The 72,089-nt window shown below is 34.7% G+C and overlaps 2 pseudogenes; both read right to left on the reverse strand.

Annotated features, from left to right (window-relative positions):
• Window positions 1–7,193: 7,193 nt before the first annotated feature.
• On the reverse strand, window positions 7,194–14,822 carry LOC149545020 (putative inorganic phosphate transporter 1-7; annotated as a pseudogene).
• Window positions 14,823–27,754: 12,932 nt separating this feature from the next.
• LOC149545021 (putative inorganic phosphate transporter 1-7) lies at window positions 27,755–35,138 on the reverse strand (annotated as a pseudogene).
• Between the last annotated feature and the right edge of the window lie 36,951 nt (window positions 35,139–72,089).

A 72,089-nucleotide genomic window follows, 5' to 3' on the forward strand; every position in this document is an offset into this window, starting at 1 on the left:
TGTTCAATACCCCTGTCTGGTGGTCTACTTAGTGGAATATCATTGAACACCTTAGAGTGTTTAACTCTAAGCTCTTGAATATCAAGACAATATTCAGTCTTATGTTGTCCCTCTTGTGATGGCATTAACATGCACTCTGCTACTCACTCTACCTAATCATGTTAAATCAATCTAGCCATCCTCTAGAAAGAGACCATTTTGAAATTAATGTCTTTGATTGCCTTAAGAATTTGTGTCTTCCCATTCACTTTAAAGCTCATGTTTATCTCTTTTAGATTAAGAGTGAACTCACCAATATCATGCAACCAACTCATCCCAAGGACTATATATATATCTCCTATAGGCACAACATAGAAATCTTCCTTAAAGGCATAATGATTAACTTCCAAAGGGAGTCTAGTGATCTTACAATTACAATTGAGGACATAGCCATCAACTACCCTCACTCTAATTGTCCACCAACCTAGAATCAATGAAATCATGAGTGGCACTGGTATCAACCAAAGTTATATCTCATTGTCCAGCAAGTATTCCTCTCATTCAAAATTATCCTTCCTACTTAATATTAGTGAGACGAGCTTCCCTAAGTTCCTCATCTCCTTCCCCATCCATGGACTCCATTTTAGACAAGTTTTTAGCCTTGTCTTCCTTTTTTTCACCATTTATTTCCTCTATATTTGATTGCTGGTTTGAATTATCTGATTTTGATTCCTCATAGTATGCCCACTTAATTCTATTAGCTTTTCCCTTTGGTCTAAGAGAAAAATCATGGTTTGCATCATAGGATCCCTTATAGTAGAGACACAATTTTCTCTTCCTCAAATCATTTAATGTTTCCCTGTCAAAAGGTACTTGAGTTTTATCTTTAGAATCATTTTTATCTTTAGTGCTCTCTAGTTTTAAATAAAATGGTTTGTTATCCTTACTAGAAGATGCTCCTTTGGACTAAAATTTTTTTGTTGGGATTGCACGTTCCATACTTCTTGCCTTTTTCATAGCTTCCTATAAAGAAATGGGATCAAATTCCTTTATCCAACCTCTCAGTGGTTCAGATAGGCCCTCAATGAAAAGAACTGTCAATCTATGCTCTGAAATGTTTGGCACCATGACTGCCAACCACTGAAATTCACCAATGAAATACTCCAAGTTGCCTATTTGTTTTAGCTATGCTAATTCCTAGAAGTAAACCTCTAGATCTTTCTTGTCAAATTTTTCAACTAACCTATCCACGAAGTCCTAGTACTTTGTTATCTAATTATGTTGAAGTGTTACCATACCATGGCACCACCAACCATGTGCTACTCCCTCTAAATGCAAAGTGGCATATTTGATAGCTTCAATCTTTGTCATTGGCCTTAGTGCCAAGAATGTGTCAAGCTTATGAATCCAAGCTTGAGTTGTCATCTTACCACTCCCATCAAATATAGGCATAGTAAAATTTTCTATAGCCCTCTTCAGCTCACTCTTTTTACCCCTAGGCCTCCTATCCTATCTGAGTGACCTGTAATGTTCTCTCCTCTTATTTACAAAGTGTTCAAAGGTTATTCTCTCCCAAATCTACAATGCCAATAATTCCCATTCATCATTTGTAGCCATAAGGATATCAAAAAATGTCTCATCCTAAACTTCCTCTGGTTGTTCCTGTACTAGTTCCTCTCTAACAAAAGTAGGATGTGTTGGCTTATCTATTGTTCTGGAAAGAGTTCAATGAGTTCTAGGTCATCCAATTGTACTCCTATTATCCCCTTGTTTCAGATTCCTTCTATTATGTGGGTTCATGCACTTAACCATGGTGGTGAGTTCCTGCAAAGCCTGAGCTATTCGCTCTTGTCCTATAGCCATTACTCTAAAAAAATTCCTTATTTCCTGATCCTCATTCTTATTGTCTCTTGGTGGGCTACATTCTTTCCTATTTTACATGGTGTTTGGATGCCTCATAAAATCTTGTTCCCTATCAAACAAAGCTTACCTGATAGTAAAAAATTTATGAGAGAAAACCCTAGGTGGCTTGTGATTGCTAAACCCTCAAGATTGTAGGATTTAGCTTTGATACCAATGTAATATCCCTTGCTCAAACTAACTGATTTTAGCTCAAGGAATATTTTCAAACACTTGTATTGTTGCCTTTCAATGCTAAGAAATTTAGAATGTTCGCAAATGATATTACAATGCCTCTTACAATGAACTAATATGCAATTGTAGTTCTTTTGATATTTTCAATGCATATACATGAAAACTAGATATGGAATGCATACCTATAGCCAACTGGCATTTTGACAAAAAATTGACATACAACTATTATATTGATCATATATGTTATTAGATGGACATTTCATGAAACAAATGTTATGCAACATGTATCTCCTTTATTGAATTCATTCTCATGTACAATGTTGCTATGAGTTTGCCAAGACAAATGGCTTACAATAATGACTATAGTAATGCCAAAATCTGATTCTAAATTATCACAGTAAAATCATATGTCTAAAAATTACAATGCTAACTACTAATAGTTTCAAGGGGAACTTGATAGTAGTGATGCCCAAGAATAGAGATGAATCAAGTATAAGTACCGTAGCGCAACATCATTCTTGCGTACTATATTAGCCAACAATAAATGTATTCTCCAATTTAAGCACAAATAGAACTTCTGAATTGAAGCTCTCCTGAGTATCAAATTTAGTAGATATTTCACCATCTCAAATGGTTGCAACACTGAAGAGTTGGCGTTCTCCAATGGCTGACTAAAATTAGAAACCTTATTTTCTTCTCCCAAGTTCTTATCAAATACAATTCACAATAATCAGATGATTAACAATGAAGCTCTCACCTTTGTTTATTCTTTTCCTTCACCCTTCTAGAAAGAAATAAAATATTATTTAATTGCATTCTCTAGAAGCTTCCCCCTTTCCAATACAATAATTAATTGTATTTCTAGAAAATTCACTCTCTAGAAGCTTCTCCCTTACATTACAATAATTAATTGTGCTTCTAGAAAATTAAATTAATTAAATATAAAGTGACCTTTTGATTTTAATTTATTTAATGACTTTATAAAAAGTTTATTAAATCAATTTCTCCTTATTTCTCCACTTAACCTTCGAAGAATGTAAAGGCTAAGAACTCCACTGAGATGCTAAAAAGATGGGGACATTACAAAGATTGAGGGGTTAAGGTTTATGATATAGTGTTTAGAGATTAGTATAGGGTTAATGGTTTAGGTATTCTAGTGTAGGGAATGGTAGAGTGAGAGAGGGAGAGAGGAAAATGAGGTTTATGGTTGTGTGTGTGTGTGTGTGTGTGTGTGTGTGTGTGTGTGTGTGTGAGAGAGAGAGAGAGAGAGAGAGAAAGAGGGAGGGAGAGTGGGGGCGGGGGGCGAGGGGGGTGTGCCAGGGTGGAAGAGGGAAAGAGACTTGAAGGTTTAGTGTTTAGGGTTAAGCTCATAGGTCTTTGAGAGAGGTTGAAGTTAAAGGATAATATCTTATTATATCTTTCAGAGACTAGTATAGGGTTTAGGAATGGGTTTGACCTTGAAGACTTAAGGTATTGACAACCAAGAAGGTAGTAGTGAGACGATGAGAGAGAGGAGAAGATAGATGAAATTAATAAAGAAAGTTAAAGGGATTGATAAAGATAGAGACAAATGGACATAAAAAAGGGAAGACGGAGATGAAGAAGTAAAGAGTTTAAATGATAAAGTAAGATGGAGATAAATATGTAGAGATGATAAAATAGAGCAATTTTGAATTATTTATTTTCAGCATATCAAAGTTAGGGATTTTTAAAAAGGGAGAGACAAAGAAGAAGAGAGTGAGTGAGAGAAAAATAGGAAGAGGAGAGAAGATGGTGAGATGAAGAGATGGAATGATACGATAATGAGGTGATAGATAGATTGATAGATAAATCAAAGAAAAATAGAGAAAAATGAATATAGATACAAAGATAGTGATATGAATGTAGATAGAGAAATTGTGAGTCAAATAAAGACATATAAATATAAAATAGAGATCTCTATTAATATGTCTCAATATAATCATTTGATATATATATCACTATCAACATAATCCTTACACCCGTCAAAAGTAAAAGTGTTAATAAATAGAACTCCCAATTCTCCTATTCAATCCTGTTGTAACTTTAGTCGTCGCAGGGTACTTGTGTTGTTATGGTCAAATTCTCCATTTATTGGGCTTGCTGTTTTTCGTTTTGCAATGTTATAAACATATTTGATGTGGACTATTGTCTCCATCGAGGGAAAAAATGGTCGGGATGTTTTTAAAGTAAAAGTTTGTAATAATTAAAAATACTGAGAATATGCGATTGAATATGCCTTATGCTCTTCGTTGGTGACGAAATCATTACATTCTGACTTCGTTCTCTCAGACGTTCGGTAGATCTTTCAAACTTTTGGCATCGTGTAATCAGTAATCATTCTTTATGATACAGCTCATCCACGGAATCCTAGGAGGATTATTTCAGTCGACATGTACTATTTTCATTTTATTTCATTACTTTCTCTCTCCAATTAACGTGTATTGAGCACCACTCTCAAAGAAATAGGAAGAGCTACCAACAGCCGAGATTGATTTACAATCGACAGTTGAGATTAAAACAACTTAACAACCTTAATCAAGTCGGTTTCTAGTTGTTTTCAAAAGTGGTCAATTAATTAACAAATATTTGTTTCTAACCTAACCAATTAGTTAGCAAAACAATTACTTGCTAAATAATAGCAAATGGACAAATAGTTGTCTAAAGCTAACAAAGCTAACATGGAGAAGCTTTAAATTCATGTGAATGAAAGTGAATGCACCCATTTCATGTCGAATAATTCACTTGTCTACTAGCAATCTCATTTTAGTGGGCAATGAGTATGATGGAGGAGTTGTAAAAGGTCGATTAGGAAAAAAATTGTTATTCTTTATGAATAAATTTGTATAATATGATAACATGAATAGATAGGTCATTTAGAAAATGATTTCGCTTACAAAACAATGGTCTCAATGTAACTATGAACCATAATAGATTGGAATTCGAAAATGATAAGGGAAAACTTCTTAAATCGGAAGATAAGTAGGAACCTTGGATCCATTATCAATAGGAGAGGGAGGGGGAGAGGGAATGAGAGAGGGGAGGGGCAACAAGATGGAGAAGGAGATAGATATGCAAGTGAAGAGATATAAATTTACTAGATTAAGGGGAGGAAGAGAGAGAGAGAGAGAGAGAGAGAGAGAGAGAGAGTTTTTACTCTATCATAATTGGATTATTAGTATATATATCAAAAATACATCTATCTAAAAAATTATATGGATAAACTATGCTAATATATAGGAATCATGTTTAGAACCCTCTAGAAGCTCTAGATCGCATATTAATCTTTTTAACATGGCTAGTTATGACAACTTGACGATTGCATGTCACCACATCCTTTGATACTACATGGTCTAGGAGGGGATTAGACCTTGTGTTTTATTACAAGATGCTATCATAACACAAGCCAACCCCCAGCCCAAGAATTGTCAAAGCATTTTAATGGTAAAAGAAAATGAGTTTTTAAATTAATTTTGACTATAATTGACATGTCAGAGTATCAATATTAATTATTATCTTCAAAAAAGAAAAGGAAGATAGACCCTTGTCAAAATACATAGACTATACCCAATCGAAAAACAAGACTCACTCTTAGAATCCAAGTTTTTCTATTTTGATCAGCAACATGTACATAGCGTAAACAACCGGAAACTCTAAAATGAGTATTATTTGGAATTTTAGCATACCATGCTTCATAAGGAGTCATTGCTGAAAGTTCTCTAGTGGGACTCCAATTGAGAATACATATGTAGTTGTAGCAATTGCAACAACCTTAAATATTTTTTAACCCTTTGTTTTATAATATACTCATTGTCATCTTCTATTAATATCAATATAACATACTCCTTGTCATTTCAACAATAGTGTGATCTTTACTTTTAGCCACAACATTCTATTATTATATGTATGCAATGATGAGTTCTCTTTTGATGTCATGCAACTAAAAAAAACTCTTAAATTCTTTAGAATAAAACTCAACTTCACAATCAATCATTAAATGTTTAACTTGACAACCTTTCTCATTTTCCACAAGGGCATTAAACCTTTTAAGTGTATCAAAAGCCTCATCCTTTGACTTCAAAAAATAAACCTAATAATAGTGTGAGTAATCATAAAGTATGATGACTTACCCAAACTCTTAGTTTGCGTAGGACCACAAATATCAAAATGATTCCTCTTGGCTTCATTCCTAGTTGTTTTATCAAGAGTTGCAAGTGCATTCCAATCAGCAAGCTCTACATATCTGATTTCAATAATTTTCCAAAAAAATAATTTTTTCAATGTCTTCATTTTAATGCACTAATATTTAGAATTGATTTCATTAGATTTTGGGATTGAAATAATATCAGTGTTTACTGTGGTATGCTCTAAATAATATATTATCTTCTAAAATCAAATTAAGAATTAAAACAACAATCTCAAGCAATGATTATAGGATTAAAATAACATAACAAATTAAACACAACTAAAAAAAAACAAAGAGAAATTATACATTGTTTTGCAAAATTTCTTAGATGTTTAACCCTTTTTATTATTCTCTAAAAGTTTAGATAAAACAGAGCAACTACAGAGCAGCTCTCAGCATACTAACTTTGAAGACCAAATATAGAGATATAGAAAGAGTTCGTTCTCTGTAAAGTAAAGTAACACTATAAAGAGTTCGTTCTCTGTAAAGTAAAGTAACACTATAAGCTTAATATAGAAATAAACGAAAGCAAAATATACAAATACATTTCCATCACAACTTGCTAAGAGAGAAAAAATGTTTATTTTAACACATTACTCATTACAAATTAATAAAATATAATCGACCATATAAACTTCAGAGAGCTATCTAGTTGACTCAGAGACATTCGAGAATAACCTAGCTGACTTACAAACTGCTGAGATGAGTCCTTTTGCCATCCAAAAGTAACACCACCCCATTTATTTGATTCATAACCTAGCTACAACTGAAGGCAAACAAAGACCCTAGTCCTCATACAACAACATTCCCATAGAACCATGCATGACAAAATATTATCCTAGACCGATGAAAATATGTGCCACTGGTTGGCAGTACATAGAGAAATTGGCTACACTACGACTTTGGGGGCCTTGCTCTACTCCTCTTCCTCGTCATTTTCGCCAGAGATTTCTTCGAGGGACCTCCCATTGGTCTCGAGCACAAGAAACGTGAAGATGAAACCCAGAGCATTGGTAAAGGCGAGTATCGTGAGAGCACTCTTGAGGTGCTTGTTACTTTGAACAAGGTCGGCCGAGACAATGAACGTAGTGCTGTTGGGCCCGAAATTGGCGAAGAAAAAGGTGAGCACGTACAAAGTAAGGAACCCAATTCTGTCATGTCTCCAGTCATCGTATTTGATGGCGAGCACGAACATGAAGAAGAAACTGATGAGCTGAATGACAAAGCGGTCGAAATGGTCGATCAGGAATCATGTGAACCAGTACCCCGGGATTATCGACATCATAGCAATCCTCACCTGCAACAACCCTTCAACATTATATACTAACGAAAAAATTAACACTTTAATGTGGCTATCCTTAAACATCACATACTAAGGAAAAAGTTAAGCTTGGAAAAAATATGTGAACTTTGACTATTTAACACTTTTAGTATTAGAATGAAGTTTAGTGTGTGACGTTTGAGCCTTCCTCTTTAATAGATGATTCTTAAACATCATATACTAAATTAGAAAGATTAAAAAAACTTTGATTTATGAGAATAAATTAGTATCAAGTTTTAATGTGTAATGTTTAAGCCATCTCCTCTTCCCTTAAAAGAATTATGCCTTAATGTGTGATGTTTAAGCCATCCCCTTTTATGAATAGGAATAGGAATAGAAATAGGAATAGGAAATTAAAAATATATTTTCTATTTTTCATTTAGTGTGTGAATTGGAATAAGGGTCTATTAGTGTGTGATTTTAAGGCGTCTACTTTTAGTTCAAAGATTAAGCCTTAGTGTGTGATGTTTACACCATCCACTTTTACCCCAAGAATTAAAGCTTAGTGTATGATGTTTAAGCCACTGGCTTTCATTCTAAGAATATTGTGATGTTTAAGCTATCTGCCTTTATTCTAAGAAAATGATGTCGAAACCATTACTCACCTAGGCCCATGCAATCGTCTATACTTCCTGTATTGCTCCCATTTTGCTCGAACTAGGAATCCACCCAACGGCCTTGAATAAGTCCTTCTGGAATAGGTTTTGGCTGTAGAAGGCGATGTCGAGAAGAAACCAGGTGGTAGTCGTGCCGAGCAAATGTAGCCCATGGCGGCTGAGGAAGTTTAAAGAAAACAATCCGTATTCTGGCTCATTTGACTGTGTTCTGTTTTGGCTTTCCTCGATGTTGACTTTAAGAACTCTAGACATTTCCACCACCACCTTTTTTGCATTCTTTGCCACCAAGGCCGTGTAGCGCGCCGTTTCGGGCATTTTCTTTCACCAGTAGAACATCAGCGCCACCGAAATTGCGCCGAACATGAGGATAATCCTCCACACGTAGTCTACCTAATTGACTGTTGTGCCATGCGAAGTGTTATTTTCAAACTTCCGAAAGGCGGCGGAGACGACAAGAGAGACTAGACTATGAAAAATTTAACTATTGCAGTCACTGATTATTAATCTCCTATCATAAACAATTATTAAACTACTGAAAATAATTTCTCAGCTAGTATCGAAAATTAACACAACTGCAACTTCACTTATAAAATACGGAAAGAAATGCGCAACACAATGAACACAATATTTTCGGACAAATTGTCCCTAGAAAAACCCCTAAGGGAAAACCAGTTCTACAGATGAGGAATTATATTAAAACTTCAGCAAATCAAAAGATACAAAATTCCTTGCCTCTCACTGGCAGAATTTCGACAACCTCCTAATTTCTCTCGCTAATATTTCCCTCTGTTATTCTCGCGCTAATATTGTGCCCTTGCTAACACTGCAAGACTGTTTTCTAACACTGCAAATGTTTCTCCAAACTTCATGTTCTCCAAATGCCCCCTAGACCTCCTTTTATACTACTCCTGTTGGTAAACCAACGGCCGAGATTGATTTACAATCCACGGTTGAGATTAAGACAACTCGATGGCCAACAATAGAATTGGTTACAAGGTGTCCAAAAGGGAATCACTAAAATTAGTAAATAATTATCCTTGCAACAACCATTTACTAATTCTCGGCAAGTGGACAAACAGCTGTCCAAATTACCCATAACAAATGTTGCTATACATAGATAAGGATGAACAGCTGTCCAAGCTACCCATAAATACTACTGCTATTTCCAGGTCAGAAATAACAGTTGTCCAACTAACAATAATTAATACTCCCTCTTAGCGAGGAAGTTGTTCTGCATGACACCCATCTTATCTCTGAAGAAGATAAATTTGGCCTTTCCCAAAGCCTTCGTCAGAATGTCTACTACCTGCTCATCTATAGATATGTATTGTAGTCGAACAATACCTCGTTGTACACAATCTCTGATGAAGTGATATCTGATATCTATATGTTTAGACCTATCATGAAACACTAGATTCTCAAACAACTTGATGCAACTCTGATTGTCACAATGTATCAAACTAGTCTCAACCTTCTGACCAAACAAGGCTACTAACAACTTCCGAAGCCATATAGCTTCACATATCGCCATGCTAGCTGCTATGTATTCTACTTCTACTAAACTTGGAGCCACAAACTTTTGCTTCCTGCTAAACCAAGATACAACTACTGATCCGAAGCTGAAACAACACCCTGAAGTGCTCCTTTTGTCCATTGTACTTCCTGCCCAATCTGCGTCAGTATAGCCTATCAACCTGATACCTTCACCTCGAAAATATCTGATCCCATACTTGACTATACCTCGCAAGTAATGTAGCACATGCTTAGCCGCTATCCAATGCATTCTCTTTGGTTCAACCATGAACTGACTAAGAGATTTTACTGCAAATGCTATATCTGGCCTAGTATTGACCAAATACATAAGCGAGCCAATCAACTGTTTATATAAAGTGGGATCTACATCTTTCTCTTTAGATGTATCTACCTTCCTCCAATTCGTGATGATGGGTGTAGACATGGCTTTGCAATCCTCCATCCCAAATTTCTTCAAGATTTCAATGCAATATTTCCCTTGACCATAGAAAATCTCCCCATCTATCTGCCATACTTTCATGCCTAGAAAGTAGTGCATAAGTCCTAAATCCTTCATCTCGAACTCTTCTGCAAGGTTCCTCTTGCAATCCACTATGAGCCCTAGTGAACCTGTATGAAATAGGTTGTCCACATAAAAAACAAGAATGAGAATCTCACCCCCAACCATCAAGTCATAGACGTTAGCATCTACTTCACTCTTCATAAAGCCCATTTTTTGCAAGTATGTATCAATGCGCTCATACCACGCTCTAAGAGCCTGCTTGAGTCCATACAATGCTTTCTTCAATCTACACACATGGGTCTCTTTGCTATGTGCTACAAAGCCTTCTAGTTGTTCTATGTATACCTCCTCCTTCAACTCACCATTAAGGAATGTTGTCTTGACATCCATTTGATGGATTTTCCATCCCATCTGTGCTGCAAGTGAGATTACAGCTCGTATAGAAGTATACCTGGCAACTAGAGCAAATGTCTCCTCATAGTCTATTCCCTCCTTCTGAGAGAACCCCTTTGCCACGAACCTCGCCTTATATTTCTCGATGCTACCATCTGCAGCATGTTTTATCTTATAGATCCAGCATGATCCAACTACAGCCCTATCTGTTGGTCTAGGTACTACCTCCAACACATCATTCTGCATTATTGAAGAATATTCCTCAACCATAGCATCTCGCCATACCTAATGTTCTGAAGCTACCTGATAGCTAGAAGGCTCACTATCTACCAACTGACTAACTAATGCCACATATTCATTGAACTTGGCTGGTTGTCTTCGTTGTCTAGTACTCTTCCTAGAAGCTCCCACAAACTCTTGAGTATCCCTTTGTGTATCTAGAACCACATGGTTCCCGCTACCAACTATAGAGGATGAAATGTCAACCTCTAAGTATTCTAGATGCATTTCCTATTGCACCCGTTGCTCCATACTCTGTGAATCTTCACTAATTGAGTCTACTCTCATACTGGTAACTATACTTGAGCTTTGTTGCTCTTGACTTGGTTTTGGAGCTTCTGTTGGCTGCTCACTCTGATCATCTGCTGGCAAATCTCTGGATCTCCTAAATGCCTTGTCCTCCATGGACTTGACATCCTGTCTGACAATAATTCTTTTAGTCCCCAAAATGAAAATCCTATATGCCAAGTTGAGGTCTCACTATACCCAACAAAGTACCCCCTCTCTGCAGTCTGATCTAACTTTGTACGTGTATCTCCAGGAATATGGCAATATGCCAAAGACCTAAATATCTTGAAGTGACTAACATCTGGCTTCTTCCCTGTGAAAGCCTCCTCTGGTGTCATCGTCCCTAGCACCTTGTGTGGAACTCTATTCTGAATGTAGACTGTTGTATTACACGCCTCTGCCCATAAGTAACGGGGCATGTCCTGGTCATGTAGCATAGCTCTTGCTGCCTCTAATATAGAACAGTTCTTCCTCTCAGCAACTCCATTCTGCTATGGATTGTAAGGAACAGTTCATTCTCTCTTGATTCCTTCTCTGGTACAGAACTCTTGGAAGACATTTCCTTTGTACTCGCCTCCATTGTCTGACCGAAGAACCTTTATCTTCTTTCCTGTCGAGTTCTCCACAAGAGCCTTGAACTCTTGGAATCAACTGAAAACCTCATCCTTAGTCTTCAAGAAGTATATCTAGGTCTTTCTAGAGAAATCATCAATAAAAGTAACATAGTACTCATATCCTCTGAGAGATTTCGTCGACATGGGTCCATAAACATCTGAATGTACTAGATCAAGAACACCCTTAGATCTGGTGTCACTCTTTGGAAAAGATGCTTTCGCAAACTTTCCCAACACACATCCCTTACATACATCGTCATGCTCTGTGCTCACCTCTAAAACACCTGTCACGGTCTCACGAAGCAATCTAAGTGCTCCATGATGAATATGGCCCATCCTCTTATGCCATAGCTCTCCAAGATCTCTAGGGTTACTGTTGCTCATAAGTGCCTTAGGAGTATCAAACTGCAATCTATAAAGGCGACCACTCCTAACTCCAATAGTTATGGGTGATTTCTAGTCCTTATGCTTAATCAACACATTTGTCCCTCTAAAGAGTACATTATACCCCCTATCCTGAAGAACAGATATAGAAATCAAACTCATACCTAAGCCTGGCACATATAACACATCATGAAGTGGAATTATCTTTCCATTCTCCCTCTGAAACTGAATAGTCCCTTTCCCAACAGGGTTGAGTTTGGACAAGTTTCCCATAGAAATCTAGATGTTGGTGTCCTCCTCCTTGTAACTGGAGAAGTACTCTCTAACTCCTGTCATATGAAATGACGCCCCACTATCTATATTCCGAACACACTGTGAAGTTGAGCTAACCATACAAGCTATGAGTGCAAACTCATCTTCCTTTCTACTGGAGAGTTATTCTGCACTTGTTGAAGCTGCCATCTACTTCTTACCCTTCTTCCTCTCTAGGCAATCACTGACATAGTGGCCAAACTCGTGACATCCAAAGCACTTGACCTTAGAAAGGTCCTTCTTCTTCTTCTCACTTTGTGAATTTGATCCTTTGCTAGATCCCTTCTTTACTTTCCCTTTACCCGCTAGGGCAACGTTCTCCTGTTCCACCTCATTTTTCTGACTCTTGTTGGCCCCATTGACAAGACTTAGTCTAAACTCCTTCTGAGTGAAATCAGTCCATAGTCTATCCCAACTTGGTAAAGTATCTCGTCCACTGATAACTTGAACAAAGACACTCCATTGTTTAGTAAACCCATTTAGGGCTATTCTCACTAGCTCGTCATCACTAGGGCTATCTCCAATAGCTGCTAACTCGTCCTTGACAAGTCTGAGCCTAGTGAGGTAACTTGTGATGTCTTCTCCCTGATTCATCCGAGTACTTTTTAGCTTCTCTTTGAGAATCAACTTCTTGTTGGTGGTAGCATTCTGGTATAGATTCAGAATGGTGTCCCACATTTTCTTCGTTGTATCTAGCTCCGAGATATGTGGAACAATATGATCCTTAACACCATCAAGGATTATCCTCCTTGCCTTGGCATCATCCTTCCTATATGTTGCAAGCTGTGTTGCATCCGTTGGTACAGGTACAACACTGGTAGCATAATCCTTGATACGATTCTTTTCCAACAATAAAGAAATTATGGCCTTCCAGACACCAAAATTTGAGGCACCATCCAATCTATCTTGATCTCTCAAACCAGTTGAAGCCATCTCAAGGGTTTAAAGCAATAATAAATCTAAAGAGATCAAAATTTCTTTCCTAGGGCAAAACTCTTCTACCCTTAACAATGCTCTGATACCATGTAAAAAATTTAACTATTGCAGTCACTGATTATTAATCTCCTATCATAAACGATTATTAAACTGCAGAAAATAAATTCCTAGCTAATATCGAAAAATAACACAACTGCAACTTCACTTATAAAATACGGAAAGAAATGCGCAACACAATGAACACAATATTTTCGGATAAATTGTCCCTGGAAAAACCCCTAAAGGAAAACCAATTCTACAGATGAGGAATTATATTAAAACTTCAGCAAATCAAGAGATACAAAATTCCTTGCTTCTCACTGGTAGAATTTCGACAACCTCCTAATTTCTCCCGCTGATATTCCCCACTATTATTCCCGCGCTAACACTGCGCCCTTGCTAACACTGCAAGACTATTTTCTAACACTGCAAACGTTTCTCCAAACTTCATGTTCTCCAAATGCCCCCTAGACCTCCTTTTATACTACTCCTGTTGGTAAACCAACGGCCGATATTGATTTATAATCGACGGTTGAGATTAAGACAACTCGACGGCCAACAATAGAATTGGTTGCAAAGTGTCCAAAAAAGAATCACTAAAATTAGTAAATAATTATTCTTGCAACAACCATTTACTAATTCTCAGCAAGTGGACAAACAGCTGTCCAAACAACCCATAACTAATGCTGCTATACATAGATAAGGATGAACAACTGTCCAAGCTACCCATAAATACTACTGCTATTTCCAGGTCAGAAATAACAGCTGTCCAACTAACAATAATTAACATAGACCACCAATGAGGATGCCAAAGCCTTGCATGGCAAAGACTACGGTGAGGAAGCCTCCCCTCGTCTTCTTATTCGCGTACTCCGACATGATTGTCGCCGACCGACAACGGATAATCTCCGCCTATGCCGAACCCTAACGAAAACCTGAAGAAGCAAAGGGTCGCCATCACTCCTTCCGTGGATTTGCCGAAGGAGAGGCCTTGTGTGATGGAGCAAACAATCATGAGCATCAGCGTTATTCCGTACACTTTCTTCCACCCCATCTTGTCCCCCAAGAATCCGAAGAACAACTGCCCCGCCAGTGTTCCGCACAGGGCCACCCCTGTGACTCCAGATGACATATTCCTCGGCAACCCGGGAGGATCTTGATGGGGATAATATATTCGTCCGAGAAGTTTTGTGATGGTTGTTATGCAGAAGAGATCATAGGCGTCGGTGAAGAAGCCCATTCCGGCGATCACAATGGCCGTGAAATGGTACCATTGCATTTTGGCAACGTCCAATGCATCCAGCACGTCCAGTTGCTTCCTTGCCATGCTCGCAAATCCACTCACCTATAGCCAAGGAAAAATACAAAGCATGTTAGACTGGCCATTGCCGTTGTATCAAAAGATCGACATGTTAAATTCAATATAATCACTAAACTTATAGAAAATAAACTAGAGTACTGTTGAAGCATGTCACAATTACTATAGGAAGATGATGATTTTTCCAACAATCTCTTCTCAGTATCACTCTATAGAATTCAAAACAAAGATACCACTTGTTAGACCCATGGTTGCTGTTGTACTAAAAGATCAATCTGTTAATACCTGATACAACCTAAACTCGCAAAAGACTATCACAAATTCTACAAGAAAATGGTAATAATTAGTACAAAGCATGTGATTGCCGTCAGATCAAAAGATCGATCTAATAAGTAATACAACCACTAGACTTATAGAAAACACATGAGAGTGTTAAACCATGTCACGACTACTCCTAAAAAGATATGTTGACTATTTGTCCAACAATCACCACTCAACGTCTCCTTAGAGGATTCAAAACTGTGCTACCACGTGTTAAAGTGGTGGCTGGACCTTGGGAGAGGATTCAAAACTGTGATACCACGTGTTAAAGTGGTGGCTGGGCCTTGGGAGTAAAAGATCAATATGTTGATACCTAATATTACCACTAACTTTCCAAAAATGTCAGGAACTCCCCAAAAAGAGAAAACAAACGTTGACAATCAGTCCAATAAAATGAACATAAGATGAGAGAAACTAGACCTCCCACCCTGACCGATTGGGCGAGACCGTTCTTTCTGTTACTAGAGATAAACGTACCTCTCAAAAGTTGCAGAACTAATCTTAGGCTCTAGAAGCATTTGCTTGATGAAATCGATCTATATAAAGGCTTTTTATTCTATCTGAATATACTCTTGATTGATAACAATAGCCTGTCATCTTCATTGGTTGTCTTGGTTTTACAGCCCGAAGAGAACTTGCTTTCATACATATTACATGGTAAAAAAATAAAGTCATCCTTAAGAAACAATGTATAGAGATATTAGAATCTGGGAATATCGTAAAATTTGTATTATATTTGCCTCGACGATGTACAACTACGAACATCCTTGCAATTTTTAACTTCGATTTTTGGACTATATCAGAATTCTCACATTTCGTAGCAGGTCATATTTCATCATCTGTTATACTTCGAAACTTTCGTTTCACAAAACACGACAAACTTATCTGGTTGGGCGGAGTTTTATTGTCGAGGACAGCAATTTGACTTGAATTTTAAAATTCCTAACATATCTTCCGAAAATTAGGATGGCCAGGACTGGAATTTGAAGGCCAGTGCTCCCCCATTTGATAAACTTTTAATTTAGGTTTTATAGTTAGAAATTTTTGTATACATTTGGAGATTATATTTTACCCATATAAAAATTGATGCTATTTAAGGACATTAGTACATAAATGTTATAGTAAACTCCTCTTAAATTTCATTATATTAAATCTATTTTTAAGGTGATAGAATTTAGATAAATAAATTCCTCTTAAATTTTATTACATGAAATCTATTTTTAAGGTGATAGAATTTAGATAAAATATTTAATTGAGATACAAAATAAGTAAAGAATTTGAGAGTTAGGATTAGAATAAGTAATGACAGCTTTTTGTATTAAAGTAGGATTAAATTATTATAAATTATAATCTTTTTAATATACATGTTAAGATGAAAATAATTTTTTTCTTAACTAAATAATTTATTATTCTAAATAAAAAATTTGAATGATCTTAATTGTCTTAGATGAAAATTTAAGACAAAAAGGTTGTTCATTTCAGTGGAGAGAACCAAAAAAGACATGCATTTTATTGATAAAGAATTGGCACGATTTTTTTTTTAATGAATAGTCCTTTTCTATTAAAAAAATAATATACTAAGATTACAATTCAAAAAAAAGGGGTAGGGGATACAAGATCACTATGCCAGAGACACATGGCTAAAGTTGGGATTAGAAACTATTCATGAAAAAAAACATATAACAGCAACCCCTCAGGCAGCTAAAGCAATGCTAGCTAAGCGGGGTGGCTCATCTCAATTATGAAATCTCCAGTCATCCTTGGGATTGGCAGGTAGGCTGGGAACAGTCTAGCCATTAGCAACATCATCAGGGGTATTTTCAACATCCTTCATATCAGGCTGCAGAGGAGAGATGGTCAATTCCAGGCGAAAAGGCCACTTTCCAAAAACCACCCATTGAGGGCTAGGAAGAGGAGCCAAGGACTAGCCAGTGCCACCACAGAGTAGGGAAACAAAGCGATTCCTCCACCCACTATCGCTATCGCTAGGAGAGTACTGGCGGGAAGCCTAGGAACATAACACGTGCAAATGGCAACCTAAAGAAGTGTGCCTCTGGCGGTAGCCTCTGGGTGTCATGGTATCAACTGAGGCATCTAGAGGTACCTTGGAAATAGTACAAGGGGCATTGTCCCAATGATTATAAAGCTCTTGAAGGTGGACTACCTCTAGGGCTACCTTGTTTGCTTGTTCTTGAATATTCATCATTACATTATTACAAATGCATGCCTTAGTGTACATAGCAATATTTATATCAAGAAAATTGTGAGTGAAAAGAAAAACATTTCTATCTCTCCATAGAGTGAACAAAATCTCCATCCTGAAGGTATGCCAAATATGGGTAAATTTTTTAGGGATCCTAGGGGAATCCCCCAGAATAATCTTGCAAGATTTTTATTAGCATTATTGGTCTGCTAAATCTTGTTATTCTCATTAGTATTGCAAAGTATCATGTCTTCCTTCCATTAACTTGTTGGTCCACAAAAATTATTCTATTTCATTCCCTAGGTAAGGTTGTACACAACTTCTACTTCTCTTTGAAAGGCCAACAATTTCTATCATGATTTGTTCTTCTTCCTACATCAAGTTGATAGGTGCATTGCAACAATAAGACCATTTTGTGCCATTAAGATAGGTACCTATATAATTAGGTAACTTTTAATTTAGGTTTTATAATTAGAGTTTCTTGTATATATTTTGAAATTTATATTACCTATATAAAAAATGATACAATAATATAATATGTAAGTGTTGGATGCAATTGTTTAATTGTGTGTTGTCTTTGATGTTACATAAATGTCATATCAGTTAACAGTCAATACATGCCAAGCTCATTCGGATAGTGAAGACGGTTTTCCATGTCTACTTAGTGTTTCTATGTAGATGACAGTGTCAACTAAGTTCACTCAGGCATCAAAGGAATTCATGTAAAGAAAGAGTGTTAACTGAGGTCACGCAGTTAATAAAGAAAATTTGGATGGAGTTAGTGTTAACCAAGTTCACTCGGTTACCAAAGGATTTTCACAATTTTGTAGTGTTAATCAAGCTTCTATTGGTTAACATAATAAATCGCTTCAGAGTTAGTTTCTACCAAGCAAGGTTGGTTAACAAAGGATTTTCTTATTTTGGCATGTGAAGGTTAATTATTTTATTTATTGATTCTAGCCAACTATGGTGATGAATATTAGTTATTCTAATTTATATTTGAGCTGACTTGACAATCTGGAAGGTATAAGTATAAGATCATGTTGTGATTTCAAAGTGTGCAAGGTGTATTGAATGAATTGCAAGGGATTGAAAGAGGAAGTGAATTTGAAGGATAAGTAGAATATCCTCATGGTGCAGAAAAGTCATATTCAATTAGGAAGGATTAAATACAAGCCAGAATAGAGATCTATACTTAGCAATTCAATTGCATCTCAAACAAGTCATTTCATTTTTACTCTCTAACCATTGTAGCAGTGATCCAAAATCTCTTAACAGAGTTGGTTTAACATTCATTTGTAAATCCTCTAACAAGGTGGCAAATCCATCGAATTGTTTTAAGACCTCTAACAAAGCCACTCCTAATAGGGTGATTAAATCTTTTAACAGGTTCACACCTAACAGTGTGTTTTGTAACCTTTAACAAGGTTGGCTCCTAATAGGGCTCACTTCAAAAGAGTGAAAAAAAATAACTATTTACATTGATGATTTTTCTCGAATTGGGTTTCCATGCTAAATCCTCGTGTCATATGTGTTCTTGTTATTTTTTTCATGCTTGTAATAAAGATTAAGTAATCACTGTAAATATCTTGAGATCTTCAAAGATAACACATTCTTCATTTACCGAGTTATAGCAATTTGTATGTGTTTACCATGCATCAGCAATTTTGTATTGACATCTAAGGTATCTGAGATTTATTTTAGTAGTAACTGATTCATCCCTCTCCTCTCAATTACTCCTCTTATATTTCCAACCATTGGTATCAGAGCTTTTGGTGCTTGTAGAGAAGGTTTCAAGGACCTAAGCTAAAGATCAGGATGTCTTACAAAAGAGAAATTCTAAAGTTGAACAGAGACAACTTTGTAGCATGGCAATGACTTATGAGACTTCATCTAGCTACCATCAATGATTTAGGTCACAAATATCTTCATGAAGAATACAAAACTCCTATTGGAACATTACCCATTGAAGATATTGCTAGAAAAAAGAATCATAACATCATGATGGTTGATATTGCATCTGTTCTTAATTATGGTAAATTTGATGAGATAAACTTAGATTGTAAAAATGCTTATGAGATATAGACCAAGTTGAAGGATATCTATAGAGGGGATGACAATGTAAGAAGAAACGTTGATGGTAAAAATCTCCACACAATCTAATCCAGAAACTTATTTACATAATGTAAGAAGAGCCAAAGAAGAAAGCCTTAGAGGACAATTTGATCAAATGAGAATGAGAGAAGATGAAAATGTTACAAAATATGTGGAAAGAATCAAAGCTAGTGTAAGTGCAATTAGAGCATCTGGAGGAGACATCAAAGAAGAAACTATTGTAAGTAAAATACTCATAACTCCTCTTCCCATCTATGCAATCAAAGTATCTACTATTCAAGAAAAGAGATGTGATCCAAATAACAAGATAGGCTTCGATGCCCTAGTAGGAAGATTGATAGCTTTTAAACTAGATAACTTTGACAACTATGTTCCTACTTCTAAAAATATCGAGTCTACATTTGAAGCTAAACTCTCACTCAATGAAATAGGCAAGAAAATAAAAGACAATCAATCAGGAAGTGAGGAAGAAACTAAAGAAAGTTTTGAATGTGATCTTGAAATTCTTGAAGCCCTACTTGCAAAGAAATATTCCAAGAGTAGAGGAAAGTGCAAAGGTTAAATCCCTCTAATTTACTTTTCTTATGAAGAAATTGATTATATTGTTGCTAGGTGTCCAAACAAAGAAAGAAAGGATGAGAAGAAAAGCCACAAGTACAAAGGTAAGAAGGAATTCAAAAGTCACAAATCTTACAAAGACAAAGGTAAGAAAATTTTCTTTATGGCTAAAGATTCTGATGACAGTGAACATGAAATAGTGTATATTTTTATAAAAGATGAATTTGATGATGAAGGAGATAAGATGGCACTTATCTCTCACATTAGCAAAAGTGATACATGAATCATAGACAGTGGATGTTCACACCACATGACTAGAGATAAAATAAAGTTTGAATATATTGAACACTATAATGGAGGTAGTGTAAGGTTTGGTAACAATGAACCTTGTTGCATAAAAGGAAAAGGTCATATCTTATTAGCCAATGAACTTGTTTGTGATAATGCCTATTGGGTTGAAGGACTAAAACATAATCTACTAAGTGTGCCATAGCCGAAAAAAATTGGATTCAAGGTAGAATTCATGAATGGAAAGGAAAGATTGTTGGATGACAAAGAAAATTTGATTGGATCAGGCAAGCAAACAAAAGGTTACCTATTGTATCTTGATCTTGGTGATTGCTCATGTTTTATTGCTCAAGTAGAAGAAATTTGGCTATGGAATAGAAGATTATTTCATGTAAACTTTGATAATATGGTCAAGATAGACAAACCCAGAAGAGTAAGAGGTATCCCTTGTTTGAAGAAACCTGATGTTGGACTGTGCAAAAATTGTCAAATTGGTAAAATGGGAAAGACTAGTTTTAAGAGAAAAAAATATTAGTCAAAAGGAAGTCTTGGAAATTGTGCATATTAACTTATGTGGACCCATTGGAATAGAAAGTTATAGTGGAGAAAAATTCTTCATTCTTTTTGTTGATGACTATTCTAGAATGATGACTATGATGTATCTTAAAGAAAAATTAGAAGCCTTTGAGAAATTCAAATATTATCTGGCAAGAGTAGAAAAAGAAACTAGAAAGAAATTGAAGTGTTTAAGATTAGACAAAGGAGGTGAATCCATCTCCAATGAATTCAATAATTTCTATATTAAAAAAGGAATCAAGAGACAAGTATTAGCCCCTGGCACACCTGAGTAGAATGGAATAGCTGAACGAAGGAATAGATCCATTATGGATTGTGTAAGGACACTAATGATTGAGAAAAATGTTGCTATCAAATACTGGAAGGAAGCTATCAATACTACAGTTCATACTTTGAACCAAGTCCAGTTGAAGAAGGACTAAAATAAAACTCCCTATGAACTATGGTATGGCTACAAACTCAATGTAAGTTACTTGAAAGTATTTGGCAGCAAATGTTATATCTTGAAAGAATCTAGAAAATAAAAATTTGATGTAAAAGATGATAAACATATATTTCTAGGATACTCTTACAGAAGTAAAGCATACAAATGTTTGAATTTTTTCACTCACAAGATCATAGGAAGTGCACATGTAAGAATTGATGAGTTTGCAAAAAAGAGTGAAGAAGAAAGCAAAAAGGAGCCAGAGGATTAAAAAAGATTTGTTTACTATGAACCTGATACATTGCCAAACATATTTGACAGAAAGGAGACTTCATCTCCTAAGCTCCCAAATCTCCAACAATTATCGATTTGCAAGTAGTGCAAACTAAGTCATAGGAACTTGAGTCGCATTTTAAGGCTATCAAGCTAGTGTATGCTAAGTCTGAAGAACTCAAACCATAGATAGAAGGACCTGAGCCTGAAGTTGAAGTTGAAAATGAAGACAGTGGAATTCATTCAAAATCCAAAGAACTTGTATTGGCCAAATATGTCGAAAGACATCATGCACCTGATTAGATCATTGGAGACAAATCAGATGGAACAATGACATGAAGTAAATTAAAAGGTACATGTTTACTTGCTAAATTTGAACCTAGAAGTATTAAGGATGCTCTAGAAAATGAAAGTTGGATCGAGACCATGAATGAAGAGATAGAATAGATAGAAAATAACAAAACTTGGACTCCTATTCCTAGGCCTAAGGATAAAAATGTGATTTGCACAAAATGGGTATTCAAAAGTAAATTGAATGAAGATGGGCAAGTCTCTAGAAACAAAGCAAGATTGGTATGTAGAGGCTACTCTCAAGAAGAAGATATTGACTATGGTGAAACCTTTTACCTTTTTGCAAGATTAGAAGGTGCTAGGACTCTACTTGCATATGCAGCTCATAGAGGATGCAAAGTATATCAAATGGATGTTAAATCTACATTCTTGAATAGAATTCTTGATGAGGAAGTATACATTGAATAGCTAGAATATTTTGTTGATCCTAACAAAAGAGACAAGGTCTACAAATTACACAAAGCACCATATGGTCTCAAACAAGCCCCTAGAGTCTGATATGAAAAATTACGCAACTATTTGATACAGATTGGTTTTCAAAGAACAAATGATAATAGTAGTTTGTATATCAAGGAAGGACTAGATAAGAAGATTGTGTTGGTAGAAATATTTGTTGATGATACTCTATTTACAAGAAATGATGACTTATACAAAGTATTCTCAAAAGAAATGAATAAAGAATTTGAAATGTCCATATTTGGTGAAATAAAAAAAATTGTTGGATTGCAAATACAATAGAAGAAAAATGGTATCTATATCACTCAATCTACGTGTATCAAGGAGATATTAAAGAAGTTTGGAATGGAGGATTCAAGACTAGTTAGAACCCCCATGTGTAATAGACATAAGCTTACCAAAAATGATGACTCCAAAGAAGTAGATCAAACTTTATATAGATATAGTATGTAGTACATACAAGGCTTGACATTGACTTAGCAGTTGGGATAGTGGAAAAATTCTTAGCAAAACCTAGAGAAAATCACATGATGGCAATCAAAGAATCATGAGATATCTAAAAGGTACTAAAGATTATGGCTTATGGTAAAAACTTGGAGGAAATATGGACTTAAAGGTGTTTACTAGTGCTGATTGGGTAGGAAGTCTTGATGACAGAAAAAGCACTAGTGGTGGAGCATTGTTTCTTAGTAAAATATTGGTATCTTGGACAAGCAAGAAGCAAAACTGCACATTTCAATCCATAATAGAAGTAGAGTATGTGGCAACAACAGTAAACTGTTCTAACATTGTTCAGTTTAAAAAATTGTTGGAAGGTATAAAGGTTGAAATCAAAGAGCTAGTAGTCATGTATTGTGATAACACTAGTGCAATTAACATATCAAAGAATCCAGTGATGCATTCCAAAACAAAAAACATTGCTATAAAATATCACTTTGTAAGAGAATTATTACAAGATAAAGAAATCAGATTGGAATATGTAAATACAAAAAGAATATATTACATACATATTCACCAAGCCATTACCTAAGGATGCACTCTTGTATCTAAGAGGTAAGCTAGGGGCCATTCCCCTATCTGAAGCTCACTAAATAAAGTTTAGTGATGCATCAACAAGAACTAAGTTGAAAATCAATCAATTGATGCAGCATTGTCAAGAGCATACTGCAGATGAATTAGTACTCAAGTTATTTGATACAAATTTGAATTGTTGTCTCTAGCATGTGTTGTCAAAGAGGGAGAATTTTACTATCATATCCCTTAGAATTTTTTTCATTTAAAGAGGGAGAAGTCAAAAGTTCTATCATAGAGGGAGTATTCTGCAAGAGGGAGCAAATGTATAAAAGAACATCAAAAGAGATTGAACTTGGTAGAAGATTATTCCAAATTGAAGTTTAGTGATAGAGGGAGTCTTGTTCTCAAAATTTCATTGTGCTATGACATGTTGTGTTGCCATCAATGCTAAAGAGGGAGATTGTTGGATACAATTGATTAATTGTGTGTTGTCTTTGATGTTACAGAAATGTCATATCAATTAATAGTCAGTACATGCAAAGCTCACTCAGATAGTGAAGACAATTTTACATGTCTACTGAGTGCTTCTATGTAGAAGATAGTGTCTATCGAGTTCACTCAGGCGTCGAAGGAATTCATGCAAAGAAAGAGTGTTAACGGAGCTCACTCGATTAATAAAGGAAAGTTGTATGGAGTTAGTGTTAATCAAGTTCTCTCAATTACCAAAGAATTTTTGCAAGTTTGTAGTGTTAACTGAGCTTCTATTGGTTAACACAGGAAACTGCTTCAGAGTTAGTTTCTACCAAGCAGGATCAATTAACAAAGGATTTTCTTATTTTGGCATGCGAAGCTTAATTGTTTTATTTATTGATTCCAGCCAACTATGGTGGTGAATATTAGTTATTCTAATTTGTATTTGAGCTGACTTGACAATCTGGAAGGTATAAGTCAAAGGTCAAGTTGTGATTTCAAAGTGTTCAAGTTGTATTGAATGAATTGCAAGGGATGAAAAGAGGAAGCAAATTTGAAGGTTAAGAAGAATATTCTTACGGTGTAGAAAAGCCATATTTGATCATGAAGGATTAACTACAAGCCAGAATAGAGTTATGTAATTAGCAATTCAGTTGCATCTCAAATAGGTCATTTCATTATTACTCTCTAACCATTGTAGCAGTGATCCAAAATCTTTTAACAAAGTTGGTTTAACAACCATTTGTAAATCCCCTAACAAGGTGGCAATTCCATTGAATTGTTTCAGGACCTCTAACAAGGCCACTCTTAACAAGGTGATTAAATCCTTTAATAGGGTCAGATCTAACAGTGTGTTTTGTAATTTTTAACAGGGTTGGATCCTAATAGGTCTCACTTTAGAAGAGTGAAAAATAGTAACTAGTTGCATTGGTAGTTTTTCCCAAATTGGGTTTCCACATTAAATCCTAGTGTCATATGTGTTCTTGTTATTTCTTTCATGCTTTCAACTAAGATTAAGTAATCACTAACAATATCTTAAGATCTGCGAAGTTAGTACATTATGCATTTACTGAGTTATGAAAATTTGTATGTGTATATCGTGCATCAACAATTTTGTATTGACATCTAAGGCATCTGGGATTTATTTTAGTAATAACTGATTCACCCCTCCCCTCTCAGTTACTCCTCTTATATTTCCAACAGTAAGTATGATATTATGTAAATGTTGTAGTAAACTCTTGTTAAATATTACTATGTTAAATCCATTTTTTTAGGTGATAGAATTTAGGTAAAATATTTAAATACAATATCAAAATAAAGAATTTAAGAATCAAAGAGTAAATAATGACAACTTTTTGCATTCAAGTAGGATTACATAAGTGTAAAATACTTTTTTTTTTTTAAATACACATGTTACATAATCTAAAATTCTTGTGTACTCCATTTTATTAAATTAATCTTTTATGTTTTGCATCTAATTTATCATGCATAACGAACTTATGTTTGAAATGAAGCACTATCAAGAGACATTGTAAAATTGAAGCTTTTTCTTTTATTATGGATCAAACAAGTTTTGAGTGGTCATGAAACTCTACATACAAAGTGATGCCATCAACCAAATATCATAAAAACAACAACATACCAAATGTTATAATAATATAATTAGAAATTGAACCAACAAGGAAAATACAAGTAGAGACTCAACACCTAGATAAAAAAATTCAAGGCAACATAAGGCTTATTTTACAATTTGGAAATGTTCCAAGTGGTTTTCTTTTGGATCTTAGAGATCCTCGATAAGGTGCACAACCTAGCTCTTCAAAATTCCCCATTTTCCAACATAATGGCCTTTTTCATCTTGTGTTTGTGATTTTTCCTTGATGTCCAAACCAACAAGTACAAACAAATCAAGCTAGATACTTTCAAACTTATTCACTGATGGATTTTATTTTTTCATTTTTTTTTTTTGGTTACTTTGTGGATGAAAGTACCAAGGATACATATATTATCATTACATGTTATTTTAAATTTTCTCATCAAGGAAATATTTTTTCCCTCAAAGGCTATACTCATATAGTTTAAATATCCCTTATTGGTATCTTTAGTAAGGCAACTAGAAATTTACCCTCCTTTTACTTTGATGATGCAACTAATAAATGACTTTTTTATATAAAGAGTTAACCCCTTATATTTATGGGGTCCCAAAGAATCAAAAAGAGGTTATTCTTTTGAGACCCATTATTCACACCATTAGTCACCTACTTATTTGCTAGCATCTCACCTTGCCAAATTAATCTCACTGCCAATAGGTAAATCTAACTCCTTTGTGAAATATTCCTACCACTTTTTGCATTTCATCAAGGATATTAAGTTGGTGAGAAATCTTTGATGTGGTCTTCCTCTTCAATAAGGACGCCATTCCTGATTCTATTCAAATTGTCAAACACAAAGTTAGTGTCGATATTGTCAATGTGGTGGAATTGTCTAAAATAAATTTTATTTTCCTTTCAAAATGTTATCTATGAAGAAGTTTTTTAGCGTGGCTATGAGGTCACCCCTTTCTCCAATCATTGTTGAGCTTTATATGGACCATTTTGAAGAAGTGGCTCTGCACTCTTTTGTCCTCAAGCCAAGTTGGTGTAATTGATATGTCGATTCAATACCAATGTTTGTTGGTCTTATAGAATGGAAATTATTGAAGAGATTCATTACCATATTAATAATGTGGCCCCAAGAATATCCTTTACTAGAGTGCTTGAGTCTGATAACTAGCTCTCATTCTTTGACTTTCTTCTCATTAGGAAACCTAGTGGCTCTATTGGTTATCATGTGTTTCAAAAGGCTACCACATCAATCTATATCTACAACCCACCTTCCACCATCATCCCAACCAAAAATTTAGCATTCTTACAACCCCTACCTTAAGAGCCCATAGGATTTTTTAAGATGATAATTTAAATCAAGAGCTTACCCATTTGCGCAAGGTCTTCAAGATAAATGGGTATACTCATAACAAAATTTCTAAGGCTCTCAACCAAGCCAAGTCTTTCCACCTTTCTTCATTGGTTTTGTTCCTTCCCCCCAATATCTTTCTACTTATCTTTTGTGGGTAGAATCTCAAAAAACTTGTGAAAATCCTCACCAAAAAGGGTCTTTTTATTGTCTTCAAATCCGTTACTAAGTTTAAAAATAATGTCCCCCCTCTAAAGACCCCATGTACTCCTTTTGATACAATCTAAATAAAATATCCTCCCTTGAGATCAAATAAAGAATTAAAACAACAATATCAGATGATAGTTATGCGATTAAAACAACCTATCTATCTATCTATATAGATAGATAGATAGATAGATAGATAGATAGATAGATAGATAGATAGATAGATAGCTTTAAAAAAGAGATAATTCATAATTTTGCAAACTTGATTTGATGTTTAACTTTTTTATTTTATTTTGTAAAATCTTAGATGAAACATAGCAACTCCATAGCAGCTCTCAAAACACTAACTTTTAAGACAAAATATAGAGATATATAAGAAGTTTGTTTTCTCTAGAAGTAAAGCAACATTCTAAGATTTAAATAGAAATAAATCCATCATAACTTACTAAGGTAGAAGAAATGTTTATTTTATTACTCATTAGAAATTAATAAAATATGATTGATCATAAAAATTTCACTCAGAGGCAACCAAGAACAATCTAGTTGACTTACAAATGGCTGAGAGGAGTTATTTTACCATCAAAAGTAACACCACCCCATTTTTTCGATTCATTACCTAGCTACAACTAAAGGCAAACAAAGACCCTAGTCCCATACAACAACACTCTCATGGAAACATGCATCACACTATTATCCTCGACGAAAGAAAACATGTGCCAATAGAGAATTTGGCTACACTTTGGGGCCCTTGCTCTCCTCTTTCTCGTCATTTTTGCCAGAGATTTCTTCGAGGGACCTGCCATTGGTCTCGAGCACAAGAAACGTGAAGATGAAACAGAGAGCATTTGTAAAGGCGAGTATGAAGAGAGCATCTTGAGGTGCTTGTTATCCAGAGCAAGGTACCCAGCACCAAAAGTGCCAATGATGGCCCCTTCCTTTCCAATTGCCGCCGATATGTCGTGGCAGGTTGACCGAAATCTCACCGGGAAAAGCTCAGTCGGGACAATGAACATAGTGCTTTTGGGCCCGAAATTGGCGAAGAAAAAGGTGAGCATGTACAAAGCAAGGAACCCAACTCTGTCATGTAACTAGTAGTCGTATTTGATGACAAGCACGAATATGAAGAACGACATGAAGAAGAAACCGATGAGCTAAATGAGAAAATGGTCGATACTGTCGATCACGAAGATAATGAACCACTACCCCAGGATTATCGATATCATAGCAATCCTCTGTTAATTATTTTTAGTTGGACAGCTGTTATTTCTGACCCAAAAATAGCAGTAGTATTTATGGGTAGCTTGGATAGCTATTCGTCCTTATCTATGAATAGCAGTTGTATTTATGGGTGGTTTGGATAGTTGTTTGTCCACTTGCCTAGAATTAGTAAATGGTTATTATTTAGTAATTTTAGAGATTCCCTTTTGGACACCTTGCAACCAATTCTATTATTGGCTGTCGAGTTGTCTTAATCTCAATCATTGGTTTGATTTAATCTCGGTTGTTGGTTTACCAATAGGAGTAGTATAAAAAGGGGTCATTGGGTCATTTGGACAAGAAGTTTTGGAGAAATGTTTGCAGTGTTAGCAAACAGTCTTGCAGTGTTAGCAAGGGCGCAGTGTTAGCGTGGGGATAGTAGTGAGAAATATCAGCGGGAGAAATTAGGAGGTTGTCAGAATTTTGCCAGTGAGAGGCAAAGAATTTTTGTATCTCTTGATTTGTTGAAGTTTAATATAATTCCTCATCTGTAGAACTGGTTTTCCCTTAGAGATTTTTCCAGGGAAAATTTGTCCGAAAATATTGTGTTCATTGTGTTGTGCATTTCTTTCCATATTTTATAAGTGAAGTTGTAGTTGTGTTATTTTTTGATATTAGCTGAGAATTTGTTTTCAGCAGTTTAATAATCATTTATGATAGGAGATTAATAATCAGTGACTGCAATAGTTGATTTTTCACATGGTATCAGAGCATTGTTAAGGATAGAAGAGTTTTGCCCTAGAAAAAAATAATTTTGATCTTTTGAGATTTATTATTGCTTTAAACCCTTGAGATGGCTTCAACTGGTTTGAGAGATCAGGATAGATTGGATGGTGCCTCAAATTTTGGTGTTTGGAAGGCCAAAATTTCTTTATTGTTGGAAGAGAATGGTATCAAGGATTATGCTACCAGTAGTGTACCTATACCAACGGATGCAACACAGCTTGCAGCATATAGGAAGGACGATGCCAAAGCGAGGAGGATTATCCTTGATGGTGTCAAGGATCATATTGTTCCACATATCTCGGAGCTAGATACAGCGAAGAAGATGTGGGACGCCATTCTAAATCTATACCAAAATGCTACCACCAACAGGAAGTTGATTCTCAGAGAGAAGCTAAAGAATACCCAGATGAATCAGGGAGAAGACGTCACAAGTTACCTCACTAGGCTCAGACTTGTCAAGGACGAGTTAGCAGCTGTTGGAGATAGCCCTAGTGATGACGAGCTAGTGAGAATAGCCCTAAATGGGTTTACCAAACAACGGAGTGTCTTTGTTCAAGTTTTCAGTGGACGAGATACCTTACCGAGTTGGGATCGACTATGGACTGATTTCACTCAGGAGGAGTTTAGACTAAGTCTTGTCAATGGGGCCAACAAAAGTCAAAAAAATGAGGTGGAACAAGAGAACGTTGCCCTAGTGGGTAAAGGGAAAGCAAAGAAGGGATCTAGCAAAGGATCAAATTCACAAAGTGAAAAGAAGAAGAAGGACCTTTCTAAGGTCAAGTGCTTTGGATGTCACGAGTTTGGTGATTGCCCAGAAAGGAAGAAGGGTAAGAAGCAGGTGGTAGCTTCAGCAAGTGCAGAAGAACTCTCCAGTAGAATGGAAGATGAGTTTTCACTCATAGCTTGTATGGTTAGCTCAACCTCACAGTGTGTTTGGCATATAGATAGTGGGGCATCATTTCATATGACAGGAGTTAGAGAATACTTCTCTAGTTACAAGGAGGAGGACACCAACATCCAAATTTCTATGGGAAACTTGTCCAAACTCAACCCTGTTGGGAAAGGGACTGTTCAATTTCAGAGAGAGAATGGAAAGATAATTCCTCTTCATGATGTGTTATATGTGCCAGGCTTAGGTATTAATTTGATTTCTGTATCTATTCTTCAGGATAGGGGGTATAATGTACTCTTTAGAGGGACACATGTGTTGATTAAGCACAAGGATTGGAAATCACCCATAACTATTGGAGTTAGGAGTGGTCACCTTTATAGATTGCAGTTTGATACTCCTAAGGCACTTATGAGCAATAGTAATCCTAGAGATCTTGGAGAGCTATGGCATAGGAGGATGGGCCATATTCATCATGGAGCACTTAGATTGCTTCGTGAGACCGTGACAAGTGTTCCAGAGGTGAGTACAGAGCATGACGATGTATGTAAGAGATGTGTGTTGGGGAAGTTTGCTAAAGCATCTTTTCCAAGGAGTGACACCAGATCTAAGGGTGTTCTTGATCTAGTACATTCAGATGTTTGTGGACCAATGTCGACGAAATCTCTCAGAGGATATGAGTACTATGTTACTTTTATTGATGATTTCTCTAGAAAGACCTGGATATACTTCTTGAAGACTAAGAATGAGGTTTTCAGTCGATTCCAAGAGTTCAAGGCTCTTGTGGAGAACTCGACAGGAAAGAAGATAAAGGTTCTTCGGTCAGACAATGGAGGCGAGTACAAAGGAAATGTCTTCCAGGAGTTCTGCACCAGAGAAGGAATCAAGAGAGAATGGATTGTTCCTTACAATCCACAGCAGAATGGAGTTGTTGAGAGGAAGAACCGTTCTATATCGGAGGCAGCAAGAGCTATGCTACATGACAAGGACATGCCCCGTTACTTATGGGCAGAGGCGTGTAATACAGCAGTCTACATTCAGAATAGAGTTCTACACAAGGTGCTAGGGAAGATGACACCAGAGGAGGCTTTCACAGGGAAGAAGCCAGATGTTAGTCACTTCAGGATATTCGAGAGTTTGGCATATTGTCATATTCCTGGAGATACATGTACAAAGTTAGATCAGACTGCAGAGAGGGGGTACTTTGTTGGGTATAGTGAGACCTCAAAGGCATACATGATTTTCATTTTGGGGACTAAAAGAATTATTGTCAAACGGAATGTCAAGTTCATGGAGGACAAGGCATTCAGGAGATCCAAAGATTTGCCAGCAGATGATCAGAGTGAGCAGCCAATAGAAGCTCCAAGACCAAGTCAAGGGCAGCAAATCTCAAGTACAGTTACCAGTACGAGTGTAGACTCAGTTAGTGAAGATTCACAGAGTATGGAGCAACAGGTGCAACAGGAAATGCATCTAGAAGACTTAGAGGTTGACATTTCATCCTCTACAGTTGGTAGCAGGAACCATCTCGTTCCAGATACACAAAGGGATACTCAAGATTTTATGGGAGCTCCTTGGAAGAGTACTAGACAGCGAAGACAACTAGCCAAGTTCAATGACTATGTGGCATTAGTTAGTCAGTTGGTAGATAGTGAGCCTTCTAGCTATCAGGAAGCTACAGAACATCAGGTATGGCGAGATGCTATGGTTGAGGAATATTCTTCAATAATGCAGAATGATGTGTGGGAGGTAGTACCTAGACTAATAGATAGGGCTGTAGTTGGATCACGCTGGATCTATAAGATAAAGCATGGTGCAGATGGTAGCATCGAGAAATACAAGGCTAGGTTCGTGGCAAAGGGGTTCTCTCAAAAGGAGGGAATAGACTATGATGAGACATTTGCTCCAGTTGTCAGGTATACTTCTATACAAGCTGTAATCTCACTTGCAGCACAGATGGGATGGCAAATTCATCAAATGGATGTCAAGATAGCATTCCTCAATGGTGAGTTGAAGGAGGAGGTATACATAGAACAATCAGAAGGCTTTGTAGCACACAGCAAAGAGACCCACGTGTGCAAATTGAAGAAAGCATTGTATGGACTCAAGCAGGCTCCTAGAGCGTGGTATGAGTGCATTGATACATACTTGCAGAAAATGGGCTTTGTGAAGAGTGAAGCAGATGCTAACCTCTACTACGTGATGGTTGGGGGTGAGATTCTCATTCTTGTTCTTTATGTGGACGATCTATTTCTTATAGGTTCACTAGGGCTCATAGTGGATTGCAAGAGGAACCCTGCAGAAGAGTTCGAGATGAAGGATTTAGGACTTATGCACTACTTTCTAGGCATGGAAGTGTGGCAGACAGATGGGGAGATTTTCCTCGGTCAAGGGAAATATTGCATTGAAATTTTGAAGAAATTTGGGATGGAGGATTGGAAAGCCATGTCTACACCCATGATCACGAATTGGAGGAAGGTAGATACATCTAAGGAGAAAGATGTAGATCCCACTTTATATTGACAGTTGATTGGTTCGCTTATGTATTTGGTTAACACTAGGCCAAATATAGCATTTGCAGTAAACTCTCTTAATCAATTCATGGTTGAACCAAAGAGAATGCATTGGATAGCGGCTAAGCATGTGCTACGTTACTTATGTAGTACAGTCGAGTATGGGATCAGATATGTTCAAGGTGAAGGTATCAAGTTGATAGGCTATACTGATGCAGATTGGGCAGGAAGTACAATAGACAAAAGGAACACTTCAGGGTGTTGTTTCATCTTGGGATCAGGAGTTGTATCTTGGTTCAGCAGGAAGCAAAAGTCTATGGCTGTAAGTTCAGCAGAGGAAGAATACATAGCAGCTAGCATGGTGACATGTGAAGCTATATGGCTTTGAAAGTTGTTAGTAGCCTTGTTTGGTCAGAAGGTTGAGACTACTGTGATACATTGTGACAATCAAAGTTGCATCAAGTTGTCTGAGAATCCAATGTTTCATGATAAGTCTAAACATATAGATATCAGATATCACTTCATCAGAGATTGTTTACAAAGGGGAGTTGTTCGACTACAATACATACCTACAAATGAGCAGGTAGTAGACATTCTGACGAAGGCTTTGAGAAAGGCCAAATTTATCTTCTTCAGAGATAAGATGGGTGTCATGCAGAACAGCTTCCTTGCTAAGAGGGAGTGTTAATTATTGTTAGTTGGACAGCTGTTATTTCTGACCCGAAAATAGCAGTAGTATTTATGGGTAGCTTAGACAGCTATTCGTCCTTATCTATGAATAGCAGTTGTATTTATGGGTGGTTTGGACAGCTATTTGTCCACTTGTCAAGAATTAGTAAATGGTTATTATTTACTAATTTTAGAGATTCCCTTTTGGACACCTTGCAACCAATTCTATTATTGGCTGTCGATTTGTCTTAATCTCAGCCGTTGGTTTGATTTAATCTCGGTCGTTGGTTTACCAACAGGAGTAGTATAAAAAGGGGTCATTGGGTCATTTGGACAAGAAGTTTTGGAGAAACATTTGCAGTGTTAGCAAATAGTCTTGCAGTGTTAGCAAGGGCACAGTGTTAGCGTGGGGATAGCAGTGAGGAATATCAGCGGGAGAAATTAGGAGGTTGTCAGAATTCTACCAGTGAGAGGCAAGAAATTTTTGTATCTCTTGATTTGCTGAAGTTTAATATAATTCCTCATCTGTAGAACTGGTTTTCCCTTAGGGGTTTTCCCAGGGACAATTTGTCCGAAAATGATGTGTTCATTGTGTTGCGCATTTCTTTCCGTATTTTATAAGTGAAGTTGCAGTTGTGTTATTTTTCGATATTAGCTGAAAATTTGTTTTCAGCAATTTAATAATCGTTTATGATAGGAGATTAATAATCAGTGACTACAATAGTTGATTTTTCACATCCTCACCTGCCACAACCCTTAAACATCATATTACTAAGTGAAAAATTAACACTTTAATGGATCATTAGAAAGATTAAGAAAACCTTGACTATTGAGAATAAGTTAGTCTATGAATCAAGTTCTAATGTGTAATGTCTAAGTTGTCCCTTTTTTCTTAATGATTATGTCTTAATGTGTGATGTTTAAGCTGTCCTTTTTTATTTTAAGGATTAAGCATTAGTGTGTGATGTCTAAACATCTGCTGTCTGCATTACTGTATAATATTTAAGCTATTTGTTTTTATTCTAAGACTCAAGCGTTGGTGTATGATGGTTAAGCCATTTCTCACCTGTGCCCATGCAATCGTCTGTACTTCTTGTATTGCTCCCATTTCGCTAGAACTAGGAATCCACTTGACGGCTTTGAACAAGTCCTTCTGAAACAGGTTTTGGCTGTAGAAGGCGATGTCGAGAAGAAACCAAGTAGTAGTCGTGCCAAGCAGATGCAGCCCATGGCGACGGAGGAACTTGATAGTAAACAATCTGTATTCTGGCTCATTCGACTGTGTTCTGCTTTGGCTTTCCTCAATGTTGACTTTTAAAACTCTTGGCATTTTCGCCGCCGCCTTGTTTGTGTTTTTCGCGACCAGGGCAATGTAGCGTGTCGTCTTGGGCATTTTTATTCGCCAGTAGAACGTTAGCGCCACCGGAATGGCGTTGAACATGAGGATAATTCTCCACACGTAGTCTGCCGCATCGACTGTTGTGTTGTGCGAAACACATTTCTCATACTCTCGAAACGAGAGAGACTAGACCGCCAGTGAGGATGCCGAAGCCTTGCATGGCAAAGACTACGATGAGGAAGCCTCCCCTCATCTTCTTGTTCACATACTCTGACATGATTGTCGCCGACAATGGATAATCTCCGCCTATGTCAAACCCTAACTAGAACCTAAAGAAGTAGAGGGTCACCATCACTCCTCCCGTGGATTTTCCGAAGGAGAGCCTTGTGCGATGGAGCAAACAATCATGAGCATCATCGTCATCCTGTACGCTTTCTTCCGCCCCAACTTGTCACCCAAGAACCCGAAGAACAGTTGCCCCGCCAATGTTCCGCACAGGGCCATCCCCGTGACTCCAGATGCCATGCCCTGCGGCAACACCCAGGGAGGTTTCGCATCGGCATAATATATTCGTCCAAGAAGTTTGGTGATGGTTGTTATGCAGAAGAGACCGTAGGTGTCGGTGAAGAAGCCCATTCCGGCGATCATTATGGCTGTGAAATGGTACCATTGCATTTTGGCAATGTCCAATGTATCCAGCACGTCCAGTTGCTTCCTCGCCATGATTGCAAATCCACTCACCTACAATCAACAAAAAATACAAGCATGTTAGATTGGCCATTATCTTTATACCAAAAAATCGATCTATTAACATCCAATATTTAGGTGTCCTCGATAAAAGAGGTCTGAAGTTCCACTCTCACCTATAGTATGTGGCCTGGCCCATTTTGTAGGGAAAAAAAAAAAATCCAATACAATCACTGGATTTATAGAAAATGCAGGAGAATACTAAAACATGTCACAATTTCTAAAGTCAAATGTTGATGATTTGTCCAACAATCTCCTTAGAGAATTGAAAACAATGATACTACTTGTTAGAGACGTGGTTACTATTGTACTAAAAGATTGATTTGTTAATACGTGATACAATCACTAGACTTGTAAAAAATAGCACCAATTTTAAAAGAAAATGCTAAGAATTAGTACAAAGCATGTCATTGCCCTCACATCGAAAGATCAATCTGCTATGTCTAATACAACGACTAGACTTATAAAAAACACGAGTGTTAAATCATGTCACAACTTCTAAAGAGAGATGTTGACAATTTGTCCAACAATCCTCACTCAGGGTCTCCTTAGAGGATTCAAAACTGTGATACCACTTGCTAAAGTGACATTGCACTAAAAGATCAAAATGTTAATACCTGATATGACAATTAACTTATAGAAAAATGCCAAAAAAACATTAACAATTAGTCCAATAAAACTTGTTGGGTGGGTAGAGGCACACAAGAATAAAATATGAAACTTAATGTGTTACGACACAATAAAAATCAATTGTATTTTATTACTTTTTGATTCACAAAATGGATACACAACACTCCCTTTTATAGGAAAGTTTACAATCTCTAGAAATTTATGACATTTGCCGACAAGACAATTATCTATAGAATTTTGGAAACTACTACAGCCAACACAACCTATACCTAAACCTAATCCTAGACTTCTAGAAATATTTAATGATGGATTGGAGTAGAAATTAATATTTCTAACACTCCCCCCTAATTTTTACTATCAACTATTACAAAACTTCTTTAATATTTACAACTCTCAGAGCCTCTTTCAAAATTTCAAATTGTACTTGTGGTAAGGCCTTGGTGAAGATATTTGCAAATTGCTCCTCTGATCTACAATGTTGTAGATTAATTTCTCTGCTATTAACTAGCTCTCTAATGAAGAGATATCTTGTGTCAATGTGCTTTTTCCTCTTGTGAAACACATGGTTCTTTGAGAGTGCAATAGTAGACTTGTTGTCATTTTAGATTGTAGTAGGTCCATCTTGAGCTTACATTAAGTCTTTCAAAATCCTTCGCATCCATATTGATTGACATGCTGCTATTGTTCATGCTACATACTCTGCTTCAGGTGATGACAAAGTTACTACAAGTTGCTTCTTTGATGTCTAGGCTACAACACCTGTCCTAGGATGAAATGCATACCTAGATGTGCTCCTTCTATCCTCAGTATTCCCTGCAAAATCACTATCTATATATCCAACTAACTAAAAATCATCTAAAGTAGAATACAAAATGCCATGATTCATAGTTCCTACAATATATCTCAAAATCCCTTGTCTTGCCTACCAATGTGAGTTCTTTGGTGAATCCATGAATCTAGAGATTAGACTAACTTCATACATAATATCTGGTCTAGTAGTAGTGAGATACATCAAACTACCAACCAATCTTTTGAATATAGTTGAATCAAAACCTTTCTTAGTATCTTCCCTATTTAATTTGGTGCCTGCTACCATAAGTGTAGAAATTGGACTGCAATTTATCAATCTAAATCTTTTCAAAATATATTTTGTATATTTACTTTGGCAAATAAAAATTCCTTTATCATTTTGAGTAACTTCAATGCCAAGAAAATATTTCATCTATCTAGATCTGTCATTTCAAATTCGCTTTTCATTGCTGATTTAAACATGTCAATAGATAAATTACCTATGAAGATCAAATCATCAACATATAAACAAACAATCAGAATCTGACCTTGTTCATTGATCTTGGTATATAATTTAGGTTCATTGGTGCTTCTCTTGAATCCATTCTCCATCATGTATGAATCTATTCTGTTGTACCAGTGTAACGCCCCGCTTAGGGATCCAAAGAATTAACCTAAATTTTTGTTAAGTTTGGTAACATTTTTTTTTCTTTTTAAAGTAAATACATGAAAGTAATATCATTTACAACTAATCCAATTACAACTAATACATAAGTACGAAAGCAATAGCAATGTCCATCTAAAAGTAAACATAACATACATAATAGGTTACATTCTTTAAGGATCCCTTAACATTGAATTACATCTAAATCAACTAACATTATTGAATCCATCTAATACAACAACCACATGAAATGATAATGATAAGTCCAATGTTTATACATTACATTTCTAAATTCTCAATCATCCACTGTACATGTCACAGGGTATGAAAAGATTTAAAGAATATACATATGTAAAATAAGGTTCATCATCCTATTCTATTCCATGATGGAACAAAGTAAAGATAATCACATGTCATACATGATACATCATCATAGAAGATATAGACATCCATCATAAAAGATCAAACATAATAAACTAAGTGCACGGTTCCTCCCAACCATAAATAGCATCATTAGACCATCGTAGGTCCTAGCCATCCCTCCGTGCATAACATTCCAAACTATCGAAGAGATCATCGGTATTAACATAATAGGAATGTCACACCTAAACATACTACATCATATGCAGTAAGTAATCTAACATGCAAATAAAAGCATAAGATAACATCATTTAACATATGCTAATCATCAATGAAAGGATACATATCCACCATCATAAAGGACGCATCAGCCACGATGTCTCATACGGATCTCAAATGATAAGAGTGGAAAAAAAAACTACCACCCGACCACGTAGAACTTAAGTGGTCCACTCCCACCGTGCTGAGGAGATAATCTCAAGTCCCAAACAGGTTATCAAAACCACATAACATAAATACTCTCTAAGTCCAGGAATCCTAAAAGTATACTAACTCAAAAGTTCCAACACATAAATCAACATCTAATTCCCAGAGGCACACAAAGACATGTACGAAACCTACTATGCAAGCGAGAAAGTGTCATTGCATATATCATCTAGAAGTAACCCTAGCAGTTAGCTATAGTCCACGGGTCCCTACTGATCCTCATGCGGCCACTAGTATCCTCTCATACTAACAAGGCATACTATGGAATGTAAGGTTGCAACCAAGCGTTCTCTCTACTCCCATCCTAGTCTGTACAAGCACTCGAGGCATGGGCGAGAACAAAACAATTATCTTTTTAGGTTCATTTAGTTAGTATTAGGTGTGAATGTTTTCACTTATTAAAACAACTTACAATGAGTTACCCTGGCAGCCTCTTAGGGCCTTGGCCCCCATTGCAAGCCACTGCCTGACACTACAATCAGATTACCTAACCTAAGCTCATGGAATCATAAATCACCCTAGTCCTATACAAGTGACTGGAAAGAAATATCAAAAGATAAGAACATCCAATATCCATAATAAAAGCATCAAATCTCCATGAGCAACTAAAAAGCATCCATAGAAAATCATGACCTCAACAGTTCTCTATTGGCAACTGAAGCATCACTGATAATCAAAAGTATCCATTGGTTCTCAATAACCAAAATATATCTCAAATCATATTGATCGAAGACTCCAAAATGGTTGAGTCAAAACATGTCACAACATGACATCATAAATCAATATTTCAGTCCCATCATGGCGACTAGAAACTATCCCAAGGATAACTGATCGATGACTCAAAAATGGTTAATTCAAGTGTCCCATACATAAGAATCTCAACTATAACAATCAGTAATTACAAACATTACACAGAGCATTCCATCACATAACCATGGTTGGGTTTATAAAGATCAGAATTAAGACATCATCATGACATCACAATCATAACCCCCGAGCCTCTGGTAGACGTCCTATAACTAGTTAACACTAGTCAACCCAAAACCCAAAACAAATAGCATAGAGAAAACACAATGCATACACATGTTTTGGTTTGTTTAAAAATTACATAGCTAAATAGAGTATGGAGGTCTCAGTTTTCGTTTTCAAGTTTAGATATGGAATGGAGGAACATTTGTACGTTTTTCTAACCCATGTATTGTTTTATAGATTAAAGTTTTTCTCTCTAACTCTTAGAATTCATTATCCAATTATTCTATTGACATATTGTTTAATACTGTATGAAAATGATCCCCCATCAAAACCAATAAGACACCTTGTAGTTTTTAACATGAATAAATGCTAATTCCCTTTAATATCTTTCTTTCATAATTCAAATCAATATTTAAATTACATCTACAAAATAATTAATTATTAAAGAAAATAACTATTAGTACCATTCTTTTAAAAATATAATAATTATTAATTATTAATATCATATACATACATTTACATATATACATATACATATATATATATACACACATATATATATATAATTAATACTGAATGATAACATATTGTAAAATGTTATAAAAAGTCAAACTGTGAAAAGAACTCAATTTCACACTCATGTGAATGCAATTTCAAATCGCATAACACACATATATATGTGTGAGTACCGCAGTCAGCACGCAGTACCCTGCGGTCATAGGGCCTGCAACTATAGCGAGTACTTCGTACCCTCTATTGTCCCAGTACCTACGACAGTAGGTACTCGCGAGGATAGCAAGTACAGGGGAGCGAGTTTCATCCCCCCCCCCCCAAAGTTTTAAAAAATATTTTTTTTCTTAATAATGTTTTTATTAAATGTTCGGCCTAGAGTATAATTTTGACATTCATTTTTAAATAAGGAATTTCATTAAACATTATTCCACTGTGAAGGGCTTTCAATCTTAATAATTTTTCCCTATAACACATTTATTCTCTAAATTTACCCATTAATCCTCTAATAGATTTGACTATAAATTTTAACCCTAGTTCCATAATTTCATTGGATCTACGCATGAGGGGTTTTCTCATATACGAAATTTAAATATCCATGACAAGAATAAAACAATTGGAATATTCACGCATAGAATCCTCAGAAAGTATTCAGAAGACACGAAGAAGACAGGAAGTGCGAGATGCGAAAATAACATAAGCAAAATCACAAGAGTCTACTTGGATTTTGATGCTAATTCACTTCTCCTCAGAAACTGTAGAGCAAGCTCCTTCCTTCTCCCACATTCCCGAGTCCTCCAATGCTCCAAAAACGCTCTCCCTAAGCCTCTAGGAGTGCCCAAATATAAAGGACTCTCAAGAAGCACCTAGAATGTCTCTAGAAACAACTAGAAGGTGTAGACAACTAAGCACGAGCTTTTTCCAACCTTCTAGATGAGTCATAAGGTTGTAGACACCATGTGCTTAGTTGGTGCACTAACCCTCGTGTTGTTGACATATGAGAAATAAAAAGGTGTGTTTACTCTTAGGCAAGCTTATAACTCTTATTTAATTTTTTTATAACTTTCATTTTAATTTTTATAACTTTTATTATTATTATTTATTTATTACTTTATTATTATTTTATAATTATTATTAATTTTATTTTCTAATTTTTTTTTATTTAATTATTTTTCTCAATTAATTCTCATTTAATTAATTATAGTCAAAATATCAAAGATCATGATATTCTATTAATTTTCTCTTAATAATTAATTTATTAATTAAATTTATTTATTAAGACTTAATTAATAAAAAATTCACCATAGACCTCCAAGATAAAATATGAAAACCCATCATAGAACAATTCACACAAAATCAGTCTAAAGGGTTAAAAATCATGAATTATGTCATTCGACACATTCGGTGGGTAAAATATCTAGATACTTTTCCTCTCTCTCTAGGACAATGGTTTTAAGGGTTTGGGATTTGGGCTTGAGAATTTATCTCCCTTCTCTTATCATTGAGATAGTGTAATAGGGTACACTCATCTTGACAATTCAGAGAAGTCGATACCTGGTACCTGTAACCTGCATAAAAACCATGCATGTACATACAATATATATAATGGTAAGCTAAAAAAGGCAATGACAGGAAGTGGTACATCATGTAGATCCCGACTAGCAGGTGACTATGACTCCCTTCCTTAACCACATCAAAAACACCATACAATAAGAGCAAACACGCACACCATACACATGCAACTATGGGGTAAGTATCCATAATAAAACACATGAGATAATAAACCATCTAACTAATCATCATCAATAACTGAAAGCAATGTAATTATCATCATACATACATGAAATGTAAAGTTTAAATGATCTCATCATATATCAACTGAATCCATAACATAATGTCTGGTAGTCTCAAAACAATAACACTAATCCATCAACATAAAACTAGTCTAACATAGTCTAATATTAATAGCATCAATCTATCCATAAAAATGTGAACGAGGGCAGGCACTACATCCACCCCCCCTTGGGTTAGGCTTACTCCTGGAAGCCTACAAACAAGTAGGGATATAACTCTTGTAATCTAGTTGCATCCTCCCATGTAGCTGAAGAATCATCAGTAGGGTCCCATTGGACCTTTACCTGCTCGATGGTTTGACCCCTGAGGGTCAACTCCCGCTGCTCTAGAATACGGATTGGCTCCAAAGCTAGCTGCCCCTCCTCTACCTGCATTCCAATCAAGAACATGTACAACATCAGGGATATATTGCCTAAGTACTGAAACATGGAAAACATCATGAATGTGAGCTAGGCTAGGTGGTAGAGCAAGGTGGTAAGCAACTAAGCCAATCCTCTCAAGAATCTCGAATGATCCCACAAAGTGAGGTGCTAGCTTAGAACCCTTTCCATATTGGATCGGACTCTTTCGTGGACACACTCTCAAGAAAACCTTATCTCCCATAGCAAACTGCTTATCTATCATATCTGCATCAGCATACATTTTCTGTCTATCATGTGCCATAGTCAAGTGCTCATGGATACGCACTACCTGTTGCTCCATAACACGAAGCATCTCAGGACCCAACAGGATGCGATCTTCAAGGCTGTCCCAACTCAAGGGTGTACGACAAAGATGTCCATATAATGCCTAAAATGGTGCCATGCCAATAGAACTATGATACCCGTTGTTGTAAGCAAACTCCACTAGGTAGAGATAGTCCTCCCAATGTGTCTGCCTATCCATCACATACATCCATTGTAGACACCTAAAAACCTTTAGAAAATAAAGTATTTTTATTTTCTGAAAAATTCCTGATGACATCATCATTAATTAATTAATTAATTATTTAATTTATTTATTTATTTTTATGCCATTAAATCCCTTTATCTTAATTAAAAATATTTAATTAAGGAATCCCTCCCAAAAATGTTTAAATCTTATTTAAACATTATTTCCTTATTTATTAATTATTTAATTAATAAATTGACCAAAAAACCCAAAATAAATTAAAAAAATATTTTTTGCCCAAAACTTGGCCAATTTCCTTAAGACCACTAACCTCTTACAAAATCTTCTAATCCTTCTTTAATTTTGATTAAAGGCTAATCCCATCATTTCCTACCCCTAATCCCAACTCAAAATATTTAATTAAGATTAAATATTAATCCTCATATTTATTAAAAAAGTTTTAATAAATATCTCCTCAACCCAAACCCTTGAAATAAATAAAACTTTATTTATTTCTTAAAAATCTAATTTATCCTCATCCTAAGAAGTTCTAGACTCTTCTAGAAAGTCTTCATCCTCATCCTAGGAAATTCTAAACTATTCTAGAAAGTCTTTATCCTCATTCAAAGTCTAGACTCTTCTAGAAGATGTCTTTAAAACTAATCCCAATCCCCTCCTAACCTTGTCACATTCCCTAAACATGAGTTAAAACTTCCTAACCCAAGCCAAAGTTAACAAATATCTCCTCCTTCACCCACCCTCATTAAATGCCATCCACTTGCCTATCCCTAAGCTAATCCTAAACCATCCTAATCCATCCTCTAATCATTTGCACAAGCCTAAGCAAGCTTAAAACCCTCCTAATCAAGCCCAAGTTGAAATTGCTCTCATCTCCCTCAAAATATCCCAACCATAAAACTTTATGAAGCCCACTAGGCCATAAATGACTCTTCCAAGCCCTTTTATTGCTCTTACAAGTCATTATGAGGGTCTTTATGAAGATTTTATCCCTTGAGCCTCCTTTGTTGACTCATCCTTCCCCTTTCCTCCATCCTCTCACCATGTGACATGTTTCACTCCTTGATTGGTTGTAAGGAAGCACAATCCATGTGCTCTCCTCTCATGCAATCTGAGCCTTCCATAAGCTTTTTTCCATCCTTGCATCCTAGCCCTTTGCCTATTTAAGGAATCCTCTCCCAAGCCATTTTAACACAATCCATGAAGTAAAGTCATAATTCCATTTTAAGAAGCCATTTTACATCAAAACCATACAATCACACCCAAATTCCAACTCCATTTGAAGCCCTTTTTGAAGCATAAAGCTTGAGCATACATCCTATCTATTTAGATAAAGCTACTCAATAAGAGAGGTTCTCATTGAGAGAGCCCATTAATGGCTCATATTCTCAATTAAGAGCTCATCTTAGTCTATCTTGAAGTTTATGAATTTTGTTTAGTTTGTAGAAGCTTTATTTAAATTTGGTTTCTATTAGCATACTAACATTGCTCATATACATCTGTAACATATCTTCCAAAACTTGATTCACCCTCTCTATCTAACCATCTGTCTCTGGATGATATGCCAACCTGAAATTTAATTGCACTCCAAGCTCATGCTGCAGGGATGTCCAAAATGCAGATGTGAATACAAGATCCCTGTCAGAAATGATCTTTCTAGGAATGCCATGTAATCTCACAATGTCATGCATGAAGACATTAGCTACAGAAGTTGCTGTGTAGGAAGACCTGATTGGTGAAAAATGTGCCACCTTAGTCAACCAATCAATGGTGACCATGATAGCATCATGATGATGAACAGTCATAGGTAATCCTACAATGAAGTCCATGGAGATGATATCCCTTTCAAGAAGGAATGAGATTTGGTTGCAAAAGTCTTATCAGTTGCTGGTGTTCTGCTTTGACTCTTTGACACTCAAGACACCTAGCCACATAATTAGCAATGTCTCGCTTCATCCTAGACCAAAAGAACAAACGTCTCAAATCAGCATGCATCTTCTTGACACCTGGATGTGCTGAGTAAGGTGTACGATGGGCTTATGCTAGGATTAGGGTGTGAAGCTCATCTAGTAATGGCACATAAATCCTCCCCAAATGTCTCAAAAGACCATCTAACTCTAGAACGTAGCTTGCAAAATTACCCTCCAAAGGTCTTCCTAAATCTAATTCTCTGCACACCTCCTGATACCAAGAATCTATAAGAAGTGTCTGAAGAATCTAACTCCTCAAATCCACACTAAGAGTCATAGATGATACCACATGTCTTTTGCGACTCAAAGCATCTGCCACCACATTCTCCTTTCCCTAAATGTACTTTACCTCAAAATCATACTTGCATAGAAATTTCATCCATCGCCTCTAGCGAGCATTCAAATTAGGCTGAGTGAAAATGTACTGAAGACTGCGATGATCGATATGTAGCTCGAATCTATGCCCCAATAAGAAATGTCTCCACCTTGTCAAAGCATGAATTACTGCTACTAACTCAAGATCATGCATAGGATAATTTAGCTCATGATCCTTGAGCTTGCGTGATCCATACACAATCACCCATCCATTCTGCATCAAAACTACTCTAATCCCTTCAAGAGAAGCATCTGTACACACCATGAAATCACCTTCTGGATCAAGTATGGGTAAAATTGGTGCACTAGTCAAAAGCTCCTTGAGCTTCTGAAATGCCTCCTCACATTTCTCTGACCACACAAACTTCTTTCCTTTCCTCTGAAGAGAAGTGATAGGATGTGCTATCCTAGAGAAGTTTTGGACAAATCTACGATAATAACCAGCTAGACCCATGAAACTATGAATCTCTGACACATTAGTCAGTGTAGGCCAATCTACTATCACCTGAATCTTTGTAGGGTCTACTGAAATACCATCACCTGAAATGACATGCCCTAAATACTGAATCTCCGATTTGAAGAATTCACACTTAGCTACATTGGCATAAAGTTGATTGTCTCTTAAACACTGTAAAACCAATCACAAGTGTTCCTCATGCTCCTTCTGAGACTTAGAATATATCAATATGTCATCAAGAAACACAAGTACAAACGTATCAAGCTATGATCAGAAGACACCATTCATCAAACTCATGAAAACTGATGGAGCATTAATCAACCCAAAAGGTACCACTATGAACTCATAATGCCCATAGTGAGTTCAAAGAATAGTCTTATGAATATTGGCTTCCTTAATGCGAAGCTGGTGGTATCCTGACTTAAGGCCAATCTTGGAGAATACTGTAGATCCCTTGATCTGATCAAATAAGTCATCAATCCTAGGTAGAGGATACATGTTCTTAATAGTCACCTTATTCAACTGTCTATAATCAATACAAAGGCGCAAAGAACCATCTTTCTTCTTCACAAAGAGCACTAGAGCTCCCCATGGTAAAACACTAGGTCGAATGCTTCCTTTGGCCAAAAGTTCCTCTAGCTAAAGATGTAACTCTCCCAATTCCTATGTAGTTATACAATAAGGAGCTTTAGAGATAGGCTCCGCTCTAAGAACTAGATCAATACTAAAGTCGATGTCCCTCTTTAGAGGCATGCCTAGAATCTCACTTGGAAAAACATCTACGTACTCCTGTAAAATCGGGTGATCTAAAGTCTTCCTCACGGAATCTTCCTCATCAAGATCATTTACCATAACAACAAATATCTGACATCCCTTACAGAAAATCCACTTCATTTGCATCACAAAAATCATCCGCAGAGATATAGGCCTTGGTATCCCAACTATCTTCACATCATTCCCTTGGTCATCTTGGCACATTATAATCTTCTTCCTTCAATCTATACTGGCTCTATGAGATCCAAGCCAGTCCATACCCAAAACCACATCATAGGAACCAAGGGGTATAACTTGAAGGTCAACTGCAATATCAAATCCTCCTAAACTAAGCCCACACTTATGAACTATAGAATCTGTGGAGACCTTAATACCTGAGGCTAGTTCCACTTGCCAACCATGATCTTGCTTCACCGCATCCAGGTTACACTTAGAAACTATAGATGGTGAAATAAATGAATCTGTAGCTCCTGAATCAAACAATACTAAAAGAGATATACCTCGAATAGCACCTGTGGTCTCAACCACTATCCCCTAATGATCTGCCTGACGGTGATCTACTACTGCAAACACTCTATGAGTTGTACCTGCATCACCAACTATAGGCTCTGAAGCTGTAGGCCTAGGTCCAAAAAATTGAGGTGCTTGTTGTGGACATTGAGCTACATAATGTCCAATTTGTCCACATGAAAAACATTAGACTGTATTTCTGCCAAATCCTTTACCCATAGGTGGTGCATTTGATTACTGATGGTTGTTCCTGCTAACAAAAGACTAACTGCTCTGAGCTAGCTGATTAGGTTGATTTTGTTTATTGCACTGAGTATTGCGGTTGTTCCTAGAGTTAGAACCTCTGCCACCACCTTGAGCCTGAGAATTCGATCCCTTTTGCTGCTGCATCTGCTGAGACTACTGCTGATACTATTTCCCCTTAGAAAAAGAAGGCTTCTTGTTACCACCTGAATTGTAGTTGCCTTTAGATCCTAACACTGTTGGCACTCCTACAAAACCTCCTTGACCAAGGTTGACACTTTTCTCAACAAGGATAGCTTGACTTACCGCATCCTTGAGGGTTTTTGGCTCAAATACCTTGACACCCCCAATTATATGGTTATTCAAACCCCTAATAAAGTGTTGTGTCAACTGAGCTAAATTTTCACTGAATCCTGAAAAAGACATGAGCTCATAAAACTTACACTCATACTCGATCATTGACATAGTATATTTCCTGAGATTATGAAACTCATCTGCCCTTTTTTGCTTCCATTCCTCTGGTAGGAATCGTTTGCGAAAACTCTCTAAGAATAGTTTCGAAGTGACACTGTTCATATCAATACCCAGCTTCTTCTCTTCAATTGTCCATCGAGTGGCCCCAAAATTCTCCAAATTAGTAATTGCAAATCTTTCCTTAACATTGTTGTCGAAATCCTGCATGGAGAAAATCCTGTCGAGGGCAATAAGCCACTATTCGGCCACATAACCAGAACCTTGCCCATTGAAAGGCTTGATCTTGGATCTCAAAAGATCCTTCATCTGAGTGGACATAATGGACCTCTAACAATCCTTTTGAGGACTCCTAGACTTGGGTCTATGCTCTTGTTCTATCTAATGTTCTTTGGGCCGATCTTGAACAAGAGGTAGACGGTCAAGAATAGTTTGCATCATCTATCTCACATCAACCTCTTTAGACTCAGCTTGGTCCTCTCTATGACTCTCTTCCTACTGCTTACTAGCACGCTCTCCTCTGCTCTCTTCATGAGCAGATCCCCCATGGGCAGACTCATGGTTATTGATAGCTCTACCACGACCACAACCTCTACCACAGCCTCTACCATGGCCTCCAATAGAAGACCTAGTCCCAGATACCATCCTACAATAGTACAAAGTACTATTACAATCAAAAGACACATATTTGCAATAGACTAAGTTCAATCCTATGATTAGGTTTAAGCAAAATTTTCATTTTGAAAACTAAGTGTTGAAGTATGAAAAATATACAAGTATCAGTTCAAGTTTTGTTTTAGTTCACCTAGTTTTCAAGTTGAAGAGATACACTTAATAGTTCAAAGTTCTAGTTGTTTCAAAATACCCAGAGCTCCCAATGTAGAAACTTAGGCTCTGATAACTAGGCTCTTGGAGCTTGATTCAATCCATAGAGCACCTTCTTCAACTTATAAACTTTTTCTTCATGTCCTCTTATTTCATATCCTATTGGTTGCTGCACATAGACTTCTTCATCGAAATATCCATTCAAAAATACTAATTTGACGTCTATTTGGTGAACCATCCATTTGTTTTGAGCTACAATAGCTAATACTATTTTGATAGTATCAAGTCTTGCTACAAGTGCAAATGTTTCATTATAATCAACCCCATATTCTTGTGAAAATCCCTTAGCAACTAACCTTGCCTTATATTTGTCTACATCTCCATTAGCTTTAAACTTAGTCTTACAAACCCATTTTACAACAATGAAATCTTTATTCTTAGGAAAATCAACTAATTCCAATATATCATTTCTCTCAATTGATTCTATTTCATCATTCATTGCATTAGTCCAATGTTCTTCCTTAATTACATCTTCAAAATATATAGGATCTTGAGTAAATAAAGAAAAATTTGATTGCAAATCTAATTTACTTCCTTGATCATAAATCTCACTCAACCTTCAAGTTTTCTTTCTTGATCTTAGTTGTGCAAGTATAGGGTTTTAATTATTACTTACTTGTCAATTTGAATATTCTCCATGCTCAACTTCATTTTCTAAGTGATCTCCTAGTGGACTTCATGGTGCAGTTCCTTCTTGGTCACTTGGTTGATCCTTTTGATCTTAATGATCTTTTTTATCCTTCCCATCATATGGTATTGTTGTAGCACATGTAACATTTATATCTATATTTCCATCCTAAGATTCATCCTCTTTAAATACAACATCCCTACTCACAATGACTTTTCTGGTGATAGGATTAAGCAACCTATATGCCTTAGATTGGTTATCATAGCCAACAAAAATGCATTTCTCACTCTTACCATCTAACTTACTTCTAGTTTCTTTAGTAACATGAGCATATGCAATACAACCAAATACTTTGAGATAAGAAACACTATGAATCTTACCACTCCATGCTTGATGTGGAACCATGTCCCTCACAATCTTTATTGGACTCCTATTTAAAATATAAACAACACAAGAAATTGCCTTAGGACAATACTCATTAGGAAGATTCTTACCTTTCAACGTGCTCATTGCCATCTCCATTATTGTCTTGTTCTTTCTCTCTACAACACCATTTTGTTGTGGTGTGTAACTAGTAGTAAATTGCTTTTTGATTCCATGATCTGTACAATAATATAAAAAAACTCATTTGACTTATACTCTCCTCCTCTATCAAATCTCAATACCTTGATAGGTAAACCACTTTATTTCTCAATAAAATCCCTAAATTCTTTAAATTTGCCAACAATTTCAGATTTTTTTTTCAGAAAGTAAACCCATGCCTTTCTACTAAAGTCATCAATAAATGTTAAGAAATAAATGCTCCCTCCCCCCTAATGGTGGCATTTTCATTGGACCACATATATCTAGATGCATAATTTCTAAAGGTACCCTTGCTCTATGTGACATCCCTTTTGGAAAACTCTCTCTATGCTATTTGGCCAAAATACAACTTTGACATGGACTTAATGATGCTTCAATTGGGGGTGAGCCTCTTACCATATCCTTTCTTTACAATAAAGATAATCCTTTGAGATTAAGATGACCATACCTCAAGTTCCATATCCATGTTTGGTCTTGATTTGCTGCCTTGAAACTTTCTGCAACTTTATCAATCATATTGATCTTCATTTGAAGCGGAAACATTCTATTATTTGTCATTTTTACCCTTGCAATCACCAAGTTACTAGAAGGCATATCAAATAGAGTGCACAATTTTTTTCTCAAAAATAACTCTATAAACATTTTTGACTAAGCTTCCCCACACTTATAAGATTATGTTTCAAACCAAGCAAAAAGTATACATTAGAAATAGATTTCTTACCATGTTTTGTTATAACATATGTTGTGCCCTTTTCATTCACTTCCACTATCTCATTATTTCCCAACTTCACTTCTGATTTAATTGATCCATCCAAACTTTCAAAAAACTCTTTATTGATTGTCATATGATTTCTACAACCACTATCTAAAAAAAAAAAATCATTTGTGCTCTCTTGAGCTACATTGTAAGTAATAAACAATGTCTCAGAATTACTCTCAAAAAAATTTACATTTTACATACTCATAGCAGCTTGTTTCTTCCGACACTCATTTGCAAAATGTCCAAACTTCTTGCAGTAATAACATTGAATATTTTATTTATCATACCTTTGTGATGTCTGGTTGTTATAGCTTCCCCTTGAATAGGAGTATTGATTTCTTCTTCCTCCTGAATCTGGACTCCTTTCTTCTTTTTGAAAATTAATTCTGCCTCTTCATCTTCCTCTAAATCTAGCATTTTCTCTTCCTCTGCCTCTGCAAAATGTCATTTGTGTTTTGAATGCATTCTCTAGTGAATTACCATTACACTTGTTTGTAATGAACCCAAATTGGGGGTCCATCATTTATCTACGACTTTCCTTTTATATAAATTCTTTTGCCCTATTTTTCTCTAGAAGGTTTTGATAATTTCTATCTGATTCCGTATGATACCCTTTCAAAGTTACTATTCCACATATATAAATTTTAATAGTAAAAGACACATCTTTTCATAATAATAATTATATTATATTAATAATATATTTATATTAATAAGCTTTAGTTAATATATTATATTAATAATTATATTGTAATATATATTAATTTAATAATATATCAACTATACATTATTATAATTCATTATTAATATAGTATTGTTACATTGAAATATATCTTAGTAATCATAATATCATTATATTATATTATTATTATTTCATTGATTATATTATAATACGTTATACATAATATGACATTATTATATGATTATAATATAATATTAAATTTATAAGTCTAATATGATTATAAAGTATTATAGGATTACAATAGTATCACTTATAAATAATAATACTTTTACTAATATAGTATTGCTATATTAAAGCGTGTCTTTATCATTATGTATTATTTCATTATATTCACATATATAATATAAATAATTAAGTAAAATAGATCATAAATATTTATAGTTTATCAATATTATTTTTTAGGAATAGTATATGAATTATTATTATATTGTATCCCATAATTATAGGATTCTCTTTAGGAGGGGTCATGAAAAGTCCTCCCCTCTTGAATTTTCTTGTCCTCAAGCAATAAATATTTTCATACTTGTTTACCTTATATAATGAAATTGACTACTAGATCCTATTCAAATTTTTACTTGTAATATTACTTCATTTATTCTATAAAAGAGTCACATATGTAGTATGCATCTAAATGCAAAGTATACACATGAATGTATGAAGACACAAAGCAAACACGAAGCATGCATGAAGTAGACACATGTAAACACAAAGCATACACGATGAAAACAGATGATGAATGAAGGCACGAAGTAGACATGATGTAGACAGATGAAGACACGGAGCAAACACATCATACATAACCTTGATTAGATCCTAAAATTAACAATGTGCAATGACTATACTTCTTCATTAGGCTTATGAACCTTGCAACCACAAAATAAGCATCAGTACATGCATATAAATATATATAAACTTCAAAGAAATTTGAATAATAATAAGTTAATCCAAGCCAATTCCATACTAAGCCCAAGAGTGGACTTTGGCCCCCTTGGCCCCGATGGTAGGTGTTAGGCATCCACATGAGATGGTCTACTTAGTGGATTACTTGTTTGGCTAGAAATGTTCTTGTGAAAATGAGTCATTACTATCTTTCCCTTAACTAGCACTACAATAGGGTGTTTTCTCCTAATTGTAGACTCCATAGGAAAGTGGTAGGGTTCCCTTTTCTTATTTACATAATCTTTTGGAAGGAATCTTTCTCCCTCTTATTTAGAACATCATAAGATGGTAGATTTATGATGCAAAGGGTGCGTGAAACAAGCTCCAAGCATATCCAACAAGTGCTTGAAACTACTCCACCTCTCCCTCCACCAACTCCCTACCTTGGGATATCATAATGTAGATGAGAAGATAAGTATTAAATTTAATTTACTTAGTTCATTTGAAATATTTTTTCTTATAGTACACAAAAAAATTTCTCTCTCCTTGTTACAATCATCTTGATGGTAGAATGACGGTGTAGAGGGTGCGTGAAACAAGCTCCAAGCATATCCGACACGTGCTCGAAATTACTCTGCCTTTCCCGCCACCAACTCCCTATCTAAGATTACGTAATTTGGATGAGAGATAGACTCTCTATACTATAACTAAAATGTATTCTAATTACTATGTTTTTCTTAAATCAACATATTTATATTTCATTTTTTTTTCATTTTTCATATATTTTGATTTCATTTCTTTCTAACTAGAATCATTGATTGATTATTCAATATTCTTCACAATAACAAATGTGTCAATAATAAGAAAGACAATATCAATTATTTCATAGAAATATATGCACAAAATATATATCTTACCTCATTACCCTTATGTGACGAAGTGGTGATGAAGTAATCTTCATATCCACTTAAGGTCTTCCTCTATTTTAATCCTTTCCCTCAACCCCCAGGGATAGCAGTTTTGCAAGCTTGCTAAATCTTCAAAGATTCTTCCCTAAGAGTCTTTAGTGAAATTTGATTCTTATTGCATTATGAAAATAAAATATATTTTTTTATATTTCATCATTTCCATATAAATAAAACAATCTTAAAATGGAAATATACTTACCTCTTTGCAAATAATACTAATTTGATAAATTTTTTATCTGAGATTTCATCATAGTTGATTTTAAAACTGTCTAGAGGTAGATTACTTTTCAGTTTTGAAAGCTAGATTTAGTTGACGATATTTTTCTATATAAGATCTCATTCATTCGGAGGCATGCATTTTCTAGAGTCATCAAATAAAAGCTTTGTAAGTTGGATTTGTTCTCGAGTCTCTCATTTCACACAAGTGTAGTGTTTAGAATTTCTGATTGCTAGCCTACATCAGTTCATCCACCAAAATTGTACTATTTGAATGAAATATCAAATTAAGGCCATGTAATAATGCAAGCCATTGCCTTATTTTATACTTCAAATATTCATATTTTGATACTTGGTTCTTGCACCATAAGGACATGACAATATGGCAAGTTTATTGACATTAAGAGTTAAGTATTAATGTAGATGATCTCTGTTTGATAAATACAGTGTATCTTGTGTATTTCATTTTTTACTTCTCTCATTAGCATTGATTGTCTTGTTGATTAGAGGATTTCTTAAAATTACCATTTGCTCTTGAGTTACAGCACGATGCTATTGCAAGTTTTTCAATTTGATATATAATATAAGTCCTTATTTTTGGTCTTGTGTACGTTACAAATCTTTGTATCAAGGCAATTTACTTCATAATTTTGAACTGATCAATTGAAATTGAGCATTAATATTATCCACTTATTTATTTGGATGATTAATCATTGGCATTTAAGTTTCACATAGTCCATGTTGATTCTATAATATTTCCTTTGAATCAACTCTATGTATTTTTACATCTAACAAATTATCAATTCTCAATTTATGAATGGTCATTTGCAAATACAAATATGTTGCATTCTCATATCTCAGATTTTGTAACCTTTATGTTCTTTTCCAGTGATATCCTCCTACCACGCCCTAAATTTTCTATTGTTGCCCTTGGAATCTCAGACCTTTATCTCAAAAAAAAAGTGCATAAGTGTGTTAAAATCTTGCAAATAAAAATAAGATACCCAGTATCAGAAGTGAGCAGGGTTTTTACTTGCAAAAACTCTTACGTTCAATAATTTAGCCACTACCCACCTTTTCAGAGAGTTGACCTTTTTTCATACATATCTATCTGCTCATTTATATGTGAATCTTCAATAATTTTTTCACTTAGAACTGAGTGATTGTTTGAGCAGTATCATGTATTCTTATTATTCATTAAGTGCAGATGCAAATAGCATCATATTTTTCGATCTCTCTATGGCATTAGCCGGTGATGAATATACTTTTATTGTCTTGTATGGGAAATAACACCATGATTGTGTGTAGAGACTTCACCATTATAGTTATTTTTTTCTACCATTTTTGATGATTTATTTGTTCATGGTTAGCTACAGGGTGGCAGGATCATATATGAAGGTGATAAAGATAAAAGGTTCATATCCAAGAAGGTGATGAATATGAAGTTAATCCATAAATAAGCTTTGTCGTGATCTACAATCGGTGATTGATACAAATCCCTAAACTTCACATTGCTCCTCCTTCTTTGTCAATGAGCATCATTCCACCTATCATGTTAAACATCAACCAAGCACCTAGTGTATTGGATGCTTTGTATCATTTTCCTCTATACGACATTAAATGGTTAATATGTTGGAAGATCCTTGTAAAGGTCACATAGCTCATAAGATTATTTTTATTATGATAATATTGTCTTGATTTTAACACATATTATATATGCTATCTCAGATTTAAATACCTTTAATATATTAAGATTCCAATGAAGATTCTACATTTTTTCCCTTTTAATCTCACGGGTTGGTAGGAAATCCTGCTTTGATACCAAGTGTCACTAGGCAAAGCCCCCAAGATATGGCCTCGCAAATCCACTCCCAATGACATCACTGATACCTCATGTCACATCCTAGTCAAGGTATCCATGACAACATTCTCCTTATAGTTATTTGAATCCCACTCACACTGGTATCATGGGTATCACTCTACTAGATTGGTAATTCACAGTGTTATCATGGGTATCATTCTACTAAATTGGTAATTCATAGTGTTATCATGTGTATCATTCTATTAAATTGGTATGAACCCAAATTCGGGGTCCATCATTTATCTACGACTTCCCTTTTATATAAATTCTTTTGCCCTATTTTTCTCTGGAAGGTTTTGATAATTTCTATCTGATTTCGTATGATACCCTTTCAAAGTTACTATTCCACATATATACATTTTAATAGTAAAAGACACATCTTTTCATAATAATAATTATATTATATTAATAATTATATTGTAATAGGTATTAATTTAATAATATATCAACTATACATTATTATAATTCATTATTAATATAGTATTGTTACATTGAAATATATCTTAGTAATCATAATATCATTATATTATATTATTATTATTTTATTGATTATATTATAATATAGTATACATAATATGACATTATTATATGATTATAATATAATATTGAATTTATAAGTCTAATATGATTATAAAGTATTATAGGATTACAATAGTATCACTTATAAATAATAATACTTTTGCTAATATAGTATTGCTATATTAAAGCCTATCTTTATCATTATGTATTATTTCATTATATTCATATAAATAATATAAATAATTAAATAAAATAGATCATAAATATTTATAGTTTATCAATATTATTTCTTTAGGAATAGTATATGAATTATTATTATATTTTATCCCATAATTATAGGATTCTCTTTAGGAGGGGTCATGACATTGTTCAACTTGTCTTCATAATTATACAAGGATTCAAACACCTCATCTATAGACAATTTTGTTAAATCTTTAGATTCTTCAATTGCAACCAAAACATTATCAAATTTAGGAGGCAAACTTCTTAAAATATTTTCTACAACTTTCTGGTCAGAAAGCTCATCACTATTCATCCTTACTTGATTAATCACATTCATAACATGATTTGAAAATTGCTCTACAGAGTTAGAATCCTTTATTTGTAAATTCTCAAATGATCTTCTAAGTGCTTTCAATTTAACAATCTTTACTTTACTTGTACTTTGATATGCAGTCTCAAGAATGTCCCAAGCTTTCTTGGCTGTAATAGTTGGCTTAATTTTTCCAAGAACTAAGTTATCTAGAGCTTGTTCAATAATCTGCAAAGCTTTTTTACTCTTTTGAGTATTTTCATCAAGCTATTTCTTTTGATTAGCATTTTAAAAAGACTCATCTATAGGTTTAGCATAACCAATTAAGATTATATCAAATAACTCATAGGAATCAAATATAAGCTTCATTCTAAAAGCCCAATCATCACAATTCTTTCCAAAAAACATTGGAATTGAAGCCTGAAAACTCCCTGAAGCCATGCCTGATAGAAACTTATAAACAAAATTCATAGATATAAAAAACCCTAAATAAGGCAATAAAAAAAACTTACAGATCTCCCAATAATTTTATATCCCCTTTCTCTATTGCAATCCTCCTTATGCACAATCCTTCAAACTCCTCTTCTAAACTAGGCTCTGGTACCACTCTGTTGGGTGGGCAAAGACACACAAGAATAAAATATGAAACTTAATTTGTTGTGGCACAATAAAAATTAATTTTATTTTATTACTCTTTGATTCAAAAAATGGATACACAACGCTCCTTTTTATAGGAAAGTTTACAATCTCTAGTAATTTCTGACATTTGCTGACAAGACAATTATTTATAAAATTTTGGAAACTACTACAGCTGACACAACCTATACCTAAACCTAAACCTAGACTTCTAAAAACATTTAATGATGGATTCGAGTAGAAATTAATATTTCTAACAAAACTAACATAAGATTATAGAAGCTAGACCTCCCACCCACCCTGACCAATTGAGAGAGACTGTTCTATCTATTATTACAGATAAATGTACCTCTCAAAAGTTGTTGAACTAATCTTAGGCTCTAGAAGTGTTTTCTAGACAATATTGATCCATTCATTGACTCCATATAAAGACTTTTTATTCTATCCAAATATACTCTTGATTGATAACAATAGCCTATCATCTTCATTTGTTATCTTCATTTTACAGCCCAAATTGAATGCACTAAGAAGACATACTTTTGTATATACTTTATACTCTTCATTGGAGATGTTCCCTTTCAGACTATTGCTTTGTGTTCTCATACATTACGTTGATGAGTCCACTTTCACATTGTTTTCCCAAGAGACGAATTCAATTATTAATTTTGAACAAAGATCTAATTTTTTATAGATGTTTTCGACAGCCTAGGAAGGGTTGTTTCTTTCTTTTCTTATTCTTATTTAACATTATTCTTTATATTTCTCTTCGATTTCCTTGTAGAGGTATGCAAAGAAGACATGCTTTCATATATACTTTATACTCTTTGTTGGAGATGTTGCCTTTTGGATTATTGCTTCATGTTCTTAGACGTTACGTTGATGAGTCCACTTTCACATTATTTTCTCAGGAGACAAATTCAATTATGAATTTTGAACAAAGATCTATTTTTGTATGGATGTTTATGATAGTATGGGAAGGGTTTTTTCTTTCTTTTCTCATTCTAATTTAATATTATTCTCTATTTTTCTCTACGATTTCCATGTAGAGGTATGCAAAGAAACTATTATAGTTACTTGCAAAAGCACCTCCTCTAATTAATTAGGCCTGATTGTTTAAAAGGAAAATCTAGTGGGCCTATTTTAAGGTGAAATGCACACAACTATCTATAATTTTGAAATATTCAATGGTATTTTTTAGCTCATTTGGGGATTGTTGGATCATTCACATTTCGAAGAATACAACTACCCAAACTAGCAGGTTAATCGACACACTCAAACCATTGACTAACAGTGGTTAGGAATGGGCCTAGCCACTCTTAACCAATACCATGAGACATATACATAAGAGTGGTTGTGTCCACTCCTACCCACTATTAGTCAATGGTTTGAGTGTGCCGATTAAGCCTGGCCTTGCTAATCACAAATGTTATTGCTTTTATAAAACAAGGGTTGCATGCAATACTGGTTCCTACCTTTCTGGTGAGATTTCTCTAGAAGTGTATGTTAGAGGTGTATCTTAGTCAAATAGTATGAATGGTTGAAAGAAACATTAATAATTGATAGAAACGTAGACTTGCTAGACTAGAGCATTTTCTTATGCTTATGATGTAACTAGTTCACTAACTGGATCTACTAGATAGAGCTCTACATCCACTACTGTTAGATCTACTGGTTGCAACACTTGTCAATGCCAGTGCAACTTAAGAGAAAAATGTGTATTTTTCAATGCATCAAACCCAAACAAAGTTTGATATTGATCCATTAACAAAAAAATATGAAGACATTCAATGATCTAGGCATTTCATCATCTGAAGAATGCATTAAAATACGCCAAATCTATAGATACAAGAGCTATTCAAGTAGTGATCGAATTTCACTTACCTGACTTAGAATCAATATGTTAGAAGGGTTGAAATCCCTACTCCAATTAGTACTTAGACTGCAATTTTTTGAGATAATCAAGTATCTAATAAGTCACAGATTTTGTTGTATGCTCCTAACTAAAAGTACTTAGACTGCAATTTTTTGAGATAATCAAGTATCTAATAAGTCATAGATTTTGTTGTGTAAATTCTCCACTACAGAGAACACTAAGTTCATTCACCTAAGATTCAAGAGCAACAAGCTCAATGCTAAGTCGTTGTACAGGAAGATATCGATTTAAAATTCAAAAAATTGCACAAAGAGGTCACTTATACAACAAAAAAAGTGATGAAAGATTTCATCTATACAAATGAAATAAGGATGATACATTCACTATAGATGTTCATAATAACCCAAGAAAGGAATCTCGATCAAGGAAAACTTAGGGATCGAGTTAAAATGAGTCAAGTATATGAATAAAGTGTATCCAAATTGAAGCCCATGCATTATACACCATAGTTAAATGAAAAATATGCTCAAATTCATTGGATCGCATGTTTGGAAAATGTTACAAGATAAGCATTTTCCATAGGAGCTCAAATTTCTCTAGGAATTTATGTACTTACTAGTTATAGTAGTCTCAACAACATGAAATAGCTCAGGTATAAATTGAGAATTAATAATGGTAGTATCATTTGTCAAAGTTTGGATACATAGAAACTTGTCTGCAACATTGCATAATTGATGTTATCAATATAAGGACTAGACTATTTTATAAAGATTAGTGTGAATCATGGTTTATTGCATGAAAATGTTTGGTAAGAATATTTTAGATTGTTGGCAAGAGCTAGCTCATATCCCTGCCTCTAGTGGGGTCGAAAGAAGGATTATGACATCAAGGGAGCAACAATATTACAAAAAATTCATCTATCATCTCTTATCTAAGTGCCTTAATAAGATTCGTCTCGTATCTCTCATCTATGTGCCATGACATTGTATGGTGCAAACATCCATTCAAACCATAGGACAATTGATGGAATCATTAAAATCTGGATGTTCAAAAGAAAATGGCATAGAATAGCAAGTGTTTATGGAAAACTTTAAATACAAAATAGAAATTGGCATGTGATTTCAATGTCCCAGAAGCCAAATGACAAAGGAGATACCTAGCTTTTTTTTGTAACAACAATAGTGTTCTTGTGGCCTTTGAAAATGCAACATAAAATTAAAGGAGCATAACACCACTGCAAACATGGGAAGATATGTGGCATAGAAAAGAAATATGGAGAATATCAAAAATATAGTATTTAGGCTTTAAAAGATGTTATGGAGGACAATAAAGTAGGCTAAAAATAATTAGCATTGCCTCTAAATCATAAACAGAGATGCTAGTGGCCAAGAACTGAAATCGTAATGCATCTTGTGCTTTGTTGGTTTACTGGATTGGTTGTTTGTAGTAATAAATCAAAATTTCAATGCCCTCATGTAAGAATTACATTTGTCCACTTCTATGTATAGATTTTCCACCACTTGCCCCAAGTGCCAGAGTTTCCATGATTCCATAAATGAGTTTTGTCCCAAATTTCATATGAATTAAATAAAAAAGATCAGGAGGAAAATAAGAAATAACCAATGAGAAAAATGAGAAATTGAAGTAGAAATTTTAGATTAATCGGTAATAATTGCTCCATTTAGTGTATAAACAATATTTTGATGTTTGAATGGAAATAGAAACATAGATGAATTTTGAATAAAGCCTTAAAAACATAAAAGCTAGCAAAACATAGAATGTTAGAGGCAAAATCCACATATAGGAAGTTGTGTAGAGAATGCATCAACCCACTACTTGCCACTATATGGAGGACTAATTTTTGGCAGAATTTTATGGAAAAAAAAAAAAAAAGACTACTAGAAAAGTGTATTCAAACCTGTTAGTAAAAAAAAAAATTCTTCAAAAATCATGAAATAAATTGACTCTTAAATGCCCAGAAAGAAGAACAAAGAGAACTAACAGTTGGATGAATTATCATTGATCGATATCTCTCCTCTAAATTGAGAGGTACAACTCCCTTGTTGAAAGATTTGCAATGAATTAAACATCTAGATATACCTTGAACATGAAGGCACTAAGACATGATAGCACTCATCTATAACCATGGACTGAGTGTGATTCTTACATTTAGAAACCAAAGCAAGAGAATGAATAGATAACCATAAGATCATTTGTTTGACACTTCACACTACAAAAGAAACAATGAAAGTCAAACATATTATTCTACAAAATGTGAATATGTGAACCATAAAATTACATATTACACATGTTTGGTACAAAAGGAAAGATTTTTTTTAGAAATGTGAAGAAGAGAGCCTCATGATCACTCTTAATCAACAAAAGTAAATATGCAGCCTACAAAGCCTACAAAACAAATTCATTCCTATTTCTAAATATAACAAAACAACAACAAGATTTCTCTATGTCCCACCTTTACAATCAAGAATGTAGAAAGTGTATAATAAACTCTTCTCTATTCCCCTCTTACAATCAACATTTACAAAATGTCCTCTTCTTGTATCCTTAAGACTTCAAGAAAAAGAAGAACCCCTAAAGATGAATGTTTTTGTAGTAAATAAACTACGAGCCTAACATTTAGTTATCAAAATTGGATCTTGGAAAGGTCCATATATTTGATATCTACTCCAACTTTTATATGTTTTCCATATGAGATTTTCCCATTACTATCTAGTAATATTGTTTATCAAAACTACTTTATGACATTGATGTCTTGGATGGGTGGATTGTGTGATTCACCTTAAATACAAGGTTACTTATACTGACACATTACTTTTGTGAAACCTATCTTGACCCAATCCACAACTATGACAAAATAGGTGCATTTCATGGCTCAAGTCTCCCATATGCCTGAGATTTTCATATATCGAGTTTTAGGAGACACTTGTATCTAACCTCATCCACTCCTTATTATGAAACCAACAATAATTTGGGGCGGTTACTTTCTATTAGTAATTTTCCATCCCTTCCAAACTTGAGATTGAGCATTGTGTGTGGATGAGCATTCCATCTACTCATTGAATTTTGAATTATGGCAGGCATCTCCTATTTTTCTTGATAGCGGGTTGATGACTATGTTGTTTTGAGACCAAAGGTTTTTTGACACATAGTTTGGATTGATCACATATTATTGCAATCCAACTACCTTATTGCCATCTATAGCTTATTGATCTCTTTCATTATTCACGGCATCCCCCAATGTATGTTTTCACTACCAAATTCTTAGATAGAGCTTTTGCATAGAGGACATATTGTCAAATGGTTTGCACCATTCCAAGGAATTACTACCTTCATCATTTTCATAAGATCCATGTGAAGTTCTGGCCAATTGACAAAGTGATCACATTATCATCCATTGCATTAGCAGACCCAATATTGGCACTAATTTTATATTGTTTCTGCACCAAAAGAGAATGTGCCACACAAGTCCTTCATGATTCTATACTCTGCCTTGATTAAGAGTCCCTCCCAGTCTATGGCCTAAATTTGTTATTAAAGCTACTATGCGGTCTTGTCACAACCCATTTTTTCATATTCTATTTGTATTTTGTGTTATTGCATAGAGATCTTTGGTAAAATTAGAAATTATGAATAATGAGAAAGTTTGCTTCTTCAAAAAAAATTAACAAAATTTATTTAGGAAATTGTGGGGATTTATGGCATGTTTGAGAAAGGTATGTTTTGGAAAAAAAAATGTTATAAGAAGATAAAGAAATCATTGAAAACATACACAAAAGAATTGAAGATTGTGAGATTAGAGAGCATTGATCTATCATAGATTCATGTTGACTATCTACCTTGCCTCAAAACTCCATTTATGGTATGTGGAATTTCATTTTTCTTTTCTTTTCTATAAATCCATTACTAGCAACTATAAATAGTGGAAACCTTTTGGCATAAGATTGTTTTAGCTCGCTGTACAAACTCATCTTACATTCTCATTTGTTTGTTTCCTTTTATATTATGTAGTGAATTTTATGGCATATATTCGAAGAAAAAAAACTTCTACAGCGATGTAAGAATTGTGTGAAGTATGTGAAATTGACATATTCTTATAAATAAAAAGGAACTTATGGTGAAGATAGTTTCATAAAATCAAAAAGTAAACATGAACTGATTTATTTTAATTAAATGAAGCAAATGTCATTTGTTCTAATCGAATGAATAAATTGGTGATATTTATATAAATGGATAAGAGATAATATAGTACTTTGAAAATTAATGTGACTTCTATTTTGAAAGTTCACTTTGTAGAATGGTGATCTAATTATAATTATAATTATAAATTTATTTATTTCTAGATAAATGTTAATTCATTTTATGGTTAGTAAAATTAGTTATTTTTAATTTGTGGGTGATCTGCTAGTTTTATTTTAACGCCAATTGAAGGTTGAGAAATAACTACTTGCAAAATATGCATAACTTATTAAATTGTATTCATCCTTGTTATTTATAATGAGTATTCTTATATAGATTTATCTCTTGAGCCAAGATGTTTTTTAGGTATTTTTAGTAGTATTAATATTTTATTTAATTTCTAAACTATTTTCTCAATCTATTTTGAGATATAGATTTTATGGAATGGGTAGACAAAAGTTGAGATTCAAAATGACTTGTACCTTAAAAGTATGAAATCATACATAGTATTAACTAATGTAGTTAAGGCTTTCTTTGGTTAAGAAGTTATAAGATACATCCCATAAGAAAATGGCTAAGTGCTCTAAATTTATTAGATGGTTATTGTAATGAGCTTGTTAAGTTTTCTAATTGGGGAAGTGGGTAGCTCAAAGTTAGTATAAATTGATCTTTGAAAATGCTTAGGGACTAAAAACCAATTATTTCTAATAAGATCTAACTGATACTTTTGGGAAGTGAATATCTAGGGTGGGCATGAAATGGGGAAAAATTCTGACAACATTTTGGTATATGATTTGAATATAAGTTTGCATCTTCTTTTATAAACTAATAATGTGTTTTTATTTATTTATTTAGATTCTTGTGAATAAGTTGTTACCAAAGTAGTAGTATATTGTATGATGGTTAAGGGCTCTACTTTACTTGAAAATGTGATTGGAAAGAAATAATATTATGAAACCTTTCTTTACTTTATTCATTATCCTTGTTGGGATATGGTTGTGAATGATGTCCCTATTAAAAATAGTGAAGATATCTTTATTATGGTTACTTGTGGTAGTGTAGTCAATATTTTCCTTGTGAATATATGTTAAGATTATCTATTTTAGGTTTTTCATTTGTATGAAATATAATCAAATGGATATATAGGGTGGATGTGTCCCCAATGATGCTATATTTGAGAATTTGGACTTGGATGCATTAAGTAGCACAATTCCATGACCACTTAGTTTTACTTGTTTAGGCTTCCTCGTTGTTGGACTGAGTATCTTTCATGTGAGGATAGATTCTAGGGAAGCTTAATAGCTTCGTGGTAGGGTGGTAAAGCACTCTTACAATTTTCTCACCTTATATGTTCTTGAGTAGATTTTGTAGCTTTTGTTTGCTAGTCTACCATGTTCAAAACAACCTTGGTAATCCAATAACTAACTAATATTTTTTTTCTAGATATACTAGATTAGTTAAATGTTGAATTTGTTGAACAATGTTATTCATAAAATTAGAACATGTTAGTTTGTATTCTTTTTTCATTCTTCTATGTGTGTGTGTGTGTGTGTGTGTGCGTGTGTGTGTGCGTGTGTGTGTGTGTGTGTGTGTGTGTGTGTGTGTACACACACACACACACACACACACACACACACACATATATATACATATATATATATATATACACATATATACATATATATACATATATATATATACACACACATATATATATATACATATATATATATACATACATACATATATATATATATATATATATATATATATATACATACATACATACATATATATATATATATATACATACACACACACACACACACACACACACACACACATATATATATATTCTTTTAAATTTAAATGTAAATATTATCATTGACTAGTTAATGGGTATATTAACTTTGACTATTGTAGACTTTTCTTCTTTTTGTAAAGATTGATGATATGGCACCTATTTTGTAGGGGCAGTTCTTACAAGTCCTACTTCTTGTGATTCACTACTATCATCATCAGATGAATTGGACTATCATCAATTCTCAACTTCCTAATACTTTTACCATAGGTATGGGTGAACTTCTACATATCCAAACATTGGAAGCCTTTCACCATTGCATTCACACATCTTTCATGATAAGTTTGAGCTCAACTTTAAGTTTTAGAAATAGATCCCTTCTGATTTAAATTGACAACATGCGATTGTGATTGATTATTAATTCAACCCAAGCCAACTATCTCATCTGGCACCATCTTCATAGTTGTAGTTTGATTACAGTTTGAACCCATCCTTTCTTAATGGATATGAAGATGATTCTTGGATAAGCTTGAGATTGATCATATACATTTATGACATGGCACTCTTGGGAATCAACTACTTTTTCCCCCCTCAATGCATGGGAGTTCATTTGGTGGTGGAATTAAAACTAAATGTCAATCCTTCTATAGACTTGTCGGCTGACAAGATAGGGCACAACTAGTTTTATATTTTATTCTAGATGATGATAATCAATTTGACCTGAGCCATATATATATTGATCTTCATCATCTTTTTTGAGGCCACCCCAAGATCTTAAGAGATGAAGAAATTAACCTCCAATTTCTACTTGTTGTAGATGAGTGTTGAATGGTTTATATCCTTTATTTCTAGCCACGATTTCTTAGAGGCATTATATAGCATTCTATGAAAGGCATGATACCATTTCCATAGAACTCCCTACAAGTTCTAATAATGAGCATGTTACCTACTAGTTTGGTGAGTAAAATACATCTAATCCCTTTGAATATGAACTATATCTCTGATCTCGGCTAAGTCTTGGATTTATAAACTTCTAAATTCTATTGAACCTAGATTTGGAACTTTGCACCTTAAAATTCATAGCTATGCAACTTCAATTTTTTGAGAGACTTGCAATTCTAAACCTAGATTCTAAACCTGAATGTGTTTCATCATTATGAACTATTGAACTTTTGAATTTTCATCCTTGAATTGTAGGTGTTGATCCTTCAAACTATGGGCCTTCAAGCTTGAACTCCTAAACCAATGAATCTTCATTTTGAACCTTGAACTTTGAACTTTGAACTTTGAACTTTGAGATTCAAGTTCAAGTTGAACATGGGCATAGAAGACCACTTCTTCATAGATTAAACCTTACAAAGGAATTGATAGTAACAAAACCCACAAGAAACTGAAGGATTTCTCCATGGAGCCAATTTTCAAAATTTAAAAACCTAAGTGTTGAAAGCATGCTTACAACTAGCTCTAACTAGGGATGTGGATCATGTTAAGATTAAACCATAGATAGAAATAAAAATTACATGTAAATATAACCAATATTAGAATATAATAGATCACACAGAAAATAACACAAGATACCAAGATTCAATGTGGCTCACCCAATCCCTGGGCTACGTCCACCAAACAACAAGTTTGATATTATTATGATCTAGTGAATCTTACAACCTAATTACAATCTATAATCCCTTACATCTCAATATAGCCACAAGAACCAATTTTTACATCACAACTATATAATAATCCCTAACCCTAAGCTCTTTTATACAATTATTTTTACTACTTTAGGATTATAATTAATAATTACATGTCAGCCCAAAATCTTGATAAAATAGGGCACAAAAAAGAATTTATGAAGTATGAATAGTACTTCCTGATTAGTCACCACAATCTAATAATCTCCCACTTGGGGAGTGATCAGGCTCCACACTGAACAAAAATCTCCCACTTGGAGATTGGACCTGGAGTGATGTCGCTACTCCATGAGGCTCCCACTAGATCAAACCACTGTAGACTCTATTGTTCTTTTATTCATGTTCAGTCTACAAGACCAACCGAAGCTAAAGAGGAGTTTAGCTTCTCCCTTGTTACTATCTTTGTAAACATATATGCTAGATTGTCATATGTATGTATCTTGTCCAGTTGTAATTGTCCATCCCCCAAAATTGACTAAATGAAATGGTACCATAATTGTATGTTTTTGGTCTTTGAATATAGAGCTGAATTCTTTGCAAGATGAATGACACTCTGACTATCTGTAAACAAATAATTATCCCTCTAAGGGTGTCCCAATTCTTCCAAGAGCTGAAGCCATATCATCTCCATACACCTTTATAGTAGCAACATACTTTGTCTCTATAGTTGATAAAGCATTAACCTTCTATAACCTACAAACCCAACTCACAACTACCCCACCAACAGTAAAGACATAACTTGTAGTACTCCACCTAGTATTGATATCCCCTGCTAGATCTAAGTACTAACGACTCCCACTACATGTACAATATCGAGCCTTGTACATACCATAGCATACATCAAGCTTCTTACAAATAAAGCATAGGGTACCTTGGACATCTTATCCTCCTATGCTTGCATCTTGGGACACATCTCCTTAGTCAACTTTAAATGACTAGGTAAAAGGTGTGTTGACAGTTTTAGCATTCTCCATAGAGAAACGTTGCAACACATTCTCAACATAATCAGCCTGAGATAGCATCAATTTTTTGTTCTTCCTATCTCTAAAAATCTTCATACCAGGGATTTTTTTGGCTACCCCCAAATCCTTCATAGAAAATGCATGTGCTAACTAGTGTTTCAACCCCTTAATATGATCCATGTTAGACCCATCTACAAGCATATAATCAACATATAAACATAAAATAATGTAGCTATCATCATCCAACCTCTTAAAATAAACACAATGATCTAAATGACACCTATTATATCCATTCTTGTGCATAAAACTATCAAATTTTAGATACCATTGCCGAGGTGCTTGCTTCAAGCCATATAAACTTTTCTTCAATTTTCACACTAAGTTCTCCTTACCAATGACCTCAAATCCCTATTGCTGAGCCATATATCTCTTCACCCAAATCACCATGAAGGAAGGTTGTTTTAACATCAAGATGCTCTAAATAAAAAACTTTAGTAGCCACAATACATAAAACAATGTGAATAAAATTCATCTTAACAATAGGAGAAAATATCTCATCAAAATCAATGCCATTTTTCTATGAAAATTCTTTTACTACTAACCTGGCCTTAAATCTTTTCTTACCTCCATCCTCTTCTTTTAACCTATAAACCCATTTATTTTGTAAAGCCCTTTTACCTACGAGCACCTTGCATAAATCCCATGGTTTATTTTTTAGCAAAGAGTCCATTTCATCTTTCATTGCAGACTCCCACTGAATCTTAGTATCCACCTACACAGCTTCATCATAACATTCAAGTTCGCTAGCATCAGTAAGTAAAATTGAATACAAAGAGGGAGAAAATCTTTGTGGACACCTAGTTTGCCTTGTTGACCATCTAACATTCACTGGTGTGTGTGGTATTTGTTGTTACGATTGTTACACATCATGAGGAATGGTTGGAACATCATCTTTTGGAGTATCATCTAGCACTACATAATCATCTTCTTTATTCTCATGTTGGTACAACAAATCTGTGTACAACACTTTCTCATTGAATATGAAATCTTTGCTTCTTACAATTTTATGATTTTCAAAATCTCAAAGCCTATAGCCAAATTCATTAATTCCATATCCAAAAAATACACATTTCTTTGACTTAGCTTCTAGCTTGGTTCTATTTTCAAAATCTATGTGAGTGAATGCTTCACAACCAAAGGTTTTGAGAAAAGAATAACTCACATTCTTACCAATCCATGCTTTCTGTAGAATACCACAACCCAAGGAAATAGAGGGAACTCTATTAATCAAATATAGAATAGTATTGATAGCCTTTTTCCAGATGTATAAGGGCAACCCAGCATGCAACCTCATGCTCCTTGCACACTCCAATATAGTCATGTTCATGCATCAAGCCACTCCATTTTCCTATGGAGTCCTTGGAATAGTTTTTTGTCTATGAATACCATTAGTAGAGAAATAATCTTCAAATTCATGACTACAATACTCTCCACCATTTTTAGATCAAAGAAATTTTAATTTCTTACCAGTCTCATTTTCAACCAAGCATTTCCATTTCTTAAAAGTTTGAAATACATCAGATTTTTATCTAAGGAAATAAATCTAGACTTTTATAGTTGCATCATCAATAAATGTAACATAATAATGAAATCCACCAATGGAATATACCTAACCCGATGCCCATACATCGATATGCACTAGCTCTAATTTCTCCTTTTTGTTTTCCTTCCCAATCTGCACAAAACTCACTCTCTTTTGTTTTCCATACATACAATTTTCACAGAAATCTATATTAACACATTTCAAACCTGGTAAAACTTTCTTTGAATGAATTACTTTCATACCTTTCTCACTCGTGTGTCCAACTCTATTGTGTCACAACATTGTATCAGAATCTACAACAACTATTTGGTCTCCCTGCTCAACTGCAACAATTGTTCCTGAGCATGCATTTTTCTCTAAAACAATTAAAGTAGAAGGAACAATATGACCTATACAAAGATATAAGGTGCCTACTTTCACACCTTTTGCTACTACAAGGGAACCTTTTGAAACCTTCCAATTTTTATCATTAAAAGTAAGTACACAACCCTCATCACCGAGTTGCACTGTTGAAATTAAATTCCTACTCAGCCTTGGAACATGTCTTACCTCATATAGTAGCCAATGATTCCCATTTTGCAACTTAATCTTTATTTTTCCCTTTCCAACAATCTGACTAGGTTCATTATCCCCCAAATAAATAAGTCCAAAATTTCCTTAGACATAATCAATGAAATACCTCTATGAGGTGTAGCATGAAATCAAGCACCAGAATCTAAAACCCATGAATTATCAACACTTTCTAAAGATAGAAGCAAAACATCCTCTTCAAAAAAATTATTTACCACATTTGCCTCTTTGTCTCCATCTAGTTTATCTCCTTCATTTTTCTTTTGATTCCAACAATCTTTCTTTTTATATCCTAGTTTCTCACATTACTAGTATCCATTTGGTCCTCTCAATTGAGACCTCCTCCCCTTTAACTTTCCTCTTGATTTCCCATGATTTCTAGAATTACTTCCTCTCTAAGTCATTCTCCCTCTACTTTGTGCATTCAAAGCACTTCTTGATGTAGATTGGCTTGAGGTTTTCCTACAAGTTTTTGCACTCAAAATAACATTGATCACATCATAATATTTTAGGTTACTAGATCCAAGAACAAAATTACTCATAACCACTACCAAGCCATTCCATCTTTCAGGCAAAGAACACAAAATCAAGAGAGCCCTAATTTCTTCATCAAAATCGATACCCATAGAAGATAACTGACTAGTAATAGCATTAAACTCATTTAAATGATCTGTAACAGGTCCACCTTCTATTATTTTCATATTAAATAAACACTTCATGAGAAATACCTTGTTTGAAGCAAAGGGTTTTTCATACAGTTCCACTACGGTTTGCATCAACTCTTCTGTTGTTTTCATTTTTGTAATATTAAATGTCATCGATGGTGCTAGGCATAATCAAATTCTTCCAAGTGCCTTTCTATCTAAAAGATCCCAATCATCATTTGACATAGATCCTTGATTCTCAATTTTGTCTTCTAATGGTTTCCATAAATCCTTTTGATAAAGATAGTCTTCCATTTGCATCTTCCATAATTGAATGTTTTTTCGATTAAACCTATCAACCCTCAACTTACCCTCATCTTCCATTGCTCCCACTCAACCATGAGACTCTCACTAAACCATGAGACCTTCTTGTAGAGGATAACTGAAAAAACAACCTCACTCTAATACTATTTGTTAGGATTAGACCAGGGATAGAAATAAGAATTACATGCAAATATAGCCAATATCAAAAATAATAGATCACACAGAAATGAACACAAGACATGAATATTTAACATGGTTCAGCAATCCCTAGGCTACATCCACTAAACAACAAGTATGATATTATTATGATCCAATGATTACAAACTAATTACAATCTATAATCCCTTATAGCTCAATACCACTGTAGGAATCAATTTTTGCATCACAACTATATAACAATTCCTAACCCTAAGCTCTTTTATACAAGTATTTTTACTACTTTAGGGTTATAATTAATAATTACATGTCAACCCAAAATCCTAATAAAATAGGGCCAATTTTTTTTTGGGGATGATGCCCTAAGCCTCAAAGAATTTATGAAGTATGTATAGAACTTTCCTGATCAATCACCACAATCTAACAGGTTGCCAGAGACATTAAGAATCCAAAAGCCTCTAGTAGGAGGCTTATGCTTAGCTATTGGGAAAATAGAGTCAGCGTACAATAGAAACCAAAAGGAATACTTGCATAGAGGGGAAGAGTTCGGAAAAAACTAACCAGCTAAACTAAACACCTCCAAAAGCTTAGAGAGAAGAAAGCTATTTATAACTATATACATGTGAGAAGAACTCACCATAAGAATCAAGATTGAGAAGAACTTACATGAAGCCATTTACCAGTTGTGAGAAGAGAGACCCTCTCCAAAACAATGGGCTAATTTGGTTGATTGAATGCCAAAAATTATCAAGCTAATATATGTGTCTGAACAATTATATCTCATTATAAATCACTTCTTCTACTTGAGTTTTTGGCATGAAATTTTCAAGACCTTCTCCAGTTGGGGGCTTAAAAAAATTGGCTCACACATTGCCAATGAGAAGATCATGCTATCCACTAGATCAACACTGGAAAAATCCTAATCATGAGAAGGATTTTATATGTTTGAATTGTTTTTTAAATAGGGATATGCTTTATCCAACACATGATCATTATTGATTGGGGTACCTTCATTATCTTTTGCTACAACTACCTCAGAAAACATACTATCTAGGTTAGGTACATCAATCAAATAAAAATTTAAATGTTTACCTTTAAAATCTTCACTCCTAATTGCTAATAAAAAGCCTTCATTAATCTCTTCTTTGTTAAAAAATTATCACCACCTAGGGAAGCCAACAATGATCGAAGTCCCTCAACCTCCTTGTCATCACAAAGAGCTATATACAACCCATCTTTTTCTTCTATTATCAAACTTGTAGAATCCAAAGGACTCTCATTTTTTGATTGTAGAAGTGGAAGTTCCAACCTTGTTGATGCTTGATCTCCATGAGGTTGCATTGTCTTTGAGCATGATTTTACTATGTCCTCATCATCACACTCAACATGTAGATGATATATTTTGGTCACAACATTGGGGTCATTTTCAACCACAGGAGGTATTAGCAAATCCTTTGCACTAAAAACTATCATATTTTTTTAAAGAATGAGTCCTCTTCAAGTAGGTTTTTCCTTCAATTAATGTTGTTGATCATAGGTGTATATTTCAGCCTGTGAGGGTTTAGCACATTTCATCCCACTGATAATCATGTTAAGTCATCCAAGCTAACAACCTCCCTTTGTGCATCTTGCAACCTTTGTACTTTTAGACATAGAAGTAAGAATCTAGCTTTAGTTTTCATGGCAACAATGAAGACACACAACTCATTATTCTCACTCGATTGGCTAGTTATAGGAATCTTATCGACACTTCTATTGAATCTATCAATGGAATCCCTCATGGCTTCTCCTTCTTCCATCTTGATTTGAAACAAATTTAATAACAACTTAGTGACATCAACTGTGGGCATAAAACTTTGAAGAAAATTTACCAAAAGATCATTCTAACAAGTGATACAACCATCTACAGATTAGATCATTAGAGTGAACTACCATATCCACAATCACA

This window comes from Cupressus sempervirens, chromosome 8 (assembly GCF_028749045.1).
Source record: "Cupressus sempervirens isolate cs-2001-9-10 chromosome 8, ASM2874904v1, whole genome shotgun sequence".
In the NCBI taxonomy this organism is placed as follows: Eukaryota; Viridiplantae; Streptophyta; class Pinopsida; order Cupressales; family Cupressaceae; genus Cupressus; species Cupressus sempervirens.